The sequence below is a fragment of the Anas platyrhynchos genome, chromosome 2, assembly GCF_047663525.1.
Source record: "Anas platyrhynchos isolate ZD024472 breed Pekin duck chromosome 2, IASCAAS_PekinDuck_T2T, whole genome shotgun sequence".
NCBI lineage: Eukaryota > Metazoa > Chordata > Aves > Anseriformes > Anatidae > Anas > Anas platyrhynchos.
The window spans coordinates 125260993-125333081 of record NC_092588.1 but is presented as its reverse complement, the minus strand read 5'-3'; the positions used below and the strand labels follow the sequence as shown (position 1 = coordinate 125333081).

The 72089-nt window shown below is 41.4% G+C and overlaps 1 long non-coding RNA gene across 2 annotated transcripts; it reads left to right on the top strand.

Moving 5' to 3' along the window:
• Positions 1 to 24720: 24720 nt before the first annotated feature.
• Positions 24721 to 57634, top strand: LOC106018532 (uncharacterized). Of its 2 annotated transcripts, XR_002404187.4 has the most exons (5): positions 24730 to 24981; positions 47810 to 48004; positions 48129 to 48197; positions 48316 to 48366; positions 56937 to 57634. It is a non-coding gene; the product is annotated as an uncharacterized lncRNA (long non-coding RNA). The 2 variants fall into 2 exon arrangements; XR_002404186.4 differs by having other exon boundaries at positions 24721 to 24981; positions 47810 to 48197.
• Positions 57635 to 72089: the final 14455 nt, after the last annotated feature.

The following is a 72089-nucleotide window of genomic DNA, read 5'->3' as shown; positions in this document are numbered from 1 at the left end:
GACATTGGTTTTGTTTGATGAAATCTCCTCTGAGCTTACTCTCTTTCTAAGGTGAGTGATCTAGCAGAAGAGCTTGTGGTTGTAGCTGTGCTGGAAAAGCTTTGCTGAACAGGGTGATTTGATTTTGTCTGCGGTCAGCCATCAGTCACGGGCCATGCAGGGAATCCTGACCTGAGAATGGACCTTGTGGTGATGAGATCCTGATGTTTCTGTGTCTTCATGGATCTACAGCGCAGATCTGGAGTACAGCAAGAGGGAGTCAGTTCCTGACATTCCTGTTTGCAAGCCTCCGAGACAGTCTTTGGATTTATGGGAGACATTGCTTTAACATCCCCCATGCCAGCAAACCTTTTCATCCCTGAGAAAACACCTGTGGCTCATGTTTAATCCTCAAGACCTGTGAAAGTTTTGACACGTGCCTAAATAATGCTTCACTTTGAAAGGTATAAAAAATGACCCCATAGTGCAGCCTTCCCGGCCATTAACATGTATTCACTGAGTGGTGCACCATAAATAAGAAAGTGGAAAAGGTTTCTTGATTTCAATCACTCCAGGATGTGAAAACCCTGGTAAAATGTATCCCCTGGGATCTGACTGAAAGATACAGGATGCCAAGTACACCAGTCTTTAGGGAATCCTGGGTCTTGCCCATGGCAAGCAAAAATAACAGCAAAACTAGACTAAGCACTGCTGATTTAAGGCATGCTCAGTGGTACTGGGGAGGGAAATAAGGGAGAGGACTTCCCAGTCCCAGTACAGTTGTGTTTGAAGTGCACAGGGTACTTTTGGGTTGTGCTGCACACAAGTAGGGGACATTACCTTGTTCCCAAGGGCAAGCTCAAGACCTGTGCTCTTTTCAGCTTCATATCAAACTTGCTTTAGTGGTGTAAATTGTAGGTTTATCTTCGGTTTGCCTCACCAGAGGGACCAGATGGTGCTGAGTGGGATGCAGACCTTCTTCTGCTCTGCACGGAGCCTCAAAAGCAAGAGGAGCACAAAGGAGAACATCTCGCTGTCAGCAAGTGACACTTTGTCTTTCAGATTACAGTTTTTAATTAAAATGGGCATTTCTGGCTTGCATATTGGCAGCCACAGGACTGCTGAAATGTGACATCATTTATGACTCCAGCAGTAAGAAGTTCACTGTCCATGATCGTAAAACAGATTCCAGTCTTGATTTGATATTGATTTAACAGTCAGCATAAGTTTTGCCCTTTCATATCACAAAAAGTATGTCAGGATGAAGCATTAATGCTGTTCTTCCTCAGAATTTCTCCACAGATACCTCCTCCGGCTCTCCCAGGCCATGAAGCCCTGCAGAGAGAGGGGTTGTGTTCCCACCCCTGGAGTTGCGGCTCCTGCTGTCCCACAGTGTGCTCGCACCGCCGTCCCCATCACCACTCTTTTGCCCTTGACACAGACGAAGACCTTTCCTGCCAGAAGTCTCCTGTTACACCAGTTGCCAAAGATTTGCAAATCCATTCTTCATTTCCTTCTGCAGACACACTGCTGTTTTCTAGCCCTGTGCTCAACCCTTCCTCCCCAGCTGTCCTGATTCTAATGGCTTTTGTCTATTCTTGCAAGTCTCATCTATTTCCTTGCTTTTTTTTTGACATGGATGATACGACACGTGACCTCTGACTCGTCTGTCTGCAGCCCCCATGTTTCTGATATTCATTAAGGAGGTATTCACTTTTCCAGCTCTGTTTTTCCCCTCAGCGAGCTAAACTCAGAGGATCGTATCACTGCCTCTTTTAACAGAAGTCTCTTACTCCCTCACCTGAATTTTATCTCTGGTATTTTTCTTCCAGATTTTAGCTGCAGTTGTCCTACTCTCTTTTGTCTGTGTGTTCAAAAAGCGACCCAAACTGTGCAAGAATAGTTGCCCTTTGAGATATCAGGAGAGACCTGATTTTTTCAGGCAAACAGCTCATCCCATGATTATGCTCAGGACAGCTCTCCTTAGACCTAATGAGGTCAGTTTTGACAACTTCTTGCCATTGTGAGCTGAAGATATTGCTCTCAGTGCCACCTCCAATCCTAAATCCTCAATTAGTATCAGAGAGAGACAATACAGTGGCTTGAGATAGGGCTTGAGTGCCCTCTCTCTGTGTTGTTCTTTGAGAGAGCTGAGGGGGAAGGATCATTTATTTTAACTGGCATTTCTTTTAATATGGCAGTTTGGAAAATTTGTATTCATTGTGTGATTTTTGGGAAGGGGTGACTTGTGGGACATTCCATGCACTTCCAATATTTTTCTGTTTTTCATTACGTACCAGGGCTGCTAAAAATTCAAAATAATAATATCTATAATATAAATGGAAGTAAAGAGATATATTAGCAAACTGTCTACTCAAACGTATCTTGCCTTTGCATGTGTCCATTCTTGCTACCTTTCACCTTTGTCTACCAGAGTCATCTGGGATTAGTTTGATCAGATATTTAGATCCAGGCCTGGTTAGGAGTGCTGACTTTCTAAATGCAAAAAGTAGTTGGTTTTGGGTCAGCATGTAGAGACCTGTGGGTGAGGGATGTCTAAACTCCACTTTGGTCCACTGCTTGTTCTCATTCTCTTCTTAAAGTCAGAGGTGGAAGCAGCTGTTTTGTGATATTTTCCTGCCACATGTGTAACAGATCTTTGAAATGAAGCAGACTTTAAATAAAAACACTGTGAAAATTTGATCAATTTTCACTGGTCAGGGAGGAAAATATGGAAATAGCAAAAAAAAAAAAAAAAAAAGTTATGATCAGAGACAGTCAGGAACTACAGGGCAGTAAGAATATTTCTCTGTTAATTTTCCCTTTTAAGATTACAGAAAAATCCCTGTTGCTGATCTCAGTAAGCAGGTATGACCCCTGCTCATCTGAATTGCCAGCAGTCAGTGTGTTTGCTACCTGTGGCTTGAGACCTTTGCCTCCTCACTTGCTCATGACCAGCCCACAGTCAGATTTAACACACAGATTTAATCCTAGATAAGGTTTACATCCATTTAGATGAACCAAATGCTTCTGTGTTTAGACCCTTGTGCCCTTGTGGTGATACCTTACCCCTATTCAATTGTTCCACATCATCTACATATCTCCCAGCCAGTGAATAAGTTTAATTTTGTCCTGTGATTACCCAAAAGTGATTTGGGAAGGCATGGCCCAATACGGATATTTCTGTCCTCTTGGAGTGATGACAGCCCATGATTTACATGCAGCAATATGGTTCTGAGGGATCTCAAAACTGGTGAAAATAAAGGTTTAATGACTGAATTATATATTCTCTTTCTGTGTTAGAAAATAATATAAGACAACTGACTCGGCTAGCAGACAGATTACATAAGCCCAAGTTAAGTGGTAGAATAAAAATGAGTGATATTCCTCCTTGACTTAAACACAGCACTAAGTAGTATGCCCTTGAATTCAGCATAAAGCAATTTCCTCCTTCCTGGTAACAGCTAGGGGGCATTCCGAATGCAAATAGAGTCAGCTTTGCATTTTTAATATTTCTTATATACATAATTCACTGCCTCAGTTTAGAAACGTTATTGCTACCTCTTCTGTGCATTTAAATTATTTTGCACCCCTGAACTTTCATATTAACTTTAATGTCAGCCCTTAAAATGTATTTTGTACAGGCACGCTTGTGCTTATAGGTCTTGCAATTCGCAGATTGCACAAATGTGCATCCAGGCACAAATACACTGCACAGGTTAACTTGTATCATTCCACTGAGACACAGGATTTTTTACTAACTACTGACACAGTCATACCAAAGCCCTGAAAATCAATAGATAACAAATGGGAGCAAACCAAGTGCGATCAGTATTAGAATATAGCATTTGAGAGAGGTCTCCTCCACGTACATAGCCCATGGGCATAATGAAGTTTCCAGCTGATCAATAGGAAACTGTGTTTTTTCTAAGTAGATTTCAAGGCAATAAAAATTACGTATGGAAGAAGATATCCACAGTGGGAGGAAGTCCATCCCCATGCTAATGTGGGATTAATTAATGCATTGCACAAAGCCAGAAAGATGCCTTATAAGTGTGAGATGGTTCAGAGCAAGCTTTACTTCGCTGCAGGCTTCAGAAGAGAGAAGAGGTCCTGGCAGTCTCCTGTGGCCACAAATGCTCTTGAGAAAATCTTCACAATGGAGGAAAAGGAGATGAAGATTTATAGTGTCTTGCTTTACTCTACAAATTCCCTCAGTAGCAGGCTGATGTTGTCAGCTGCCTGAAAACACAGATCTCAGGGAGCTGGCAGGGTGATAGCTTTGCTCAGCTCTGCTCACACTGTCCACAAGGGCACAGCCCTGTCTGTCTCTGCCATGCTTCATTCAGGAAACAGTGCCAGGAATATCGTCCCTGTTGCTCTCACCCCTCCTGCAGCCCATCAGAGCAGGCAGGAGGGAACCAGACACGATCCTTCTGTGGGGAGAGACACCTTCCCCCGGTGCCAGCCTGTGGTGGGGAGTGAATGGGGTCATCTCATCTCCTGCTCCACCCACTGTGCATTTCCCTGGATGCCTCTCCTACAGGTGGCATAACTGAACCTGGACTGAGTCAGCAGCAGAGCTTCGAGTGTGGACAACTGTGCTGTCAGCATGACTGGTGCTCAGATCGTAAACTGCACTTTATCTACAAGAGACTATAAACAAAAGATATGGCCGAGTTCTCTGCTGGTTTGATTCCACTGACTGTTCCTCAAAGCCAATTCAATTTAGAAACTGAAAATCAAGACTGCTGCCTTCTGCACCGCGATCAATAACAGACGTCCTGCCTCTAACTTCCCATCAATTTACACCAGCATAAGCCCATTGGAATTGATGGAAAATCCAGCCGGCTTGCACAGCTCAAGTGTACTTCGCACAGGCTGCTGTAGTTCTGCAAAGTCAATGCAAGGGCTCTAACAGGAATGACATTCATGGGGGTGCTGGAAAGAGCCTGACATTATTTCCTGGCTGCAAATGAGTGCCATGGACCAAGGCTGGTGACTGCTGTTACTGAAAAGGAGGTTGTTTCACACTGATTGTGCCCTGGCAGTCAGCATCTTAAAGCTCAATCCTGTGTCTTTTCCACTAAACTGGTGGTGGGATGTTTTATTTGTCTCCTCTCAGCCACAGAAATTGCTACTGATGAAGTGATGGTGGGAAAAAAATGAACTCTGGGTTTACACTAATGGTAGTGGCATTGGTGGGACTGTGAGAGATAAAAAACATGCTTTGATGTGCAGATCAGACAGCTGAGAGATACAAGTCACTGTGGTAATGAGGACAGAACTCTGTAAAGGTGCTGCAGTGCATTACTGTCCTTGCAGCAAGGTGTAACATGTGCACCTTGACTGTTCTGACTCCATTTCTAGATCAACGAAGCAAGGTTCATTTCGATCCCACGCAGAGCTCCTGTCATCCTGCACCTGAGGCTATTCACGGCCTCTGATGCAGGACACACCAGGCAGAGCAGATAACTAACTGGAGATTCTGTAATTGCATCTGTTTCACAAATGAATAACTGACTTCGGCCTTAATGTTTTTAGCTTGCTGGACAAACAAAATGAAGAAAAAGAATTAAATTTGGATTGAATCAGTTGTTGCTATTATTACTTTAAATGGCAAAATAAATCTCCTCCTTCAACCCCTGCCCTAATTAAATGGACTCATTTAACACAAAATATTCCACCTGAGATGCAGAAGCAAAAACACAACTGACAAACAAAATGGAAGTGGTTCATTTAGGCCCTTGTAAAAGAAAGCCTTGAGCTAGATCCATGCTGTAGTCTAGTGGTTAGTACTCTCACCTAAAATGTAGAATCTACACTGAGATCTTCTCCTCTCCCAGAAGGCAGTCACAGTCCTGTGTCCTCGAGGAAAACCAGGGCTACCTGCATGGCTACAGGGCATGGCAATACAGCCAAATGCTGTTCTGGGAGGGCATGATGGGAGTCTCCAGTCTCCTTCACCTTCACCTGAATATCTCACCTGTCAACCCGTACAGTTTTTTGCTAATACATTCGGAGGAACTGGAACTGCACCTCTCAGCATATGCACTCTGTAAGACAAAATTCTCCAGCTGAAGACTCACATCAAACTCTTGACAAACTGCATGCTTTTCTTGTTGGTAAAATATACTCCACTCCGCATTGTGAGAGTTTTGAGAAAAAGTTACTGGTATGGACAGTACTCCATGCAAATTTTGGTGTAAGTAATGCTACATTCTTATTTTTCAGCAACATTTTTAGTAAAGCAACATGCAAAGAGACACATGTACTTGGTTGTACTAATAGCCATTGTACAGAGCCACGGATGGGTCTGTATTCCTGCCAGATGTTAGGTCCCCCACCACCCATGTATTATCATTTCCCTCTGCTCTAGAAAAAGTTGGAATTCTTCAAAGAGTGACCTCCTAAGGTACCAGCTCTCATCTTATTTATATCTCGATTCTGCTGTCATTCATTACATTAAAGGTTATTTGTTTAATGAAGCACCATGGGTAGGGAGAAATAACTTTTACCTTCTGTTCTAATTGATGAATGATGTGTGAACTAATCAGAAAGCTTTGCGATAGCCGCCATTAAAGCAACAGATGTATGTGGCTCAGGAGAGATTTGCTGAATAGCTTCAACCTTTAAGTGCAGAGGATAAATGGGCGGTGACATCATTTATACCTTGACAAATAGAAATTATATCATTCTCTTTTTTTCATTACTGATGGATGATTTATTTCTATGGCTTTCATTTTCATAAGATCCATTCATTGTCTCTAAAGTTAAAGACTTTAAAGATTGCAATATGCAACTGAAGAGATCGTAACAGTTTGCATGTCAGCTGCAGTGTGTTGTCTTCTGAGCTGTTCTCCTGAAAGCTACTTCTGACAGAATACCATGAAGTACAGTACGGAAAAAAACAAAAGGAAAATTTTGAAATTCATACGTAAGTTTACTTTTCCACCAACCACAAAAACAGTCTGTAACGAGCCAGAGGACACTCAGTGTGGTTGTATTGCACCTCCATCAGCTGCTGAAGGATTTTATCTTTGCAACGAACTTGAAGCCTTAGAAGAGAGAGGGTTTTTCTGCACTGCAGATCTGTGCCATAATAAACAGGCAAATGTTTATTTCATCCATAAATAGGCAAATGTTTATTTTCTCATCCATATCTCCCCAGTATATTTTGGGCTCTCGCCTGGTTTGATTGCACTTCTCATATAGTCACTGAGAATGACCAGAATTTCCCCGAAAACTGCAGTTATTAGTGGAGCTTGCATTTCTTCCACTTTTACTGCAGCTTACAAATCAGAAACTAAAAAGAAAGTGTGCATCTGTTTGGATAAACTATTCCCCCCACAACAGATTAAAGTGACAGAATAAATCTTGGAAGTTCTTGGAAGAGCATAGAATGAGTTACAACAAGAGATGAAAACAAGGTGAGCTTTGCTTGGTTAGGACCTAAATGAGGGAATTAAACTGATGCTGTGTCAGGGTGAAGTTTGCAAAATAAAATAGGGGTCACTAGCATGTACTACAGAAATATAGAGAACAGATTAAAGGTGACATTTCTGCCAGAAAGCCTTTCTATACACTGGGGGAAATGAGATCAAGGTTAGTTAGAAAAGAAAGAATGTCAGGAAGACAAAATCCACATAGAAGATCTCATGTGTGCTGGCAGCGCTTCCCTGCTCATGGCCGCAACTGGGAGAGAGTGGGCTGGATAAGCATTCATGCTCTTACCCCAGGGTGGTGACATGCTGACAAATTCTCTGCTTCATCTGGTGCCAGGCAGGACCTCTTAGGTCAAAAATTTCATTTACTAAAACTCTTTAAAAAAGTGTTCCTAAACATCTGATCTGATCTGATCCTCAGAAAATCTGATGAGCCAGGCCCAGCATGGAATACAGCTGGAATACATATATGGCCCATCAAAAATTTGGTGGCTGTCCCTGCTAATGCTGCCATCAGCCACCACTACTGCTCCTTCAAGGAGCTGATTAATTGGAAAAAAATAGTACAGGACTCCTGTTCCAGAGTTGCTCTGCTGAAAATTAATTTAAATAAGTCTGTGAATGTCTATGCATGGTTTTAGGAGTCAAATCTTCATATTTTTCTTGCTGTCAAACAGCTGACTTAAAAATGGTAAATTATCCTAAGTGTAAGAAATGGAGTAAAGATGGAATTTAATGTAAATCTAGAAAGTTAAAGTACTGTCACTAAACAAAACCAACTACAACAAAATCCACTCTGGAAAAAGCTGTGCTTAGCTTCACCAGAAGCAATGTATTTGCTTCAGGAACAACTGTGAAAAAATTCATGGTGATTTTACAAGAGAACTGGGAGCAGACAATCATTCAGGTCCCTTCTGGCCCTAAAATCTATGAATCTAGGAAATGATGCCTCATTTCACAATCTAAGTCATTAAAAACACACTTCAATTATTGAAGTAATCACATTTCTTGGAAATGTGGCTACTGTCTGCTAAGACGATCAGTGTTTTATTGAAATTCATGAAAAGAACAGTGTTTGTTACCAGAATTATTCTTTTTTATTGTTTCCACAAGCTCATTAGAACTCCAAAATACAGAAAATCACTCAGTATTATAATATAAAAATGATATAAATGAATGCACACCAAAGTAGCTCCTTGTGTAACCCCCTTTCCCTGTAAGAGCAAGGAAGTCACTAAGCCCTCACAAAAAGGTTGAGGAACATCAGAAAACTACAGTCACATTTATACAACTGAATAACACATACCAAAAAAATTTTGGGGGTAGAGCAGTGCTAGGCATTAATTTGTACTTTTAAATTATCTCTTGGACATATTTCAAAATACTTCTCTGGGTTTTCTGAACGGTGGGATCACCCCCAATGGAGATCATGCCATTTTCCTTCACACACTTTGGGGCAGAACTGAGTTTCAAACAAAGGTGTTTCCTAACCTTAAAGCACTGTGCTGGGCCAGGTTATTCTGTTTCATCACATCCTCTTACCTTTCGCTGTGGAGGGCAGTGAGGTGCCCTAAAACCCTCAGGAACTACTTACAGAGATACTACTCAGTTCTTACATACTAGAAATGTGTCTTTACAGTAGAAAACATAGGCAGGCTTAATTTTGTCTCTTTCAATGCCTAATCCAAGGAAGGGGGGGTCGATTTCACCTGAATTTCTTGATGGTGCTGTAAAACATGAGCAATTAAACTCATCCGACGAGCCTCCCGGTGAGCTCTGCTGCCGAAGCTGCAAACCAGCATTTACCTTCCTACACATGAGGTTATAGCAGGATATCAGCACAAAGCTCTTCTCCACAGAGGCATTTCTGGGTAAATAATAAGCTCAACCAGAGAGGATGAATAAAAGGAGAAAATATGTGTTTTTTATTTTTATTTTTTTTTTTATGCTGAACGACTACAAAGTGGGACTGAAGTAAATGAAATGATTTGCTTGAGAAAGTGTGCTCAGTAGAAACTTCTGGTTTTGATGATCTGTCTCTCCAAAGAACTGGATGTGCTTTAACAGTATCATTTCTGATTTATCTGGTGTTGCCAGATAAATTTTCTTCTGGGGGGAAGAGCAGAATTCTCTTTATTTAATGTACCATGTCTGGAATGTGGACTAGATTCAGCTACATGTCGCTTATAATTATTTATGTAACTTATTAATCACTGGGCTGTCACTCAGCTGTTTATAAAACACAAAAGAACACTTGGAGCCTGAAAAATTACATTTTTCCTCCCCTGAACCTCCCCAAAGGCCCCTTTGCACTTCTGAGGAGACCTCCATTTAAATGAAAATCTGTTGCCCAGTCTAAGTAACAAGGAACTCTGTAATGATAATTTAAAGAACACGCTTGTTCTTTGTGCCTGGGAATTGAATGATTTGCTTTAAGGTGCTGTTAAAAAACTTGCATTCCAACTTTTCTGAACAATGTTTTTGGCTCATAGTTTATTATTATTTTTTTTTAATTGTATTTATTATTATTTTAACAAATGAGGAGACATGGGGAGGGTCCCTCTCTTGCGCTCTCACCAACTTCTTTTCCCAATACTCAATACTTGTAAAACCACAGCACCTCCAAGACTGCTACCTGTGGATCATGCTTGCTTGAAACTGGCCAACACCTTCAGAAATTACTAGGATGCTTATATGCAGATATGCAGACACCTACACACACCCTAGTTTCACGCGTCTTGTTTCTCTCATAATTCCATGATGAGTATATCAACGTGGTTTTGTGCAGCTTGCTTTTGCACTCCCGTGCAGGATAACTCAGAGCTTGTTTTCAGGAGAAGGTATCAGTTTATGGAGAACGGTATCGGGGCTTGTAAATGGTACACAGAAGAGCAATGACTCCATTCAGCCGAATTACATTTAAGATTTGATTATGAATGGCATCGTTGAGGCAGGCCATTTATCATTTGACATTCTACGTGGGTCTCAGTGTCTTGAAGCTTCATAAAGGCAATTCATTAAACAGCTTCGGTCACATCGGGAGGTGACTCAGTGAGCTGGTGCAATCCTCTGGCTGGTGCCCACCCTTGGCTGTGGCACTCCTTGGGCCGCAGTAACAGCAAGGTGCTCATCCTCTCAGTGCCGCAGCTTAGCCGGTGGTTTAGTGGTTATACTGCTTTTTACCTGCCTTCTCACCCATTTGGAGGGCTGACTAGCAACATGTTTTCAATCTTTGCATGAAAGGCTCCACATTAATCCATGCCACGATCTGCTTTGTTTGCTTCCACCATTAAAATTACTTGTTTCCCCCAAAGATCTGCCATCTGTCACTATTCACCTTTTACATTTTTATGCTCCACAGTTGAGCAAACACGAATGCCTGAGTAATCCTATTTCCCATTATCTGCCTGTGGAAGTGCCCTGAGGTCGGGGCGATGGTGAAACCCCGATCCTGGCTGGATGTCCCGGGGTGCCAGGGCTCACCCTGCAGCCTGGTACTTGCCCAGTCTTAAAAAAACTATCTAGATCTGTTTTTCTCACATTGTCAAAATCTGAAGATTTTTACAGGAAGCAGGAAAAAATCAGAGGTGGGAGAAGTAAGAAGAGATGTTGTACGAGGGGATTTTGGTAGCTAAGGGGGACAGCTCTGTGCTCTCTGCATGGGTGGCAATATTGGGGTGTAATCAAGTGCCTTGGCACTTGACAAAGGAAAGGGTCAGACCTCGGGTGACGGCTGGGATGCAAGCTGCTGTCTGAGTAGCCGGTCCCAAATGATTTTTGTGTTTTCATAATCCTTGTGAGTAATATCCTGTCAAAGTCTCATCAAAAGTTATTAGTCCCTCCATAAACTGGTACTTCAATATGTAAACTTGCCTTGTAATTAATTTTATGAGCTATGCCCCTGACACCACAGAGCTCTTATTTCATTTTGGGAGCATAATTGATTAGGCTTCCTGTAGCTATAATGTAGACCAAGGATGTCGCCACCAAACAAGGAGCAATTTGTGACAGCTCATTTGTGAGGAGATATCTACTCTTTGCCAGCACTGAGCATACAGAAGGAGAAGTAAAATATTTTGTATTGCTACTGCTGTGCCCTGCTTACAGTTAAAAAAAAATAAAAAGAAAAAACAAAGAGACTATCTAATTATACAGAGAAATTAGTAAGGTTAATTAGTATATATTTGTACAGCAGCTTTTATTCTCCACCGTAAAGGCTTTTCTTCTCCACTGAATTCTTTTGAAGATGTTTGCCTTGCTATAGCATCAGATGACATTCCCATTCGGGCAATTAGATTTTGCATTGCTAAAATTCCCCCCCGTTTCAATCGTATCAGATATTTTTCTCTACTTTCCGCAAGTGTTACGGCACAATAAAATCTCTCTCTCTGATATGCCTTTTAGCAATTACAGAGTCCATCTTTACACCGGTGCTTTAGTAATAGGATTTCCCTCCTTCTCTCTCCCTGTTTAATATTTGAGTGAATGTTACCTGAGAGAAATATGTTGGACATGCAGGCTGTATTAGCTTAATTTATGGCTAGCATGAATGAGGCAATATTTCCTGTGGATAAGGTCAGAAGGGCTTTGTTTTCTATTAATTAAAAATAAGCTCTTACAGGACAATGCATGTAAGTAATAAAGACATAATGTGCATTTGTGTGGCTGTAAAGAAAGGAGTGGGATTATTCACAGAGCACTGATCATAGCTGGAGCCTCACCCTGACCCCAACAACAGAAGCAAACAAGGGGAAAATATAGATTATTTTATTCTTTCCATGCCCTGCTCATGCCAGCTAGAGAAATGAGATGAATGTCCAAAAGAGGCAAGTCCCGTGTCGCTGCACCCCTAGAAGCCTGTAAGCATAGGGATGGGACTAAAAGTATCTGATGCTTGCTGCCTCTCCAGAGAGCGCTATGTACGGCTGAACTTGATAGAAACTCTGTCTGGGATAAAAACAAAGCAAAAACCAAAAAGTGGTTTAAAAATGAAACTAAGAATTTCAGAGAGAAAGTCAGAAGAAATGAGAAATGCTTCCCTCCAAAACTGCAACAGAATGATAAATTACTTTTGCCTTTCCGAAGGCAAGCTCGAAAACCTCTGTTCACCTCTATTATCTACTTCTGGTCTCTGAAGATACATTACCATATTAATTCATTGCGTTATACAATTTGAGCAACTAAATGAGTTTACCTTATGCCCTCTTAATAGTATTTTCTTTTAATGCTGGCTTTAAGTGATACATTTTAGGGGATACTTGAAGCAGAATGCATCAAGAAAATTTATTTAAACTCAATTTTGTTTACAAATTATGACTTATCCCTTCTTGATGAACCGGGCATAAAAGAGCCACACAGCCTCTTGTGGAGGAAACCTCTCCTCTTGGCACCGAGAGCACTGCCACTTCACGACAACACGAGATTTTACTGGGGCAAGAAAGCTGTTGCCCTGCCTCATGAGTGAAGAGGAACTCTTTCTGTAAAAGGCACGCGTGGCATCACAAGCTGAATTAAACGTGATGTATTAACGTAGTTTCATCTGCAGCCCATCAGAATATAGGGTGTGTGAGGTGATGCTGTGCATCATACCCACACAGGGTGTGCCAGGCTGGTCAGATAGATGTGGCTCAAGTGGGCAGCAGGGTGTGGGACACATGGCTTTGCACAAAGGCCATCCTGCAGCTCAAAGCATCGTGATGTGCTTTCCGTGCCTTGGGATCATGGGAAACATGACTGAAAATGGGTCAGCTCAGGTTTTAGCCAGCATGGTTCTTATCAAGATGGGAATTTTACATCTTGTGGCTATGGTACAGACCATGCATGCACTGCCATAGTTTTTGTCTACATGCACATTCATGTCTACAGACACGTAAATGCATACATAAAATATGCCTATGAGCAGCTTATAAATAGAAGCAGCAACCTGACATTTGGCCTTGTGTCCCGGCTTGTTCCTTCCCATTGCCCAAAGGACTGAGGTCTCATGGGACTACCCTGGGGTTTATGGACTCATGGACATACCTACAGCAGATGTGGCATGTCTCCTCCCAGCGTCATGCCCATAGGGGTTCAATGAGTGAGAAAGCTGCCAGAAGGCTGCCCCGAGAGCTGGTTCCCAGCTCTGCTCGTTCCTCTTCCTGGACTTCCTGCTGATCAGTGGGCAGATGTTTTTATATTTAATATAATTTATATATTAAATAATGTATTTATATTTAATAAGTTCCCATGTCAGCCATCCACAGAAGAAACAAAGACAATACTGTGCAATTTAGGTATCTACATTGTTTCACAAACATTCTGCAAACAATCTGAAAATCAATCATCTGGTGTAATGATCATCAACAAATTCTGACTATCAGAAATAAAATAATAATTTCATGTTTGTGGGCAGAAGGGAAGATGACAACTTAGCATTCAGTGGAAATACCCTTATGTGTGAAGTTAAGCACCTGTGTAAAGTTTGCAGGCCTACTGTATGGGTCTGAAATAATGCTTTTGTCCATAGTTGATTGAATCTGCAATATTATGGACAGAATTATCTAATTGTTTCAAAAATCAAATAATAAATACTACAGAGGTAATTGCTCTGGTTTTTATTAAAATATAATGGTGGGATAAGCCCAGCTCCTTTGCTTGGCTGGCTGGGTTGTACACTACTCTTGAGCTTTAGGTTTTTTAAAAACATTCAGCTGTGAGCTATTTACAATGTCTGACAGAAGCAGCATTAACTTAGTGCCAAATGGAAATCTGTTACTATTTGACCTCCTGCTATGTAGTAAACACCTTACAACTTTAGAGGGAATTTCATCTCATCTTTGCAGCATTGATGTAAATTAGTAAATAGAAACAATCTTCATTTGACATGTTCCAGTGCAAGTACATGATCAGCAGAGTCTTACATCCAGTGATTTTAATTTAACAGGTTTATCCCTGTGCTAGCTATGGTATTCATTTAAACTGACCTTGCTTTATTTGAGTTATTGCTCAGATTTGCACAAGTATAAATGACCTAATCTTCCAAAATACATTTTCTGATCGACATAAGCAAACAGTCTGAGGAAGCAATTATGTAAAAGAAATGGTTTTAGGCAACAAATGGGTCTATAAATAAACGAGTACATCCTAATCACAGACTAAAGAGGTGTGACATTTTTCCGTTTTTAATAAAAAAAAAATAGTTAAACTCAATTAATTTTAAATTTTCTGAAAGTAAGGGTTCAAGTGTTCTTTGGGAAACTGAGTGCATTGAAAAGCAAAAGCTGCACCTTTTTTTTTGCTGAAGTTCAGCCAGAATAGATACATCTGACAAGTGTCACCTATGACTTCCCAGATCTGGACAGATCAGCAAGAAATTATATTGGGAAACTATGATATTTTTTATGTGCAGCCTGTAGGAAGTAGGCTTTTCTTTTCAACAAGTTAGAAGTTTTTTTCTAAAGTGAAAGGTAATACAAAAGTATGCCACACTACTCATCTTTGTGATTTTTTTTCCATTTTTTTTTTTCATTACTATTGCTCTGGGATTCCATTACTTTGATTTAGGCACTTTTTCCTAAATAAAAGAAGGGTGTGGGGAAATATATGTTAAAAATGTGTCCACAGGGGAACGTTTATCTACTCATGCTATTTAGGGAAAAAAATAATTGGTAACAGTTGGAAAGATATTACTAGGGCATGTGCTATCAGGTGTGTCAATGGGTGTAGGAAGAAAAACAATAGATGAAGCTTGGTGCTCGAGAAATCAGTGTAGACAAATGATTTTCTCACAGTGAATAAATCAAGACCACTTACTGTAGATGATGGATAATTACACAGTTGTGCGCTGGTGTGAGCAGAGTATCAAGTCGAGGAGGAAGAAGGAGGATGAAAAGGCAAAGGCTGCTTGAGATGAAAAGTAAGAATGATATTGCTAAAGGAGTAGATGAAGAGCAGTACAACGGAAATCAAAGCTTTCTGGAGATGTTCATGTGTAAGAAGAAGACAAAGGAATGCCACAATGGAGAGTGCTTAATGTAAGGGAGATGAGATGGAAAGAAAGAAATATAGGAAAGAAATATATGAAGGGAAAAGGTGGTTCTCACCAAGATAAATCAATTAACAGAAAATCTCAAGTTTGAAGGTGACACCATATGCTGCTTATCTGTCATTCTGTGGAATGGTCTAAAAAGCATGCCTTTATGAAGGCAGAAAATGGACTTTATGCCCTTAAGCTGATGACTTTTACCTGTTGAAAGCTACTAAGTCTTTTCCAATGACCATTTCCAGCGTTCTGGGATTCAAGTGCATTCCTTCATGGTTCATATTTGCATCAGAGTGTTTTGGGGCACATCCAGTTAAGGTATTGGTTCATGTGCATGGAAAACGCAAGACTCTACTTTTTCTGTAGGGAAACACAAGAATGGGGAAAAGCATTTAAGAGAGAGGCTTCATTAATAAGGAAGAAGCTGACAAGGTTTGTGTGTTTTCTGTCTTCCACCCACACTGACAGAAGAGCTTAGTTTGGAGGTATGCCTCTTCAGGATTTAGTCTTAAATACACCCCTTGGCTTTGCTTAAGTATTAAAGTCAGAGTTTAAGTCAGGCACAAGACTGGAAACAAAAACCACAAATAAATCAAACATAAAGCATAATTCTAAATGTAATGGATACTTTTCCTATTGCATACCATAGGATGTTTAAAGATCATGCAGCCAGGTTCAACATCGTTCCTTTCCCAGTTGTTAACTTCTGCTCTGCCTGTCTGAAAAACAGTGACTGTGTTTTCATGGAGCGATCCCACCATAACGCCCTTCCTCTCTATCCTCTTAGATCCCTCTTTGATCACAGATTTTATTTTCTTTATTTTATTTTTTAATTTTATTTTCAATTTGATTTTCTGCTTTCATGCAGCCTCAACAGCTCAGACCTCATACTTCCTTTGGCTTCCAGAAGTGGACTCCAGGTAGAAACACAAAAGCTGTTTGCAGTCTACCAACAGGTTGACTGCCACTGTCTTGATATGGGCTCTTTCCTTTACAGGGAATCACAGATGCTTCCAACTTAAAGGTGCAAGGCACTGCTTACACCCAGATTTTGTGGAGCTCATGATCCATGGCATGATGGCAGCTTCCTGTAAGGCAGTACATGGCCACATCCCAGTGCGGATTATCAGGAGGGTACATTTTCACAAATCTGTAGCTTTTTGTACACCTAGAGGCAAGAATGTCTTTTCACCTGCACCTTGTTATTTGCACAGCATCTGCAGGCTTGCATAACCCCCATGATAGAAGACTTAGGGAAGACTGCTTTCTTCTTAATGGTGCTACATCTGCTATAGGGGAAATGCAAAAGGAGGTGTCCAGGTCCTAAGCATCATATATACTGTGTAAGTGAAAGGCTTGTGACTATGAGGCTCAGGGGCTGCAGCATGGTGCCACATCGCAGGGCATCTGTCCTGGAGCAGGCAGGGTGGGCAGGTCCTCGTTGGTGGCACTGCAGTCCCCCAGGAAGAAGGGGATGTGTTCCCCACATCTCCAGGTGACTGTCCATGCCATGTGGGCAAGAGAAGTGATTTGTTGGTGTAAATCAATACATCGCTTATGTTGCTGATGGCAATGCCTTTCTAACTTTGATGCACAAGATGAGAAGACCAAATGCAGCATCCCCGGAGAAACAAGTGCCTTTTAGATATACAGATAAAGCAGTTATTTACAAATCCCTCCCTGGCAGGGGAGAGGGAAGAGGCACTAGGCACTGAAGAAAGCACATTAAGCAAATGTTTCAGCCTTGTCTCTAGGATACGTGCTGCCCTTTCTAAAATAAATATGTTTGTACCTCAGAGAAAAAAAATAATAAATTAAAGGACTAATACTTACAGGAGAGACACAACATCAAATGCTAGGTTAGATACTTGCTCGTTTCCTCAGACTTCTGGGTTTCTCAGATACCTCTCCTTTGCATACTTTGGACCATGGAAGATGTTTCCATGGTGACAAATAGATGTTATGTTTATTTACTGGGCATCAGGGAATGACAATGTCAGCAAATGACATTTCTGTTCCTTTCTCTCTCTCTCTTTTATTATTTTTTTTCTTTCCAAGCGAGATTTCTTTTAGGTAATGAAACTGGCAGCAGAAGCAGCAGCAGTTTTTCAGATACCCTTCCCAGCCCTGCTTAGTGCATGTGTGTGAGACAGAAGTAGGGAGCAGCTAACATGGCTGCGTGACTCTGACGAGCCCTCTGAAGCCTTTTGCTCTGTTCTGCACACATGTAGCTTACATTGAGCAGGCACAATCTGCAGAGTGTCAAGGAGGCTTCAAGCTCTACTCACAAGAAAGGACATGAATATTTCTTGCACTAGGTGCACGGCCTTTTCATCAACCCTCCCACATATCTGTCCTTGCTGACAGCTCTACTACATTGTGCATAAAATGTTGATAGGTAAAGCTCTTGAAGCCAACACTGCTCTGGTACAAATAAATAAATAATCAAACTTCATATTTGCTGTAGGTTGTAGAGAGGAAGAAAGAGAAATTTTCAAAAGTTTCTGATAGAAGAGACCAGAATGTGGAAAAGAAATAGGTTCACTCTTTCATCCCCACTCCCTTGGCAGGCAGTGAAGATGCGGCTCTGTTTCCCACCAGGAGTCAGGAGCGGTGTGAAGCTGCTGCTGGGGATGTAAGGTTTTCGTAATCATCCTTTCTTGCCTCCTATCTCATGTGCTTGTGCCAGAGCTGGCCAGTATCTGTCTGTGTCTGTCAAAACAGTGGGGCCAACAAGACAAACAGTTGCAGGCAATATTAACAAGTGGGAGGTAGAAGCTGATGATAATTGTCGGTGACAGACTGAATGCAAGTTTGAATGTTTGACTTCAAATTTCAAAAGCAGGTAAACTCGTCTTGCTTCGCTTTTCTCTATATAACAGTTCTGCAGATTCTGCAGTCCTGAAAGAGCTGTGAAATCTCAAACTTTCATTACTGGATGACTACAAAAACATGAGGGTCATGGGCAAAAGTGACTTAAAAAAATAAATGAATATACCTGGGGAAAAAAAAAATAAATCAACAGCAATACAAAACAAAATATAAAACCACCTTCCCCCAAAATGCACAACCCAGGCAAACAAACTATATTAACTCAGGAACCATGGCCAGAAACAGAAATGTTATTGCATTAGGGTCATACGGAGGCATACACAGCCTGGACCTCTGACATTTGTTCAGGTTGACAGGCCATCTCCTGTGTATTATCTCCCAGGGCCCACAGTTAACCCATGTGCTCGGTTTTTGCCACCTAGAAATGGTCACCTGGAGAGACCCCAACATCAAAGGAGCTCTAAGGGCTTGGATTGCAGAGAAGGATTTGACCCTTGGGCTTTGATCGCATGAGAGGTTGCACGCATCATCCGTGTGGATGTGGCTCAAAGCTGATTAAACTAGCAAACACACAATAAAATGGGACCTGCAAGTTGCACAGACTTAACTGACTTGCCCAGCAGAAGTAGAATCTGTTCTCCAGTCAAAGGGTACATAAATCTATACCCATTTATATGTAGTCAGCACTTTCCTTCAGCTTTTTAGAGTCTGGCATATGTGTATATATAATATATATATACAAAGAGATTGGCCTCTCTGTAACTGATTACAAAACCAGGACTTTATTTGAGCTTGGAAATGTTTAATTCTTGCAACTGTTTCTTTCTTTCTTTGTTTTATTATTTTTTTTCTCCAAGTGTTTTGTATTAATGTATCTGTCCTCACATTTCTTCAGCCACCCATCTGCCTGTTGGACCTTGGACCACGGATCTGTATTTGCTGTCTCCACTCAAACTTGCAGAAAGCTAACCCAGAAAATATTAAATACAACCAGAGGCCATTTGCAGGCCATAGCAAAGACACACAATATGTTCTCTCCTCTAAGACACTGTAACCCTGATCTTGCACTACTTCCAACTGCCAGAAAATTTAATTATGGAGATATGATCCTAACATCTTGAAAACATGTTTGGAGGGCTTTTTCCCCCTTTAATCTGTTGGGTCAGGCCCACCAAAATCTGGCATATCTCTACAGTCATGGGAATGGAAAAGAAAACTGTCTTTACTGCATGAAATCAAAAAATGTGGAGTCCTATCCATATCAGCTCCTTCAAAACTGTATTTGTGTGCTTTAACAAGGAAGCCTTCAGACTGATGTCAGATGGATCCCTGGGATGGTTATTGCATTCCCCCTATCACAGGATCAGAAGAGTCTGTGTAGTTGCCTTTGGCTCTGAGACAAAAAAACCTTGTGGAATGGTACCAAGAGAAGGAGGAGAGAATAACAAGGAAAATAATGAAATGACTCAGCCACGCCAGAAAATGGGAAGTTGGAGCCAAGCCAAAGCTAGCCCCATGACAAGATGTGAACTGTGAAAAAGTTTATTTGATTGAATTTAAGTGACCGACGAGTACTGGTGTGTCAGGATTTTTGGTGTGTTTGAAGGAAAGGTTGGGTACACGAGTTCAGGTCCAACACATCAAGTGGTCTCTGGTTTGGAGAAAAGGCCCCTAAAGAGGGGGCTGACCACTCTTGGTGGACAGGCCGGTAAGGAGAAGCTCTGGTACAATCCTGCTCTCTGTGAAAGGCAATGCTACCAGACAGGGAAGCTTCAGAAAACATCACCAGCCACTGCAGTGCTCTCCAGCTTCTCACTGCCACAAAAACCTGTGCCTTTTGGAGTTTGAAGACTCACTGGGGATTGTTTATTCCCACATGGAGTGTTTTTTAAAGGTCTGATCCAAAGCCTCTGGAAGTCTTTTGGTCAACTGCAGTGGTCGATGGCTCCAGCTCACAATGCCTTTTATGGGACTTTTACCAAGAGCTTCATATGATGTGCATCAAGCATCCCCCTTTGAGGTTGGGCTTCACAAGGAAACTGCTCCCAGCTCATTTGTTTTGACTCTCAGTGCTTTTTGTGCTGAAAGTGGAAGAAACTATCTGCAAATCCAGGTTCAGCGGGATAACAAGAAGCTAGTAAAAATGAGATTTGAAAAACTGGTCCTCTTGTTCCCCTCACAACTAAACCTAGAACGATCATTCATCTGCCAGTCTTTGGCCATCCTTCCTGCATCACATGCGGGAGAGGCCAGCATCAAGAAGAAAATGACAAAAGGAAGTAGGGCAGAGATGGGTGCCACAACAGGAGGGAGGAGCGAAAGGCAGTCTGAGAATGGGCTAACGCCAGAAAGACCACAGCAGACTATAAAATGGGTGGTGGCATGATCTTGTGGGAGTTAGGATGGTACAAAACCAAATGTTTCATAAACATGTAAAAAAACACGTTCCTCTCTGAGTGACTACCTCACTGCCTACCATTGTGAAGGCTTTTGTTTTGTGGCATAAGATGCCACTGGCTGGCAGAATTGAGATAGAGGGACACTCAGGAAAGCCACTCACCCTTACTAAAGTGCCTCAGGCTTGTGGAGGCTAGGGAATCAGCGTTCCTCCCTCTCTGTGAGTGAGCTATTACATTTTCTGATGAATAGAGATTATGGTTTCAAATCCCAGCCATTTATTTAGAGCTAAATCCAGACAAGAAAACTCCAAGCTAAATAGGTATTGTGGTATATAAATCTTCTCACTAGGGCATATGGGAAAGGAAAAAATGTCCTTCTATAACAAACAAGCCTTCTTTCACTTACCTATTCTTTTTTCTCTTCCCAGATTCCTCCAGGCAAAATAGAAGGTTTTTTTGCGTGTGTATGTGTGAGATCTTTCCCTTGCTGTATATTCCCAGATTCAAATTTGTCCAAACTGAACCTTAAGATGTCAAAACCTTCAGCACTTGCATGCAATCTAGTTAGTCCAACAGCTAGCAAGAGCTGCAGAGAAAGGATCCTACATCCACGTTAGTTTGTGTGCATGCAGGAAAAAGAGGGGAGATATTCCAGGCAGACAGACTTGTTGTCATTCAAAAAGAAAAAAAGGTTTCTTCTTAATCTGTGACCTAATGAAGTAAAATCCTCAGCCCCAAGATGGTGGCTGAGGATACTAGGACTGAGCAAAAGTGCTCTCATACTCTCTCATAGTCATTTGTTTGATCTGCCACTTTGGGCAGGAAATTACAAATGGCTGATTCAGTTTAAATATGGTTTTTAATCTTTGCAAACACATCTGAAAGGTGACCGTCTGTCCCTTTTCCCACATCCTCACCATGTGAACCCCAGATTCTTACAGTGTTTGATATTCACTGGGAAAACCAGAAATTTCAAGGTTCAAGGTCCAAATGTGACTCCAGTTTCTAGGCTGACAGGAGTTTGTCTTTCCAGAGAGAAAGATCATTTAAAAATCATCAGTGGGGACAGAATATAAGTGTTGTTACATGTGTCTGTTTACATACCAGAAAAGGTGGCGCTGAAGGACCTGACGGTATTCAAGATTTCTGTGTCTATATAATAGGCTTTCAGTAATGCTCACTTTTGGGAGATTCAGACTGCAAGTCAGTGCAATATCAACCATCACTTGTTACTGGAATTGCCCTTCAATATGTTATTGTTCCTGTGGCCCTTCTGAAAACATTTGCACAGCAACTGCTAGCACAGATAACTGAGAGGAAGGGTTACAATGAACAGCACTTGCATTACACATGCTCAGTCAAACATCAAGAGATCTGTCAAATAACTTTAAATTCACAAGCTTTATCCAAATGCACTTCCAAGAACTGCTCCACTCTCCAGCATGGAGCACAGTGCTGCGGCAGTCATTTGAAATTCTGCTAAATCACTCTGCAACTCCCTAACCAGTGCTAATAGCTTTTGGGCTGTCTGGCGACCTCACGCCAACAGGAAGCCTTGCAGGGGCTTCCAGGCCATTTACGTGTGCGAGTGATTGAGAGAGAGCACCACAGATTTAATTTAGTGCCCTCGGTGGCTTTCAGTAGAATATGTATTAATCCCTTGTGACTTCTGGTTTGGGGGGCGGGGGTTTGTCTGGATTGAGGGAAAATCAAATGAAACTCATAAAGTTGAAAGTTGCCTTGATTTCATTTGCCGACTTTAAGCAGCAAATTGTTTCTTACCCATTCTTGCATGGTAATTGGTAAATGTACTGAAATGGGTTATTTGAGTTTCGATGGACTCTCTGGGCAGTCGCACAGTAACCGGAGTTCAGAATGTGCCCTATAGGTACGATTGCTAATTGCATTGCTCCGATAATTTCTGTCTGGGAGAAAAGCGTTATATTTCAAAGCTGGCATCTCACAATGAGGAGGCAGAGCCATCTCTAGCTGCGTCTGGCACGGCACCCCAGAGCAGGAGAGAGGCTGTGGCACAGCCCTGAAAGCACAAGCCATTGGCCCAGCTGCAGGGAGAAGGAGCGGGAGTAAATTGTGTAAGATAAATGAGGCTCAGTAGGTCTGTGGGCGACATTACTCTGCAGATGAGAGTCACTTCATCTAACATTAAGCTTTGAATGCTACACTTTAATTTGGTTGAGTAGCAGCTCTCTGTTGCCTAGAGAGAGAGAGGCCCTCGGGGGGCAATTTATCCTGCCCAGTGCTAAAGGCTTTCATTTCCAGAGCACAAATTGTCTCTCTGTCTGTGGGTGGGATAACTCACCTTGTGTGGGTGCCTTTGAGAGCAGACTGAGCCTGGCTTAGACTTGCACACCGACCATCTAGGTGATTAAAGGCACAATCAGAGGTGTCCCACTGAGGGCTGCCTTTGATCCAGGCAGGGCACAATGGTCTTAGGAGGGAGTTTGGGTACAAGAATTTAAATCCAGAGTAGGGAGGAAGCTGTAGTTCTCTGTGTTCATGCAACTGAAAGCAGACCATGCCCATAATTCTCAGATCGCAACCAAAGGGACAGTTTAATGATGGTTTTTATCTCCGGATTTTTTACCTACAGAAAGCAAAGAAGAATTGTGTTAAACACAGAGAATGACCCGGAGTAAAAATAGTGCAAAGCATCTCAGGGACTGGTGGGGACTGGGAGTGCCCCATACCTGGAGCAGCACTACGGGTACCCACAGCCCACCGGTGCTGCGCTGCTGGCAGGGGGGCATCTGCTCCTTCATACTTCTAACCCAGGAAAACAGCCCAGTGTCTGGAGCAGCTCTGATGAAAAAAAAAAGGAAAAAGAGGGGAAAAAACAATCACCCGACCACAGCTGGTGCTTCTCTCTTCTCTCACATAGCTGCTGTTGCCATGGCAGCAGTCATCCCCAGCGGAGGATGTTCTGGAAGGTCTCTTCCTCCTCCTCCTCCTCCTCCTCCTCCTCCTCCTCCTCCTTCTCCTCCTCCTCCTCCTCCTCCTTCTCCTGTTTTTGCACTTTGCATGTACAGGAACATTTTGCAGGATGAGGGCATTTATTCTATGGCTCCCACCTTTCAGGTGTGGAGAACAAGTTTTCTATTCCTCTGGTGTGACAGTGCTGAAATCTGCCAGCCTTGGCCCATTTTTGTGTCTTCACTGGATGATGGGAATGAGTAAGGGATGTACATTTAGTTCGCACAGTTCTTCCTCATGACCACAGAGACTGTTTCCTGCTTGAATTGCTTCGCCATGTTACTGAATTCAGAAGCCCCAACAGCTCTCAAACTCTGGCACACACATAATGGAAATGTTTGCTGGGATATTGCTTGCAGAATTCAGAGTATATAGGATGATGGATCCTGTGGACCAGCCAATCCATCTCCTGTTCAGTGTCAACCAGGGCAGAACAAAGTATTTTCAAGCTATTCCTACAATTCACTTGTTTTTTCACTTATTCGCACTTTTTTTTTTTTTTTTTTTTTTTCTGGCTGGTTGGAGGCTTAGTCCAGACATAGGTACAAGTTAAAAGCAAAATTACAATTGTGGCTACTTGGGGCCATGCGGGGTTGTTGTGGCAGCAAATGTCCAAATCGTCTTCCTCCCATCTTCTGTGGGTGGTTCTCAAATGTAATGAATGATAAAAGAACAACCCAAAAGTCACGATGGCAGCTTTACAGCAACAGAAGATTTCTCTGTAAGACTACTTGTCCTCACTTTCAAGTGTGTTTGCTCTCTCTGATCCATGGAAATACTGAGCTTTGATTAAAAAGAGGAAATAGGGAAGTTGACACTATGAACTTTGACTTGTTTTAAAATGGAAAAAAAACTATTTTGAAGAATATTTTGCTGCTTGAATGCTGACTAAAACTAGACTGACCTTTCTCTGGGAAATTCAAACAAACAAAAAATAATAATAAAATAAAAGGGAAGAAACAAAAAATAAAACAGCAAACTTCAGAAATTCCCTTCAGAAGGGATTTTTTTTTAAAGGTAACAATTATAAAACTATCAAAAATGTCTCTCTTCAAGGCTTTCAGGAGGAAGAATTGCTGGAGAAGTACAGACTCCGATACCTACGAGTCACTTCTCCTCTTCCTACTGTGGGACCCCATCCTGCCCTTGAACCCTGGCAGCCTGTGGCCATGAGTTTTTTTTTGCTCACATTCCAAGTCTGGGAAAACTGAAGCTTTTTCAGCCCACAGTTTTAATGACTGCTCAGCTTATCAGAGAGAATGGAGAGGGTGACCTGGCAGGAAAGCAGCTGGTGCCCTGCTGGATCCCCTGCAAGGTGAGTGAAAATCACCATCCGTTTTGCTGAACAGGCCGTTTTCAATGAAAAATTGTTATGTTGGATTTTTATTTTTATTTTTTTTTATTTTTTTCCCTGTGGGATTTTAGTGCTGGTTTTCCATGTTCCTCTGTTCCTCCCCTCCCTGCTGGCTGGCATCCTGCACAGCCTGAGAGTCCCATGGACAGCAAGGTCTCCTGCCTGGTGGACCCAGGTGGGACTGGGAGCCTGGGGTTGTGAAGCGCTCATCCTGCAGTGTTTGGGAGTCACTGCACCAGCAATTCCAGGCAAAATAATTTTTTATGGTAATGGACAGGGAGATTGCTCAAATGTTCTGTTTTTTGAATAGTGAAAACTTTTCAGTTCTGGAGTAATTTTGGAGGGAGTAAAATCCACCTTTTTCTCAAGGAAAGGAGATATATTTAATGAATAATTTAATAGAACTGAGAATTGGATGGCCAAAAAAAAAGGAAAACCAAAAGAGTTTGGATTAAAATTGTGTTCAAAAGATCATGTGGAGGAGGAGGAGTGGATACATCTTTTACAAAACAGACAATGAATCTTTAAAGCAAACCTTTGTTTTTGCTGCAGCCAAGGTTGTATCTCAATAATATTGCCTCACATTGAGGCTTAATAGGATTTAGATGTTATCTATACTGGGATTTCTGCTGTCAGTTTTAAGCTGCAGTAAACCATATTTGTGCAAGCCTTATTTAGCATTAACACTTTTTTTTTTTCCTTTAATTTATACTAGGTACTCTATTAGTGCTGCTACACTAAAAAACAAACAAACAAACAAACAAAAACCCTTTGTAAGTAAGAAGTCATTTGAATAGGAATCCCAGAGATACTCAGAGATAGCTTTAGCTGGAAACATTTATTGCTGCTGTTGACTGTGTCATCTTTAAAAGGAATGAGAGACTGCACGATGAAATGCTTGGGATCACTTAGTGCTGTGCCACAATTCTCAAAATAGGATTTGAACCCTGCTGCTGTCCAGAAATCCTCCTGGCAGTTCCAGTGTGTGGCGTTCTGCATATCGCTCTGGGTGCTGTTAGGGGGAGTTTTACCCCCAAAATGGAAAGCACAGTAGGGGCCCAAATGGCACCAGCATATCCCCTGCTTCAGTCATGCAGGGGCAATTGGTTGACCCTAAAAGGAATTATTCTGAATGTTTCTAATGTGCTTCATGTTCTGTGAATGGGTGGTGTTGCAAAGTACAATTAAAGCTAAAAAGACTCATGGTGCTAAAACACATTACCTCTCACAAAGGCACAACACCAACATTATTGTGGCACACTTGAGAAAAATCAACAGTATTATTAAAAACATGCTGATCATAGGAACTGCTAACTTATGTGATAGGCTAGGTGTATATTAAATTAATTGATTGTACAAATTAGCCATTTTATGAATAATATTAAAAGGAGTATGAGACTAAGCGAATTAAAAAATGCTCCATTTCTAGTGATATTTATAATTCTGAAGCAGAAGGGCTGGTGACATCATTATTGTTGGAACCCTTCCTGCAGTAGTTCTGCTTTGGAGGGGTAGCAGTCTAGCATATTGTAGATAGTTAAGGAATTTCCTGCTCCTTTATCAGCCATCTTGAAGTGCAAATTTAGATCTGTCTAGGGAAAAAGACTGGAATAGGTCAGATCAGCTGGGAATCGATAAAAAGGGAAAGACTTCTAGTAGCCTAGCAAAAAGGAAAATCGTCACCTTGAGGAAAAGGAACCTAATCATAAAGTCTCAGCTAAGGCAGGAATGCTCATGCACAAATGTGGAAGCAGAGGAGGTTTCAGAAGAATTACCCAAGGGTGAAGGAAATAAGCATATGAGTTATTAACATTAAATATTCTCTTCTGGATCAGACATTCAAGTAGCTACATTTTAAAATAATGATTGAAAAAATATGGCTCATAAAAATTAGTGAAGTTGCTTGTGAACAATGTTGAGATCCATCTGATTTATATTGTTTGCTTAATTTTGTTGTATTAATTAGTTGGTAATAGTCTGCTAAAGCAAATAACAAGACACTTGCTGGGAATAAAGCATATTTTCAACCTGTAAGCTGTTAGACATCATTTAGTCACTAAGATCAAGTCAATCTAGGCAGGAGTATTTAACATTTGGGTGTTTGAGACCAAAGCCTACACTGAGGGTAATAGCATTACTCTGCATAAAAAGTAATTCTGTTGCAGGAATCTACTCAGATAGATCAAAAGGAGGTGAGGGAGGCTCCCTGCTACCAAAACCTTGCCACATAAACCCACTACAGGAGATCAGGCAGTGAAGGGAAAAATAGGAGTTAGTACAAATGCTTAATTTCTCACCTGAAACGTCTCACTCTGATGATGCTGAACAACACTGGACATGGCAAAAGTTCTGTTCTGAGCCCCTGAACTGTGATTTAGGTTTTAGACATTACCATTAATTATTGAAACTCAGAAGGCTGCAAAAACATCTTGATTCATTGGCAAACTGACAAACATATGGTGTGTTTTGCAAACCTCTAGGTTTCTGTTCAGAGGAGGAGAACATTAATTGCATACAAATCCTACCGGGAGTTCTGAAACCAGCCATCATTAACATTGTTAGACATCGTCTCTGGGAAGTTCAGTGCATTTTAAAATCTGAGTGAAAAATTAACAGCTTTTGTAAAACTTTTGAGAAGGAAAGTGCTGAAGTGTAATAAACTCAAAAGAAGAGCATCAAAGTATCGGAAGCTCTTCTGTATCTGGTGTTGGTGCATCAAACAGCTTTGATTGTTGATTGATAGCCTGGTTGGCAGGTTAGTATTTGTTAGCACTGGGAAACTCGAATCAGAGTCTGTTGTTGCATGTTGCTCATGACCTCCAACCAACTCTACTTAGGCCATTTGATTGCCACATTGACATCTGAAATCCTATGAATGTCAAGACTTGATAACTAGATTCACCTAGCACAGAGCTTAATTGACATTGGCAGTGGGCCTTAGATAAAGGAGGTTGTGCTGTCATTATGGACACAACCCAGAAAGTCCCACCAGCAAATGCTGCAATGCATCATGTAAAAAATTAAGCACCCTCTTTTTCATCTAGGTTGTAGCATGGCTGATATATCTAGCTCTTCTCCCTACACTGTTAAAAACCATGTATCACATTTATGTCACGCAAGTGCAGCAGTGCTCTGGGATCTACAGTTGTTGCTATGGTCAGCACAGTGTTTGCCTAAACCAGAGATACATGAAGGATCACCTTGTTTAATGACCACTTTTTGACCAAAGTAGTGGCTCTTCTACTTGTCCTCTTCAGATTTTCTGCTTGCTGTCTCCCATGTCTTGAAAGCAACATCTCATTCCCTGCAGACCTGATGAAGAAGCATGCTGTCTTTATGACTGTGGATGGGTACACAGATATTGCAGTACAGATAAACAGGAGGGACAAGTTCATATGGGCTGATGCGTTTTGAGCAAGGGCTGCAGGATCCTCATGCCTGGTGACTTACCTTGCACTTGTATTAAAGAGGCTGGTAGAGCACTCAACACAGACCAAAACTTGAAGGAAGGTTATTCTGTTGTGGTGTGAATTCAAAACCTGGAGTGACAGGACATGTGAGTACCCCATCTCAAAGCAAGGTCCAGCTGAGATGCCCATGAGTTTGTCCTGTAGCCCCAGGGTGCAGAGCAGAGACTAGATCTGCAAATGAAGTCTCTAGGACACAGCACAGAAAAATCCCAGGCCATCTTGTGACACAGGAATGGAGAAGGACTCATGCCCTTCACCAGGTCATTCCCCCACATCAATGCTTGTTATTCCTTTCCCACTTTTAAATACCTTCAGTGATTCCTCTCTTTCAGAAGGGTTAAATTCCACATTGTTTAGCAACTTGCATACAGCCCTAACAATTTCCTTGCCAAGGGCTATCACTGCTCTATTCAAGCCTCATATTTCAGTGCCAGTGGTCAAACTCCAGAAGCAAAGCAAATCTCATTGTACTTATGTGTGCACCCTCGAGAGCACTCTTTTGCAGCAGTCTTTGAAGCCGAGACTGCTGGGTGGATTTTCTTGCTTTCATCTTCCATCTCACATTCTTCATGTGTGTAAAATAGTTTAAAACTGAGCCCCAGTGTGCTTATAAAATGCCAGGTCATTGACAATTGTAGCGCTCATTTGCTGTGGTCAATTTAGTACTAATAAGCTGAAACTGTTCTGCAGGGATTCTTCTACATGGAACATAAACTCCTTTTCCCTCACTTAAGAACACTTTCCTATAAAATGATTGCAACCTAATAGTTTTCCTCCCCATTTTAGTAACCAGTCTCAGTCTCTATTAGTGCTATTTCCCCCAGCAGCTTTCCCTATAAGCTCTATTTCAAGGCACCGAATCAATGATTACACGGTGTGCAGTCCATTGAACTGTCCATCCTGGGAACCCAGCATGTAATACAATCTCTAATATCCTAGTGCCATAGTAAAAGTAGAATTTACTGCAAAAGTCTAAATTCAATGTTCAGACTCATTTTTTTTCCCTTTTCTTTCATTTCATCCAGATATTTTAAAACAGGTGGGACATCTTCTCAGGTGTCTCTCAGAAACACTGAGTCTGCACGTGGGCTTCCTGACCCTGTGCAAATGCAGTAGCAGCAGCAAAAAGGAGGTTTCACACCCTCTTCAAGCCATTACTCACTCAGCTCTGAGGACTGCGATTTGCATATATTTATCAACACTGGTCACTTCATCTCTTTCCATTTTTCCTTGTCCTGTCCCCATAACCAGTCGATTTTCTGAATTCATTTCTTGTTGTCTTTTCTGGCTCTTTTCTCCTTTTGCCATTCTAGTGTTTTCTGATTCTTCATATTTCAGTAAGTTACTCTTCCCTACACTGTACACTGAATCTCTTACGAGGATATTCTCTGTGCTTATTCCTATACTGACTTGGGGTTCTGTTGAAATCTGTAATTAAATATTTAAACAGTATTGTAAACAAACCCCAGACAAGCAGAAATAAATGCAATTAATTCCCTATCTCAATCCGGTACGCTGTTTGTACAAGGCGTTACTTTCTTCTCTGAGCAAGATGCCTGGCTGTGCAACTTCATATACTGTACTGTCAGTACTATATGTATTTTCACCAACTGCTGGCCAGATTTCCTTAGTCATATATCGTGCATATATTCTGCACATGTGAAGTCACAGCTCAGTGGGGCTAGAACCTCTGCTTTAGTGGCATTATTATCAATAATTCAGTGAAAAGCCTTCCCGCAATGAAGTTACCTTGTCTGATCTCTCTTTTACAGCATAAGTGGAGTCTCTTGTCTACTTATACTCCATGAAGAGAACTATATCATTCCCTGATAAAATGACTCTTGTAGTTGTATCCCCAATAAATTGCCTGTGTGACATCATTAACTTCCCGCATATTCTGTGTGGTCATAAATAACCAGCACTTCCACATGAAAAATGGAGGAAGCACCATCTTTCTGACAGGCTATGCATTGTTATGAATTAAAACAGAACAAAACAAAACAGGACTTATTAATTTTATATTAATTAAACTAGTATTTTAACAATAACATTTTTGTCCCTATGTTTTCCTCGGCAGTAATCAGATTCCTTCATTGTGATAAACTGCCCGGCCTTCGGCCTCATAGCTTATCCACTTGGGAATTGAATTATTGCTTCATAAAACAGAGGGCTGATTATATAATCACTTAATTAAATGTTGTACTCAGTCATTGCTGAGCTATTCCTGAAATGCATTTGGCATCTGTACTCACTAGGCAAATTTAAACATTGGAAGAATTATTTTTTTCAGATGTACGTCTTAAGGGTTATTATTTCCAGTGTTCCTTTGTCTGTGTGGTCTGGTTATTTTCCATGTGTCAAGCTCACTCCTAATCACAAAGGAGATGAAATGCTCTTTGTGTTCCTATCTGACTTGCAGATTGCAGTCAGATTCTTGCTGTTATCATTTTGGAAGCATTTTTCTTGCTTCTGTCTGCAACAGCATTCAGAGGGAAAGAGCCCTCAGTAACCTATTGAGCAACTCTGTTCTGAGCAGGTACCTGGGATCTTACCAGAGACCACTGAAATTGCCATCAGGAATGCATCAGACCCTGGGAAGGAAAAATACAGAATTTTCCACAGCCCCAGGTGAATTCCCTCTTGCAGACAAGCACCAGAGACATGCTGGAGGCTGTGCAAGGCACCAGGCTGTGCCTGAGACAAACCCTTTGGTTTTGCTGAGCCCAGGCAGTGCCCAGACATGGCTCTTTATGTGACTTTTCAGTTCCCTTGGCAGCAACAAATACCAATGCCAGCATGTGTTTGTAAGGTATGGTCCAGCTAGTGTAGATCTCAGGACCACAGAGGTCACAGAGGACCCTGAGATGTCCCGCAGCCTTGCCCAGAGCTTTGCCCTGGAAGGCTATATGGGTTTCACCTATGGGAACTCACTGCCAGGGAGGGCAAGTAAAGTGCTGGCCATGGGATCATGCTTCTAAATTATATGAACATGTACAGACCAGACAAGCTCAATTGTGAGGAAAAAGAAATGAACATACTTGCATAAAAACTTTTAATTTTCCTACTTCATTTGGCAGTTTCTTCAGGTAGTAGTTACAGTGAAGCAAAGCTGCTTCAATATCTTCATCTTGTCTGTTCCTGTCTCCACCACACTCAAGAGTTGCCCCTTACTTTTGACCATGGTTTGGTCACAGGGTAATGTGGCCACATGCCCTGCCCATATAGTACGGATGCATAACTCCACCAGAGCAGGACAGTGGACAAGGAGAGCCACTGACAATCAATGCTTCTTGCAGGGAAGTCCCATAGTCCTGCCAGGGATGGTTCAGTTCATTTTCCTTAAGATCTATCCCTGAACCCAGCTGTCAGTTCATTTTCTCCTACCAGGGGAGAGATGTTCGTCTACATTTGCAAGGATTTTCTTTCTGTCCTTTTCCAGTTTGGTCTTTGCCTTGTGATCCAGCCTATGATTTGAGCTGCACAAACTAGAAAACCTTACCTCTTTTCATCATCAAAGTCCCACATTAGTGTACATAACTTCAGGGTCTCAGTCTCCTGCTGGCTTTAATAGGACTCTGTTAATATCTACGGGAGCAAGATCAGATCAGTGCAAGGAACTAGGGCAGAAAGCAGAGGCTGACTTCAACATCAGTTATTTTGCTGGCAGAAAGAGAACACAAGAATATTTGCTCTTTCTGTTCCCATTGCTCTTAGGAACAGGGAGACCTAGGACAGAAAGGCATTAAATTCATTTATTCAGAAATGAAACCTTCCTTTTACTTGTTCATTTTCCTTAACAATAGGCAGGTACAGACACTGAAACTGCACGATCTCATTCCTGAATTAGAATCAGTATTCCTCTCTGTTTCTTAATTTAAGGATTTTTTTTTTTTCCTGAATTGCAAGACTTTGTGGCTGAGTGGATGAACTCTCTTTTCATTAAGCAGAATCAGTCATGTTTTGGCTCAGCATTGTATATTTTCAAATATCTTTTCCCCTTGATCTTGTTTAATTATTTCCACAGGATTAACTACTTTCTAATGTGTGTCACTTTCCTCTGCAGGAAGCTCTGTGCCGGGTAGTATGTCTTCTCTTATTATGCATTTGCTTGGAATATAAATTGCTTTTCAATCAGATCTTTGCATTTCTAACAACATCTTCTGTATTGCAGCAGGTGCTTTCCCTAGCGGTTACTTATATGGACTCTAATGGCATGTCATCTGTCTATGCAGCCACTTCTCTGCCAAATATGTAATAGAGGAATTTTCTACTCACAGAAGCTTCCGGCAAATTTGGTTCTTTAAAGGCTGAGTTTTTCATGTATTTCTACATAGCTCATTTCACTGGGCTTAAATAAACTAAATTAGGATGGTTTAAAAACGCCTGGAAGCCTGATCTCATATCAAACCGCATCCCTTCCTTTTCTTCAACTCGGCTTCTTTAGAAGGTCAAGAACTACATTTTTCTCTCTCATCTTTAAAACTCTGATAGGTTAAGATGCAGGAGATTAAACCAAAATAACTACCTTTTCACACAGAAAATAGTTAAACTGCAGAACTCTTAACTGTGGGCTATGGAGGACAGGAGTGTGGACAGGTTGAAAACAAAAGTAAACAGATGTCTGAAGAACAGATCCAGTCGTGGCTTTTAAATACAGTAGGTATAGTCTCTGGTTCAGTGAGAACCCAGTGTCCTGCTGGCTGATAGCAGGGGACAAGGAACTGCTCTGACCCTGCCTTGGGGCCTGGGCCCTGCAGGCCTCTGTGGCCTGCTCTTCAGATCAGGATCCTGGGCTGCGTGGTCCTTGAGGATGCTGATTCAATATAGCCTAGGCTACCAGCCCGAGAAAACTAATGACTGGAAAAAAATACGTGGGGAAACCGCATGAGCAAACAGTGGCACATACAGCAGGTGCAGCCTGGACACCAGGTTTCTGTTCTGCCAAAGAAAAGCTGCAGCCTCAGTGGAGAAAATGTGGCTGTTGAGTGTAAGCAGAGCTCTGCTCTCCTCCAAACAAAACCAGGTGCAGTACTGAGGGCACTGCTGTACAAGACGAGTGAGTGATGTGTCTGCTGTTGGACTACTTCTGTCATTGACTTGACTTTCCTTGATTTGGGGACATAAACTTACTGGTCCTTCAGTTAATCAAGGCGGGCCAATCATTATGACAGCACTGAGGTCATGGACTCTGTGATGGTTTATTTGTATGATCAGATGCAATGGGATAACTGCACGCTATGTGCAGGGTAAAATCCATTTCCTCACCAGCAAACAAGGGTCCACAGTTCCTTGAAACTCCAAAGTGATCCTGTTAAGAACATTGCCTTTTGTAGATTTTTGCTAAATTAGATTATTTTTCTCAATTGGAACTGCTTCTGATCCTGAAGCGTGCCTGAAAAGACAACAGCAAAAAAGATAGCAGAAGATTCTAGAGAGGGTAAGAGTAAGGCTGAGGGAGGAATAGAAATAATAAAATAATGGAGCTGCAAGTGCCTGTATGCTTCTTGTAGCATCTCCTGTGCAAGAAACAGAGTGAAAGAGGCTGTTTGTTTGTGGCATACGATGACAGCAATGATTATAGCCTTCTTTTCACTCCAGTGCGTATCTGCTATGTCCAGTAAAATGCTTCTAAAATAGACTTGGGATTTTAGACAGGATTTTAGCTGCCACAGATAAATTAGTGAATGGAAAGAAAAAGCATTGTTTCTCTGTAGCATTAGATATGGTATTTTTAAGCCAAATGTATTAGAGGAACAAATAATTGCTATTCACATTGGGATTTAACTAAAGCTAGTTGCGGAGAAAACAAAGTTCTCAGCCCATGTGGAGCACCAGCAGCTCTCTCCCTATGTAGACCCCAGAAGACTGAGTCTGCTCATACCCATGGTAGTCTCTAGGCTCTGACCTTTAGCTTTTGCCCAAGGCAATCTAAAAAGCGAGGACAACATTCATCCAGGCGGTGCTCTAACCTTCCCCACCACTTCCTATATGAGCAGAGAGCAATGAAGATCATCCACTGCACATACTGACCAAAAGGCAGGCAGGACTGAGATAAGCCACCTGCATGCCTGAGGGAAAGGGCATAATAAATAAAGCCTTTGAGGACATAATATAAGCCCCAACTACTGAAACATGGGAATTACTGGGAAAAAAAAAAAAAAAACATTCTGTGGGCAAGGTTTGGGTTTGATTATACTTTACTGCTGCCAGGCTGATTTCTGCTGGGTTGAATTTCCTACTGCTTGAAATTTATGCTTACATACTGCATTTTTACTTGGCTCTAAGGTATAAGGAACTAGGCCTGAGGCTCTTAACAATAAAAATGAGAGAGAGATATAAAGACATTGGCTTTATTTATTCTTTCACCAAACTTAGACTTTTCTGCTCTGGATCTGCTTTTTTTCATACTCATGTATTTCATAAATAACTCCACTTTGTCTTAATGGAATTAAATAAATACAATATGTCTCAGAAAAATCATTTAGAATAACTCTTTTCTTCTACTTCACTGTTATCTCTTGGGACAGTGACTTCTAAAGATTTTAATGGGCTGTAACACAACACAGTATGACGGGACACTTGTAAAACAAAGGTTCTTCTTAGTTAAAGACAGAAGTTCTTGCACCTAAGGACCAGATGGATGTTACCACTTACCTGCAGCTTTATTTTATAATGCCTGTTATTTCAAATATGTGGTTTTAAAAGAAAAAAGAAAAAAAAAAAACACACAAGCAAACAAACAAACAACAACAACAACAAACAGAAAATAGAAGAGAAAAGAAAATAGAAGAGAAAAAAAAAAAAAGAAGAAAAAAAGAAGAGGAAAGGAAAGGGGAAAAGAGAAAAGAGAAGAAAAAAGAGAAAGAAAAGAAATGTATAAATCCAGTGTAAAGGAGGAAAAAGGCAATTCTAAAAAAGCCCAGGTGATGGAGCTACTTCATTGTCAGTGAGCACAGAGCTGTCGAGGATCTTTGCAGAAAAGAATCGTCAGCAGCAGAAGTCCCCAAATACCTCTGCCAGCACATCCTATAGTTCCTTTTTCCTGACTAAAGAGCACAAATCAGTGTGCACAACTTTCTGCATGTCTTTTCCAAGCAAAAGTTCGACACTTTGGTGTTATGTTCTCTCTCTCCCTTCCAGAAAAAAAATCTAGTTACCTCTGCTTTTACCTATAGCTCCCTAATGAACTATGTGCAGTATACCATCATAAGCGTTTTGTTACACATGCTGTAATGCTGACTTCAGAATTGCATCAGAAATTTTCCCAGCAGCCACTTTTAATATTTTTGTTGCAAAGAGGAAGCTATACTTTTGCTTTTCTTTTTAATATACAAAAGCACTAAGATGCGTGAAAATGTTTGTTTTGAATTATGCTCTAAAAGACTTTGTATTAGGATGCTAAGATAAATCTTTCCTCAAAATAATCTTATTTCTGCAATGCTAGGAAGCAATGATCAGAAACTGTGGTTGGCTACTCTCACTGCAAATTTCCTCAGTTTTAGACTTTCAAAAAGCCCACCTACCTGTCTCTGCTTATAAACGTAGCTACCATGAGCTGCAGGCTCTGTTCCCATCATGAGTTAACTGCAGACATCCCTGGTGAACCAAAGACAGATTAAATCCTTAGCACTCCCCTTAGAAAACACTGCTGAGCAGTTAGTGAATTTCTAAATATTTTGTGTTTGCTGTGGACCAGGAGAAACCAGGTCTTGGAATCTTCTACTGAAGCACAACAGACACCCAGCCCTGCTCTCTGCCTGGACTTTTGCCCCAGTTTGTTGCAGCAGGTGCATTATTTCAGGAATCATTTTGTTGATCAGCCTCACCTAGCATTCACCTGCAGCCTGAGCAAATGCACATAATGCTCCAGCAAGCTCCTCCCTGAAGGCTCCAGTGAGGGCTAGCACTGACTTCCTTTTGAGAAACCCAAAATGGGTCTCACACACTGAACTTTACAAGGCTGGATTCAGTGGTGCCTGTGTTCAAACCATCCTATCTTTTGTTCTGTGTTCATGAACAAGAAGGACTGCATGAAATACGGGTAGAGACAGCCTCATTTGTGGAGAGGTTACCACTCGGGGACTGAAGAGTCCTGTGGTTTATCTGCCACTCCTCCTCTGCCTGACAGCACACCTTGGCCAGGTCACTTCGTTGTGCAGCACCTTTAATCCCCCTCATGTTTCATACCAAGGTCGGGTAGAGCAGCTGATGGCCTTTTGCTCTGAGGGCTTATTCTCATACCGTGTGCTACTAAAATATCTGACAGATCTGCACACCACTGTCAGGGGAACATCCGACTACTATTGTTATGAGCACATATTTATATATATTTATTATGTTTGCATTTAATATTAGTTCAATTTCCATTATATTGCTTTTCAAAGAAAATTGAAATACATTTGAAATTAATACCGTTAGTACCAGAGGCTAACAACACGGTGTTGCATACGGATGTAGTTATGAAATTTCCTTAGTTCATATAAGGTGAAGGTTAATTTTAGACTGCAGTAAGAGCATTGGAGCCATTAAAATAGTATGGAAGAATGCTACCAGATGAGAAATTGTTTGAAATAAATTAAAACCATGATTTCAGTCATGTTTTTCTGGAGTACTTTGATACTAGACAATTTTTCTTGCCTGTAGTCCTGTCAGAGATTTTCATAGCAATCATGCTCATTTCCAAGGCAATCATTCTTTCTTATATTATTAATAAGGACTGTTTCTCAAGGTATGTGAATATACTGTACATAAGTAAAATAAATCTGATCCTCTAAAAACCCCTTCAATTTTGTTTTTCTCTTGTATTGGTATAACTACTGATAATCCATGATATTATAATGGTGGTACAAACACAACATGCTGTATTATTTTGACACTTCTTGATGTGTTTCTTCATTCCCCTCTGAGGTTTATTATGTCACTGTCAAAATAGCTACTGGTATGAAATTTTATGACTTGTGTGGCAAAGGATGTGGTGCCACAGAGATGAACAAAGAATGGGTCAGCTCAAAGATAATCCATCTTCCCTGCTCTGGTCTGCACCCCCCCTTCCTCCTCTCCTTGGCAAACTCTGAGGCTGTGCCGCAGAGCAGAGCATTGCTGCAGGAATTGGGGTTGCATTAATGCTGTGCTAGATGCCTTCATTCACTGTTCATCCTTGTGAGGATACTCCCGATGCAGCTGTGATTCTCTGATCTAATTTAGCAGGGTCAGTGTATAAGAAATTGTGAAAAATAAAGGTAGCTTATATTTTGTGTTCTAACTTTTGTTTGTTTGTTTGTTTTTGAAAATGAGAGAGAGTTCCCTCTGATTTAAAAAGGATTGGTGGATGTTCAGTGCTTTTTAAACCAAACTGTGGGGTCATCTGCCTGTATTTCCTAGTTACTGAGAGAATAAAAAAGGCTATTTTTATCACCTCTATAGAAGTAAAAGTCATCCCATATTTTCCTGCAATATTTAGCATTTTTGTTAAACAGTAGCCATGGCACAACCTTGTCTCGGGGCAGTTTTTTTTTCTAGCACAGAGCCCAGGCATTTTGCCTGAAGAAGGTAGGCTTCCATCTCCCAAAGTCTTCCCTTGCCTTCCTAGAGCTGCAGCAGGACATAGCCTCCTAAAAGAGGCTGTGCCTTTCCTTAGGCTTCCTCCTAGGACAGAGGTCAGGGGGACAGCCATCTTTTTTGGCTGCTTTAACCTCTGACAGAGGGTAGGGCATGTTTTGTAAGGTAAGAAAAGTGAAAGGTGAAGATGTAGTTGAGAGGCAAGACACCAAACACAGGCCTGTGTCATGAGTTATACAGCAGAATACTTTGTATACTTTTTTTTTTTTTTTAATGTGCTTGTGTTCTTGAGTTACAGGTATTTAAAATAAAGATGTATAGAAAAAATTTGTTAAGTGTTGGCCCAGGACATTGGTGCAAAGACTCAGCTGGTAAGAAGTACTTCTAATGAGTCAGCAAAAAGCACCCCTGTCCTGCAAGACTTCCCTGCCTTGCCTCTCACCCATTTGCATGTATCAACAAATAACCTGTGTGTGAAAGCAAACCGAGTATATCCAGGGGATAATGATAGTCACATTAACCATCACCAGTGAGCGCCTGCATTTGTGAGCAGCTAACTGAAACCTGCCCTTTAACGCTCGCTTACTCGCCAGGACTGCAGCGTTTCACGTCCTACACAAGACAGCTCAGCAAAGCAGGAAGGACTCGGCTCTCTTCCACTTTCCAGCCCATGACAGACTTTGACCATAGAATTAACTAGTTCATTTTCACTATTTTCTCCTCACTCCACTCTGCCAAAATGCAATTAGACAAAGACACTGCATGCAGAGGCTGTTCCCTGCCAGAGGGCACTTTTGAGGAGACAACGTATATTGAGGTTGTTTCAGGAGTTAAGACTCAAACGGTGATTTAAGGGGGAAATGTTGCATTAAGAAATGCTCCATGTTGCTTTACATTTGTCATTTGCATGTGCTCAGCTATTCCTCGGGTGGCTTGAGTTTCAGCAGTTATTACCTGCATTATTTTATCCAGTTAAATTTGTCTGTGGAGGAGAAAAGTGAGGATTTTGGTGATGCAGTGGCTCTGGGGTTGGTGTCCATGTTAAGAGCAGTGAGAGCAGTGCAGGCAGCAGCAGCTGCAGCATGAGTGCTGGTGCAGGCAATGGGGAACTGGTTGCTCCTGTCCTCAGGGTAACCTTCCCAGTGACAGATGGAAAACAAAGAGCTGTCACCGGGTGGACAGGATGTGGCTAACTCTAAACGGCGTTACAGAATTTCTGTGGTTTTCAGTAACTGTACCTTCAATATGTTACTGAGTCCTGAGTAAAACGTCAGGAAGATTGAAGACTAGGTTGCATCTCAAAAGATGCTGAGAATTTGCTGAGTGCATGAAACTCTCACTGATTTTATTTCTGTAGAGGGCCAAAGAAGTCCTCACAGATTCAAATTCTTACAATATCTGGTAAGTTGAAAATCATGGTGGGCAAACGGCAAACAAACAAAATCACACATCGGAACTAGCTGTTCAATTCCTCACATATGTTACTGATTCCATATGCAAAAAAAAAAAAAAAAAAAAAAAAAAAAAAAAAAAAAGGAGGGAAAAATCAAACGTGCAGCCAGATCTCAAGGACAGCAGGAATCGGATCAGCAGTGGCAGTGAAGACCAGCTCCTGTAAAACCAGATCTTGCCCTGGGCTGGCAGGGAGCTCATTGCTATTGTCTAATATTGGATCCTCTTAAATAATCACATTCATTTTGGCTTGTACTGCAGGGAAGAAGTATGCTAACAGAAATCCAAAACTTCTGAGTAGAACAAAGATGAAGTAAGAGTTAAAGGATAAACATGAGAATTATGTTGTTTGGTGGATGGTTGAGAAAGAAAAAAAGCAGAAGTATACAGGGGAGGTTGGTTCAAGGACCACTGTGTTCTCCTCTTTCTACTGCAGGTTTTTAGTTTAGGATTTCTACGCATTGCTGTAAACACATAATTTATGTGTTCCTATAGCAAAGAAACAGAGACATATTCAATTATATTAGAATATGAAAATTTAAAAATGCAAATCCCATTTGCACTTATACCAGGGAAAATCTGAGCTAATACTCTAGAAGTGTGAAAGGAAATTCAATCCTGCTATATTTAATTTATGAGACATTCTAATATCATGTGACCTGGTACAAAGATAATAAAAAGAAAATTAACACTAAATACTTATGCAAACACTAAAAGAGTATATGCAGTTACTTCATCCAATCTGTACGTTTATGATGAATGGAAAATCTTCAATATCTGTGTTCAGAGCAATTGCTAGCTGCCTCCATGCAGGCAGAGAATACTTTATTGCCAATTGTTCTCTTAAAATCTTCTAAGAATTGTGAAGAATTTTAAAATAAGAAAACTGTGCTCCAACAAAGTGTATCTTAGTGGTCTACAGGCATCTGCCTATAAAAGCTGTGGAACTTAATTGACAATAACAGTCTCTCTATAGCTTTTCTGGATCTAGAATGGTGTAGTCAGATTGTAATTTACAATCAGATTTCATTCAGCTGTTCAAAAGCCTTTAGGTCAAAGATTTATTAAATTCCAGAGGATTAAGTTTTAAGAGAAAATGAAATTGTATAATATACAGTACTCCTAGTACTCCTGTTTATTGGAATCACCTTTCCATTACTGGTGACATCTTCAGTCCCGACTCTTGGACCTATTTAGCACTTAACTTTCACCCATCTCAAACTGTGTTCCTAACATGCCAATTTTAAGAGTATCTGCACATATGCATTAGATAGACTGAATTTCTTTTCTTTAGCCCCCAATCTGAGATATATTCAAGAAAGCAGAGGGATGTCCATTGACTTTATGGTGAACTAAATCAGTTGCAAATCATGATAAAGCTTGTGCAAGTGGAAAATGGTTTTTCAACCTTAGATGTATCAAAGCACTCAGACATACAGCGACTATGCGAATGCCTGAGTCCTTTTATGAATAGTTGTTTTAGTCCAGGTCCACAAAATAAATAGGCCTCCAACGCATGTTGGCTTGAAACTCCATATGCCTGGAAAATTAATGGAGTTGTGTGGGATACAGTTTAGTTTCTGCCCTAATACTGGGACAGTCTAATGGTTGTAGCACAGGACTTCCCAGAAATTATTACAACTGAACTGCTTCATGGCTTTAAGCAGAATGAGAATTGTGTAAATTAGAAATGAAAGTAGATGAAAAGTGTGACTTTGGTTCCCTCCACCCCACTCCAACCACATCTCTGAATAACCATTTTCCCCTAACAGTGCTTCTGATTTGAAGTGGATCTGTAAAGACAGGACAAAGGTTTTGATTAATATTTCTTCCATTGTGAGCAGAGGTCTCTAAGCAGTGACTTTCCATCAGTAATTGCATGGGCAGAGTCAACAGCGGATCAGAGTGGGAGGTGTGGCTGCAATTGGATTCTTCACCATTCTCCTGTGGCCATATTCTGCTCTCAGTCCCCTCAGTAAAGATCTACAGAACTTATTTAGAAACTAAGGCAATATCTATGATTCTCATCTCCAAATCAGAACAGGTTAAGGTCCATGCACAGTCTGTTACCCATATTCTTCTCTGCACTGCACAAAGAGAGGCACTCCATTCTGTCCTGGATGCAAGTCCTTCACCAGTTTGTCTCCAAAGATATTGATGAGGGCAAAAACAGGCTGTGTGTTTGGTCACAGTCTTGACATTGCTTCAGGGTTGCACAAGGTGAAAGGACCCATTCTGTTCAGCAGCAGAGCATTACTACCCAGCTAGCCAGAGGAAAGCCTCACTGTCCTAAAACTGGGAAGTGGCTCCCCATCCACCTGTTGGTTCAGGTAGCAGAGAAATGTTAGCACGGAAGGCTGGCTTCTGCTTTGGCAGTGTCATTCCGCCTAAAAACCCTAGGCTCTCATCTCCACTATGCAAGCCGAGGTTTCTTCTTCAGTGAAGAGTCAGGGGACCAGATCTGACACCTCTGTCCCTCAGGCTAAAGCAAAACACACATTCCTGTGAGAACTGAGTACTAAATCTGTTTTCTACCAGCCCGTTTTCCCTGGCCAGGCAGTCTCGGCCCAGGATGGTTGGGGCTGTTTCTATCACGTAACAGATCCATACCTTCTTTTTGACTTTGCTCTGTGCCCATCCTGTTTATCTCTTCTGAACTGCATATTGTTTCCAGTTTAACAGCTCCTGCCAGCTGTTTTCTTTTGGTACCTTTTATTGCAGATAGAATTTCAAGGGCTTCCAGGGGAAGCTGCTGAAAGCACTGCAGCTCTCGGACTCACTTCAAAGCAACTTTCATCATTTTTCACGCGCTGTTTTTAGGACTCCTCTTCTGTTCTTTCCCCAAAACAGATTCTCTCAAAGATCACACTGGGAGATAGCACTATTTATGGCACTTCAGCGGGAGACATCATGTTTTTTGTCTGATTTGGACACATCCACTGTCCTGTAAAGGTTAACAACAGAGAAGTTTCCTCCCCCTCTCACTTGTAGTTTGTTGTTGGTAGGATTTTTCCAGAGGAATGGGTGGGAGGGAAGGTTACTGCTGGAATTTAGCTGCCAGAAGCCTGAGGGTCAACTTTAATTTAGTCAAACCTCCCATCATTAAAGAGATTGTAGCTTCTGCGCTGGACCAGGCAGACTCATCTGTGGGAGACCCTGGCTTCACACCAACGCTAATTGTGGCTGAATTATTCTTACAAGCTGTGAGGCTTTGTTGCTCAACTTAGAGGAGAGATGGACCATCAGTTTCGCAATTATCTCCGGCTGGAGAGCGGGAGGGAAAAGAAAATTCCTGCCTAACCCATGCCCTCAGTGAGCAGCCTGCTGTCCTCATCAGGCTGATGGGCCCAGGGCAAGGCTGCTGTCCTGGAGAACTGGAGCTGTATCCTGAAATGGGGTGAGAGGAAAAGGGACACTGTCTGGAAAATAAAGGGTTGAATGGCTGTGTTGGGTGGGATAGGCCAGATCCAGCTATGACACAAAGGGCTGTAGCCCTGTGAGTTCAGTGCTGATACACTGCTCCAATTGGGATGCTTTCAGGAAGACCAAATATAAATAAGCTTGTGGCGCCACATACTGTTATGTGAATCTTCTTGGGTAATGCATCACAGTTTGAGCCACTCAAAAACAAAACAGAACAAAACCTGCAACAAATAACAAAGCACTATATATAGTTTTGTGTATTTAAATCCTTTCTATTCTGCTTGATAAATTTTCAAAAATCTCCTGGGCAATGCCCTGAACCATCTGATCTAACTGTGAAGCTGGCACATTCTTATGCAAGAGATTGGACTAGGTGACCTTCAGCAGTCCCTTTCAAATCAAACTAATCTCTGATCATACAAGGACATTAATTTCCTAGAATCCATACTTAAAACAACAAGATCTGTGGAGAATAACAGATGCCAAAAAGGGTGAAGACTCCTTTCCCTTATGTTTTCTCTGAGGACAGGTATGTCTTGCAGATCTGTCTTCCATCTGATCTGTAAACCACCTACAATGCCACTGAAACTCCAGTAGTATAAAAGAGACTAAGGCTGGCTTGGTAGGCTTGTGAGGGCTATCTCCCTGTAGCCATTAGCACAGTAAAGAAGTTGGCAACAGTAGTGCGCAGTCAAAATGCTGAGCCCTTTTCTCCTCTTGTGCATCCAAAGTTGAACAAGGAATCATTAGCTGAGAGCACAATCCCACATCTCTCTCTTCAATATGTATGGCCCGAAGTATCACAGAAAACACGTCCCCTTGCTACCTGTAAAGCCAAGAATAAATTTCTGTATTTTGTGTTACAGAGCTCTGCAAAGAACACAGCATCCAGTTAGGATACAGGGCCAGGACCGAAGCAGAACTTCCTGGGTGCTGTTATTGCTCCCTTGGTCATGGCTGCTACTTCTTCTTTGCTCTGAATTAACAGTTGCATGGAAGGTGTCATCCAGAGGTGTGAAGAGCTCCTTGATGAGCTTTGTCCCTGCCTCTGCACTTGGAACCATGAGTGCCTGATTGTCCATCTCTCAGTCCTCCTACTTTAATTCTGAAATAAATAAAAAAGTGAAAAGCGACCTCCATTTGTCCCTACTTGTCCACTATTCAAACAAATGAGCTTAACAATTACAGAACATCTTGTTGTTATAGCTACCAAATGTTCCTGAATGATATTGCCCACACACCCAAGTGGAAGACTGCCAAACATATCATAGGTATTTTTTTCCTTAAGTGTATAAAGCTGAAGGTCATATTCAAGTTAGTTGCTGGATTTGTGCCTTTGGGGCACTTTCTTTAGGTCATGTGAAAAGCAAAGGAAACCTTTTCCTGAATTATAGCTGCAAAGAGTGGAACAGAGGTTTAAGCTGAACTTGTGAGTTTGAGATGCTGTTTGCAGGCATGGGAAGGTGGTGTTGTGATGTGATAAAGGAGATGAATTTTAGAGGAAGTCCAACTTGCTATATGGGTTTGGAGCTCTTGAACTGTATTTAAAGCCTGATTACTGAGTTTCTGTGTGACCACAGTTTGTGAACCAGCTATCTACTGGGAATAAAATTTTACAACCTGCTTTGTAAATCTCTAAAAGTTTTCACCTCCAAATCTAAAACTGCAAAGAGTTTTTTATGATCATTAATAAAATGCTGAAAACTGCATTATTTTGAGATTTTCCTGTTAATATAAACCCAGAACAGACCCACATTTTACTGGCCATTTGCCAGTCTGAAACAACCTTTTTCAGAAACACTGACAAACCTTTGGCAGAAAAACAGTTTTCTTGCTGTATAATCCCTTCATACACTATAGGATATAGATTACTGCAGCTATTTTCTTGCATAAATAAACAGCTGTAGGCAAAATATTACACAGAAATTGATGAAATTCACAGAAGCTATAAGCACACATTACGACTAATGGTGGCTTTTCCTGAGGAAAGGCAACAGAAGTATCATACTGGCAAATCTATCACATCATTGGACTATGAAAGTTGTAAGACATATTTGAGGATACACCAATATATTAAAAGAGGAGGCCTATGGCAATTGTAGAGACTACAAGAGCTTGTAGCCTAAGGCTTGCTCTGATTGCAAGGAAAAATGATCTTGTCTTCAATTTCTCAAGATACAAACCAAATGTCTTACAAATTGGTCACATTTCATTTAACTCATATTAATCTACATCATGTTGCCTGGGGGGTCAAAAGCATGTTTTTTTTGTTGTATTTTTCTTTTTCCCTCTAGACTAGATCTCTTCTTTTGGCTGTAAAATATGCTGAAAGTTGTACAAGAGACATTTCGAAACATGCTTTTCATTACCAGTGTACTGCGTACAGTAATGCCTGCACAATCATGCTAATGTAGTTTGCTTCAAGTTCATGTAAATCAGGCTTGTGGCTTAGCACATTTCAGCTGTACTAGCACTGTAAGAGCTTTGGTCAAGGGAAGAGATGATATTGGACATGCTGGCATTGCTTTTTCTCACTCAAAAGGTATAAAGATCCCTTAAATGTAACAACCAACTCAATAAATGTCATGTTTATCAGGAATTTCCAAGCATCCTAATGCAGATCATGCACAGTACTGTAATTTAGCCTCCAAGGAACAGCTGTTAGGACTGGAAGGTAAGCACTTTTCTTCTAACTAGTTTCCCCACGAAGCACTGCAAAGCATTCACTGAAAGCTGAATTAGATGTTGCAGACTGATAAAGAAGGGCTTACACCATTTTAGAATTAAATTGTCCATATTTTGTATGGTTGGGGAAAAAAAACTTGCTCTACTACATGCCGTGAAAAATAGAGAACCTCCTAAATTTCTCTTTTGACCTCTAATATCTGAGAGAAAGAGGTCACTTCCTTATGCCTGTAGTGAGGAAAAATGTATGGATTTAGCACACCTTCACTCTCTTTTGCAAACGCCAGCTTGACCAAGTCCTTGGCCAGCTCCCTGCTCACTGCAGCAGGGTGGGGGAGAACAGGGCTCGGCCCCCTGATGTGACAAGGCGTATTTGCCTTTAGCCCAGGCAAAGGTTTCACCTGCTCCCACTGCTTCTTGATAAAACAGTCAGCACATGAAACCATCATTGCCACAGATACGAACAGATGCGGAGAGGAAAACGGCAACAACAGCAAACATTATGTTCCTCCCAGAGCGGTGCTCCTGTCGCTGCCCGTGCCACATCTGTGTTTTTGAAGGGAAATGTCATAACACTGCTAATCAATAAGGAGACTGACAGGACCATTTGTCACGAGCGAGCCCAGCACTGCAGCTGTTGTTGTAGCCATCCCCTCGCTGGGCTGTGCAATGAGGGGCCAAGGGAAGGACCCGATTATTTGCTCCCAGCGCGCGCGGGTTGGAGGGCAGCTCCGGCCAGCTTGCCAATGCGCCGCCCGAGCCTTGCAGCAGTTGGGCTGAAGGCACGGGCAAAAAGCCCTGCCAGGAAGTATAGGGTTTCGAACAATGGGATGTAAAAGACACCAGACACCCTGCGAGGGAGAGAGGGTCCTGGGTGTTGGAGGAGCCCGTTGACCTTTAATCCCCAGGGCGCTCTTGCATATGCATCACGTTTGAACTGCAGATGTTCCTCGCTGCTCCACCGGCCAGGGAGACAAGCTGCTGATCTTATGGAGGAGGAGGCAGGGCTCGGGGAGAAGTTAATGAAGACTTTAAGCCGTGGGTTGCAATTAAAATGGCCCGGCGGTGTGAGCGTGGGGGGAGGAGGGGTCGCTAAGCTGCTGCAGCTGCTCTGCCTGCAGTAATGGCTGAGAGCTAATGTCCTCCACAATGAGGGCAGTCGTGCATGCCGGGGGGCTCCTGGCAGGGGTGACAAAACTGAGCTGCCCTTTCCCACCCCATCAAAATAATTCTTAAATTAGGAAATTTATCTTAATCTGATGGCCTATCTGGAGGTCGCACTGCCACAGATAATGCCTCGCCACTTTCCCCTAGACAGCTGACCAGTAAATCGAAAATGAATAAATATCGATGTGGCCAGGCACAGGGAAACACCCCTTCTTTTGCAGACCGCAACCTGCTTTTTCACAGGCAGTTTGGCCCTCAGCGTAGTCCCCACAAGGAAAGAAATCTGCCTCCAGCAAAACAGATATCTGCCTCTCTGTACCTTAAAACAGCCAATTAAAATAAAATCCACACATCGCTTACGGCATTTGTATCCAACAGACAGAATGCCTGCAGTCTTAAAATGACATCGGTTCCAGCTTGGATTAGACTTCTGAAATACCTCTACTGAGACACAAATATAATATTGATTCCCTGAGAGGCTCTTGAGTTTAACAGAAAATGCTCATTTCATTAACTAACTGCGAGGACAGGATCCTCGCTCAGTGTCACCTTAGCTGCACTCGATCCCACCTGAATGCCGTGTCCTGAAAGTCAGGTTCAGATCCTATTGCTCAAGCTCAGCAAAGTACTGCCACACTCTATTTTGCAACCTAGGTTTCTTCTCAGTGAAAAGTGATTTTTTTCTCTTATTAACCATGTTTTGAAAAAAAAAGAATTGTCTGATCTGGCAGTATTTCGTTTCCAGAACTTCTTGTCCCAAAACAAAGCATTCCCATAAGGTTGAAGTGGCCCACGTGAGTATTTCTGGAATGGAATATTTTCAGTTTTCATTTGGAAATGATTTTTCCCACATGCACTTCATTGTTATTATTTTCACACAAAAGCACATCGACAAGTTTTCAAAGGGTAGACTTGGACCATAATGCTTTGATTTCATAACAGCAGAAAGTTTTGATTGACCTGAAGTAACATTTTATTGAACCTCCATTTTCCACAGAATTTCACTTGCACACAAATATTTCCATTTTTTTCAGGAACTGGAAAAACATCTTCCCCCATGGAAAGGTCTGGTTTGCCTTGATCTTAGAGTCCACCCCCAGAAGCGGTTCTCCACCTTACAGACAAGGCTTCAGCACCGCCCACCTCTACAGCCTTCACCTGACTGCAAAACCTTCACCCCTGCAAAACCATGGGTATTGGGTTCCTGGGCCTCACACACCACCACCAAGGTTAAATCCATTAATACTGGGAGGTCTAATCAGAATGCATGATGTGCTACACAAATGGCCAGGCTTGAATAATTTGTCAACATATTTGTCATTTCTCATCTTTTTAAACATGCTGCACGTTCAGGCATTTGAATTCTAGCCTGGTGGTCTAAGAAGTGGTCATATATAAGAGATGAAATTTTGAAGAAAAGAGGTAGGTCAAGAAGGTTGAATTCATTTTAAAGAATAATATAGTTTCCACAACAATATATCTCCTGTAATTTACTGTCTCGATTCCCATAATGCTCCCATATCCCTTTTTCTTTCTGCAGTTCCAGTTCACTGAAGAATTCAAACACATGCTTTGATTGACAGTGCAAATGGTAATATTTTTTGCCTTCATTGTAAACCTATTATTTAATTTATCTGTTAGAGTTTTATTCTTTTTTTAACAGAGTACTAGTGACTATAAAGTTTAATTGACCTTTTCGCCAATAAATACATCATTGCTGGTTTCAGTGGGGATTCTACTTTTATCTGCCAATAAAAAGCTGAAGGAAACCTTTTAACTACACTCCTTCCTCTTCCCTTTCCTCATCTCTTTAACCTCTCCTCATGAACCAGGATCCTGGAAGAAAAAAAACATCCAGAGGTGGAATGAGCTCTTCTGTGTGTGTGTAAATCAGGTTTACATCAGTGAAAAAAAATGGGGTTACATTGGTTTAAATTAGCCACGTGGTAAATTCTGCCTTTCAAAGTAGTGATGTAAGTGGAATTTTGGAATTTTATCCTTGGGCTTGGTTCCCATCTCAATTGCACCGGGCTTTGAAAGGGACTTTGATGGCATGCTCATGCTTCAAGCAGTTGGAGAAGACAGCAGGATCAGGCTGAATATCTTTGAAAATGGGAAATGTAAACGTAAATGTAAATCAAAAAAACATCAATCATGAAAAATCGATGATTTTCATGATCATCAATTGATCTTTTTATTGAAATGATAAAAAAGAGAGTATGCTTTGCAGATTTACTTTTTTTTTTTTTTTTTTTTTTTTTTTTTAACCAGAGATACATGATTAACACAAACATTAGAGCCCAGCAGAGTATCAGTGAGATTTTTGAAAGGCCAGCCAGCTGCACTTAACCAGAACAGGCTGATGTGGCTCCTGACTGTTTTTGGACAGCTTGTATCCTCTTTGCTTTCTTGTCTCCCTGATTTAAGACTATCACCTGGCAGATTTTTATTTTCCCTCCAAGCACTTGAGGCCAAAACCATTAGAGATCAAGAAAACAAAACTTGGTTTGGATACCTCAGCTTTTCTGTTTATCTGGCTCTGGAAGTAAGTCCATCTGACCAGAGAAAAAGATAAGTCTCTTTCTCAAGCCCTGGAGTTTGTTAAGGAAACTCATATGCAAGAAAGGTGGTGAAGCTGAACTATATGTAAATTTGCTGTCTGAGAAAGATTTTCTTATGCAGTCATAAGTATCTACAGCTAAGACACTGGATTTTCATTTGAGTTTCTTTTTTTTATTATTATTTTTTATTTTTTATTTTATCTGACTTAACTAGCCCACTCAGGTTTTCTAAGGGCTTGTATTCAGGAAAGAAAATTTGTATAGTAACTGAGTAGGTAGGAGAAGTAACCAAAAGCCTCTGAACAGGCATACACAGTATGTGTCATGCCACCATAAAATTGTGTGCCCTTCTGGGTAGAATTCATAAGAGTTTTGCTCTGCCATGTGTCTGGCACAGTTCTGATTGCTTGATAAGTAGCAAACTAACATATATATTACATTATATATCACATATGCATACCAAATGCATGAGAAAAGCCAAATTGGATGGTGGATTTTCCCTTCTTTTTGGCAATGGTTGCCATCTCAAACAAGCATGGAGTTGAACCATCACTTTCCCTTTTCTTCTTCCCCTTTTTCTTTCTTCAATTGCTTCTTGTGAGTAGAAGCAATTAAAATGAAGAGCAACTTGCCTGAAGGTGAATCTGGTGGTGGGCTGACCTCAATGAAGGGCACCTCCTCTGGTTATTAATAAACTTCTGTGTACAGTAATCAGAACAACACATCTTTTATGCACCGTGGGATTGCTACCTCATGTGAGAAGGGCTTCTTCAATAGTGGTGTTTTGGGGAGCTGGAATAGAGTTCCCAATGCACCAAACCTTGGCTGTAACAGTGGCTGCTTGTTCAGAAACCCCTGACTTTTCACCAGCCAGCCAGAGAATACTCCTTAACAATACAGTCCCAGAGAGAGATGTGTTAATAGCAGAGGACAGAGTTATTGCGTTTTGCACTGTAACTCTGGTGCAGTTTCAGAGAGTGCTGGTATCAGCCTCAGGCAAACAGGCAGGCATCATAGCTACACTGATTTTACTGGAGAAGCCCAGATGTGATGGGCACTGTGGAGACAGGGAGGATGGACATGTAACCCATCTTAGACCTGCACAAAGTGACTCTGCTCCTGTGACAGATTTCATGCCATGTTTTACCGTCCAGTTAATGGTGTAGTGGAAATCAAACACAGGCAGTAATGAACTGACTGCCTGGGGATGGGTTAGAGTCTCTTTTCATCTAAGGAAAAATACAGTAGTACATCTTCAAAATGCTTTTCAGTGTTATTGCAATATTTTTCCTCCATCTTTCCTATGGGCTGGGAATAATTAATCCTAAATGTGTCTATAATCTAATTAAGCAGGCTTGCATAAGTATGGGAACCCCTTTCCTGTATGTTATACTGCAGAGTAAGTAACCAATCTTAGCCTATTTGTAGAAAATTTTATATACACTTTTCCCTTGACTACAAACTTAAGTGATACCAGTCTGGTTTCTTTTCTGTTGATCTGGCAGGCCTCTTGCTCTTGCAAACCAAAAATAATAAATTTTGTTCTCTTCCAGAAGTGACTCATTGACTAATGTGTCTTAACACAGACATGCTATATTCTTTTACAGCTAGAGTCCGGGTGGAGGTGGCTGTGGCTCTCTTCAGATTAAGCCTGTCTCCTTTCATCATATTAGCTTTAATGCACTGAGGTGTTCCTAGGACAACTTGTCTCTTCTTTAGCATCATATTAGCCATGAAAAGAAGCTCTGCTAAGCAGTGATGACAACCTATGAGAGCTTTTTCTGATGCTAGGGGAGACAAATTAGAGGAGGAAACTGCTTCAAGATCATTCAGCAAGGTGTTCAACTCTGGCCTTGATCCACAGAGGCAGAAGTGCAATTGCTTTAACTTCAAGCACACAAGTATTTGATTTCAGTAGGACTATACAGGCCTGTAACATACATGAATATGTGAAGATTTTCTGGTTCTCACAACTTGTTAAAAAAAAAAAGAAATCCTCTGTGATTTCCTTTTCTTTCAGGCTACCTACCAAAATCTCAGTTCATTAAACAACTCCTTGCTGTTCTGGCAAGTGACATGATGTACATACAGCTTGAGCCCCAGAGTCTTGAATCTGTGTCTGACTTGGAAGTATTTCTATTTTCACGCTCAGCTCCAATTCACCTCCGGAGATTCATTCTTTTTTTCATTCTTTTTGTATGCTTTTTATTTTTATTTTTTTCCAGTTCTGTGCTTCTCCTTTTTTAGAAACAGCTCTGAGACTTGCAGCAACAATGCACAAAACCAGTGGAGTTTCTGTAAAAGTCAGATGTTCCACTTTTCCATAGCAGAGCATTTTGTAAAATAGGCTACAAATATATACAAAGCTCTTAATTTTATTTTACAGTAATAGGAAGGGGGGGAGAAAGACTTTCAAAGACCAAGCAGCTTCTGTTCTGACAAATGTGCTGGTTTGGAAGTAATGTGACTGGTGACCTCATGCCATTAACTTCATTGAGATTGCGCCTGAATCTACCACTTCATCTCATTAATGTTGCACTAAAATGCACTAAACATTTTACTATCCTCACATCTGCCTTTCACAGATGAGCATAACTGTTTTACATGGCTGAGGAGCAGCTCAGTGTCTTGCTGCCACAAGATGGTAAATATTGCTCTGGATAAACAGAGATTGCCTGAGGATAATTGCAAAACCTTCCATTTGTTCCACTGATGTGACTGGGCAGTCTTTAGGACAATGCTGATTTTCTTTCTGTGTTCAGAACCTTATTTTGTGAAGCTTTCCTATGTCAACTAGAATGACGAAAACAATACAACATCTTTTCCAGTTTTCTCTGAATAGTGATGGCAGCTAGTCTCTGTAGGCAAGTCTTTGTGCCTGTCTCCCAAATGTTTCTGCACCAGGCAGGCATGTAGTGAGCTACTGGAGTGCTTATGACATGCTTATGTCAGTGTGGGCTTTCTGTGGGATGGCAATGTGGTGGACAAGTTACTTGAAGAGGACCGAGATATTTGCATTTAAAATTAAACACACGTGAAAACATGGGCCACAATATTTTCAAGCTTGTTACAGAGGGAATAAAGCCTTAAATCAGAACTACGGGGATTCACGAGCACCAGAACAGGACACTTCCTGCGGGTGTGAGCTCTGATTTCTGAGCTCTTTAACGCTTACTTACTGCTTAATCTGTGCCAGCTGAAGCAGGGAAATCTCTAGTGACAGACACAGTGAACACATTAGTACCTGCCACCTGCGGTCCTTCCACTATTACCCTGCTTGGCAGGGACGCCTTCTCCTGTCTTGCAGTGAGCCCTGCAGTGAGCTCATCTTCTGCCTCTTCAGACAGTCTCAGAGAGATGCTAACTCTGCATCTGCACACGTGCAAGTAGAAGAGTATAGAAAGATGCAGTAAGTAAATATTCACAGCAAATAGAAATATCAAAGTATTTCTTTGATGTTGGAAACTCTTCCCATGACCATAACTCTGCCATGCACATAACTCAACAACTGAAGTGACAAGATGCTTGACAGTCAATGTAGGCAAAGCCAAGGCTAAATTTAACGGGTATTATCAGTCTATCACAGAGGAAAATGGGCAGTGGTACCAGCCCATAATCACAGAGCACATTTCCTGGCATCTATCTACTCTATCTTGCCATTCTTGGTACTTTTAACAGAAGTGAGTGGTTGACAGAAGGGTAGAAGAATAAAAGAAGTTTGCAGCAGTTTTCTAACTTGAGCTACCACTAGTATTTGCTATATCTGTATCCTTTTCATAATCTAGATATTTACATCTTTGTCATTTACTAGGCAGCATCTAGGAGTGAAGTCTATTCAAGGACAGGCCCTCTGGGTATTCAAAGCCTGGGGCCATGGTACCCACAAGAGCCTAAGCCATCCAGATGGGTGAAGGAGGCTCCTTGTCCCACTGTACAAGGAAATGAGGTGCTCCCAAGGGCAGCATACTCTCCCATCTCCCTGGAAGAGTAAATGATGAGCCTTGATGTTCCTTCATCCTTCAGGAGATGCTGCTGAAGAAAGCTGCAGGGGCCAAATGGGGCTGTGAGGACTGGGAAAAGCATCCCTAGGATTAGAGAAGGGCTGCCAGGGGACAGGTTATATTGCAGGCACACATGGATCCCTCACAGTTACGGCAGTGGGCATCTCCATAACAATTTTCCCCATCATAGCATAGTCTAACAACTGAGATATTCCCACCATTTTGGCAGTTTTTTGACAAGTTGCTTCCAATTAACTTTCTTGCCTTCCCTCTCTAGAAGATCTCTCAGACGAAACAGCCTAATCTTCTCAGTTAACATAAGAGCAACTTTTTCAACCAATCTCTAAACTCCTAAGAGCACTATAATATTGCTACAAAGCTCAGAAAAATATCCCTCAAGGTTTCTGAAATGGGTTTCAGGATAAATAATTCGCTCGAACTGTCTTCCCCTTTTTCTGGCAGACTCAGCTCAAACATGAGTCCAAACAGAGATATTAGACTAATCACCAGCTCCTGGGAACAGAAACTTTCTCCCTCTTCCAAATACACCAATCCCTATTTGCCTACCAGCCCTTTTTCTTACACAGGAATCTCAGCTGGAAATAATTGGCAGCTTGCACAGCTTCTGCTTGCTGCAGCTTTTAACCCTCAGCTTTCCTGATCAGACTTTGGGAAGTATTCTCATTCTCATTCCAAGCAGTGTTTAAAATCAGCAAATGAATACTTTAATTCCAGAGAAAGGCAAGGGTTTGGGTTCTAGATTTTTGTTTTTCTGCTGTAGATCCTTCTGCATGTTTAGAGTTATGTGAAGCTAGGATAACCTGATTATGAGCTTCTTTAGGAGAGATATTAGAAGCCTGAGGCTCCAGCAGGCTTTGATCAATACACTTTACAAAGGACTAATCCAATCAGGCACCACAGTAGAGAAAATGCAGGAATATATACTGTCAGTGAACAGGACAGAAAGACTGTAACATTCATCCTGGTAGCAGAAATATTGCCAATGCTGCTGATAGGGAAGAAAATCAATATAGGATAATGCATGGACACTATATTACTCCTGCTTTACGTAGTAGCTGTGTCACTGAGTTATCTCCTCCCCATGAGGAGTGAATGTTAAAAGGGCAAGGGGGGAAGGAGAGAAATATGTTGCAAGGACTTGAATATGCCTGTCTTCTGCTTGCTGTGTCTGCAGGTCTACTCTCACCAAACACAGCTAATGCTGGTATAGACATAGACACCTTGCTGATAATCTGGCTTTCTGGTTAAGTTTTTCTAGTCTACAGAAATAGGTTCAGTTAGTCCAGCCCACCATATTATCTCAAGCTGAACTTTCAGCTATTGAAGTATTTCCTCTTTGAATGCAAACTTCTCAAGGTTGTGCTCTATTTGACTTGCTCTAGCAGTAACTATTTGCACAAAAATGTTCCAGAATCAGGTGCTCTACAGATACATAGAAAACCAACAGGTAGTAAAATGGAGACAGGTTTATGTGGTTATCTGTCTATACATAAAGTCCTGTTTTGCAGAGCACTCCTATGGTAACAGTCACCCAGCAGAAATGAGGCCAGATGCTGCTGCTTTAGAGTAATTAACATTACCGTGGAGCCTAGCAGCACTAGTTGCATTTCTTGTTACTTCTACATTGCAGGCAGCTCATATGCAGGACTTATATGTTATCCTTATACCTTCCTATGGCTTGGACCCAAAGGTGGGGAAGGTACTAGCTCAGAGGGTCTGGGAGGTGAGGTCTATTTTAGCATCAGGCGAGGGGCTCAGAGTATGTGTGCCTTAAAGGAGAGACACCTGGGAGGCAGTTTTCACCAAGAGTCCTAGGGTTTAGCTGCAATCACGTCTGCCTGTTGGACCAGCCAAGAGCAGTGCATCCCAGTGTAGCACTGCCTCTGTACAGCCTGGGACACAAGAACCACAGACTTCTTCTGGTGGGCACTTATGGACAGGTCCATCCCATCCTACTGCTTGGGCTTGTTCTCATCCCACTCATGAAATCACAGAGACACCTACAGCAATGCTAGGATCTCATCAGTGACCCCCTGAAAGTCAGGTTTGAGTTCAGGGGAATTTGGAGCAGTAGCCAGAAGAGAGTAATTTCCTATTGCATTTTGGAAATGAAATTTACTCAGCATTTTATGCCCTTCTGCTAATTAAAATACAACTGTATGCACTTTCATTTATATTTTCAGAAGTTTTCCTGCTGGAGAACTGATGTATTTAGTTTGCCTCATCATTATCATCACGACTATTACTCTTATAGCCCTGATTTGCTAATGGAAAAAGCCCTTTGCCCCTTGTATTCTCACACCTGAGTTGTTTAGGGAAATAAAACCTTATGTTTGAAAATAGGCTGTGCCCTTCTGAAATGTGGTGATATAATTAATCCAAAAGTTAAAGAAAAAAAAAGTGATAAAACAATAGTAAGTCAACAAGTCTGCAGAGCAGAGATAGTGCTATCACTTACTTAAATTAGAAAAGAATTTCTTAGGTCCAATAGGAAAAAAATAGTAGATGAAAAAAAGCTTCATGCTTTTAAAGATGTATGTCACAAATTGTGCTTTTGTTCCTAAATTTTCTCACAAAAGTTAGAGAGCACAGCTCTGATAAACTGCTTTATGTTCCCTCAAGGCAGATTTTTTTTTTTCTCTTTAGGACAAAAAGCCAATGGAATACACTATTGAAGCATTAGATCAGTGCCCACATCTAGCTAGGCTTTGAAAAATGAAAGTACGCAGCAACACTAGCCTTTAAAAACCCATGTTTAAAAATTTCAGATATAACAGGATGAGGATAAAGGTAATGGTCTGAAAGCATTTCAATAGAGAGAAAAGACTCTAATGTCTGACAACAAAATGTTGATGAAAATAAAAATAATCACAGAAAGGTGATTAGTATACTACCAAAAAATAAAAAATAAATAATAAAATAAATAAAAAGAAGTGACATAATTTGGAAAAGAAAAAGCAATTCTAATTCTATTAGACCAGGCTTTTACAGTATTTCACTGCTAGATTTGCAGAAATATACAACAGTATACTGCTGGTATGTATTGTCTTCAGTGCTTGATAAAAATTTAAAATACTATATAGACCTATGGATAGGGTTGATTGCATGTTATTTCCTATTTTTTGTTTCACTTTATGTTGGTGAATTGTATAATCAGGATATTTCATCTGATTTTCTTTTTCCCAGTCTGCACAATAAGTACATTTCAAACCAAGTTTGGTATTCACTTCCTGATTTTTTTGGAGGTCATTCAAAGACAATATCTACATTGTCATCTCATTTCATTCTTTGAGGAGAATCTATTTTGTTTGCACCAGCAGAGATCTCCCACTAAGGTACAATAGAGAAGAACATTGTCCTACTGTGATTAAAGCTGTATTCGGGGCAGCAGTTCCATTTGGCAAAGGATTTTGAGACTTTGACCTTTGTCTTCCACTCAGATTGCAATTGCCTCCTCCCCCGCCCCCAAATGCATGAGTTGTCTTTGAAATAAGAGAAAAGCAAAACAAAACAATGTTTTCAGGCAGGTCAATAATCTTTTTTCCTTTTTTTTTTTTTTTTTTTTTTTTTTTTAACAGCCTTGAAACAGTTAATGCTGGATGAGATATTTGTGGAGCAGACAAATGTTCATAAGGAAGAAACTCAACGTGAAAATGCTCGGTGAAAGCAAGCTATTTCCCAGACAGGTGTCACTGGGAGAAGACCTCTGCTATGGGCTATTTCCCACCAGTTCGTTGGCTTGGCTGACAGGACACTGAAGCTTCAGAGAACTGCAGTTTCTGCACTATGCAGCTCCTTTCAAAGCAGGAGAGGAGCCCTGAGGGGGTTTGTGCTCCTTGGAAGCCCTGGGAGTTTTAGAAACCCCTGGGAAGGTTGGTTCAGCTCTGCAGCTGAGTGTCTGGACACTGTTAAGTCCTTGGCTCGTGCTAGAGTTATCAGGGCTCCCAGGGTCTCTGCATGAAAGAGTTTCCTCTAGACAGAGGTGAGAGGGAACCAGGTGCCTGCAAGCCCTGGAAGTGAGTGAGTGAATCAGCTGCCTCTGGGAACACACTCTCTGGAGCGTAAGCACTCTGAATATGTGTGACAAAATGATTAAATTATATCTAAATGAGACCCTGTCTGACTTTCCCTAGGTAAATTGAATGACTATTCTTCATGCTGAAAGAGATTCCCTTCTCACCCCGAAGTGGCTGTATTTATCATGGATCAGACGTTCTGAATTTTGAATAGTGATACTTATAAAATTCATATTGAAAAGAAAACCTTTTTTAATTTTATTTATTTATTTTATTTTTCAAATCGAGACATCAAAAATCTTATGTAAAATGTTGAAAACGTAGTACAAAAAATATTTCCTGTTTCTCTCCAAAACCTTATTTTTGCCAACTCAGATGAGTTTTGTGAAACATTTCATATTTGATGAAATTGCATATCTTGAGGGAGTGATAGCCTGCCAAAGTTTTGGGGTCCAACTCTAACTGCATCTCTGTCAGCCACAGCCACGCTGGGACTTAAGAAGGGCTTATCTGGGCAAAATGCCATGGGTGGAAAATCCCATAGATTTCTGTTTCTTCCATGGGATTCATCTGGCTGGTGAGAGGAAAATGGAGCTCACTTTGTATCCAAGCCTGGAGGTTTGATTTACCTCTGCAGAACCCTTGCAAATATATTTGGAGCCGCGTGGGTTTAAGTCAGTCCGGCAAGACACAGCTCATGCTGGCATTTGCCCAGGAAAGTATTTAAGCACATGCTTTGTGATTAGTCCTGTTGAGGGCGGCTGGATGGGACATTTCTGCAGCGCCTGTTCCTGGGGCGCACATCTGGGGAACACATTCGGCCGCGTGAGCTGTTACAAGCGGCGCAGGTAGGGCGGCCGAGCAGACTCGGTTGGGGTTGTCTCTAATGATGTACATGTATATCATCTAGCATAATGGGGCCACGACCTAGCCTAATAGCTACACACGCACATACGGAGCCGGCATAAGAAGAACGTTGTTCGAGCCGCGGTGCAGAAGTGCGCAGGGATGACTGGTGGTGCACCCGAGCTGAAGTTACTTAATCCCCTGCCAGAGGGCAGAGGACATGCAGTGTAATGGGGTAATTTATCTTTAGCCAGGGCAAATGAGGCGCTAATACCGGGAGTCAGCCCGCCTTGAGGAAGCTGAGAAAGGGTTTTCCGTGCCCTTTTATCCTAAGTGACCAAGAACATTAAGCCATCTGTGAAATATGCCACGTTTTGTCCAGAAGAATGTCAAATAAGTGAATGTATTACATAATATGCTCTACTTACTGTACCACTTATAGGCTTTTTCAACCTCAGATTACTAGGTAGTCACAGACTGCAGCTGGCAATGTACTTTTCTCTTTGAGATTTTGGTCTTTTATAATAAAACTACAGCCTTACTTTATCCCCAGCAGCGGCATGTGGGCAACACAGATAAACCCAAAGATCAAGTCAGCTACAGTCAGACCTAAAGTTAATGAACACCAACTTCACAACTCTTTCTTCATCCAAGGACTCTTTGGAATGAAAGTTTATTTTAATGTTACAGTGTATCCCTTGTATCCCTGAAGCACCAAGAACTCAATCACGGTCCCACGAGTCTTCCTTGCTCCTAATTGTCAGATGGCCCTATGTCCATTCACGTGCAGAAAGAAGGGGCTGCTATCTGCAGTGCTCTTGCAGCAAGTACTCTCTGTGCCTCTTTTGAAGCAAAAGAGAGCTTGGAGGAAGCCAAAGAAGAGGGCTTGGAAAGCTTTTCCTAACCATGCCGGAGGAGGTAGCCTCTGGAGAAAGTGCACTCTCCTCAGAACATGCACCTACCCAGTGCACCCATGGTAAAAACCAAGTGCAGGTAGCTGCTCTCAGCAGTTGGTGTGTGGCAGAGGCACCTTACAGGCTGCAGGTCTTAGTCCAGGTGAATCTCACTGAGACTTCCTCCCTCCACAAAGTCCCCCCTTGGGGAAACTGCTCTTCCAGTTCAGTCCCAGCTAACCACTTGTGCTATGGCAAGATGAACTTTGATGAAAGCGCTTGTCTGAAAAAATTAATAATTGTCCAGCAGGAGCTAATGCCAGGAGCTGATTTGAATCAAGTGATGACTTATAGATGCCAATCCAAAATACGGCCACAACCTGCTTAGGTAGAAGAGTCATCTGAGTCATAAAGCCCAAACAATCAAATAATGCCAGTTATCTTTCAGAGATGTCCTCACTGCTCATAAATATATACAGCCCAATCCCCCAACCCCTCGCTCTGTGTAGAGTCTTCTGTTTGGTACAAAAAAGCAACCTGAAATGTCACTAAACCTGAATGACATGTCATGTCTCTTGCAATGTCATAAGGGCTTTGAAATGTGATGGGCATGGTCATCCAGCATGATTTTTGACAGAGAATGGAGACCTGTTATCTTAAACAGCTACTGTGACATAAATGGCACTCAGCACATACAGCTGTTAAGCCACAACCTGAAGCCTCCTTAGTAGTAAAGCTGTGATGTTGGAAACAGGATAAAAGTGATAACAGGACTAAAGATTTGGTACTTCTTCATGGCTTGACTTCAACAAGAGACACAGCTGCCCCCTCACTCTCCCAGGATGCTGCCCATTTTGTTTTAATATTCAGTATAAGGTTTGTTGAGCTAGGGATGTCATATTGGCTGTTAAAAAGAAATGTCAACAGAGTCTGTGAGAAATGCCATGTTAGCTCACTGTGTCCCAGACCCAGCTGCTTGGAATTGGCTGGAGACATCTCCAGCTTTTGAAATTAATAATTCGAAAATGATGCTCTGCCTGGTGGTAATGACTCCATTCTGTCTTCAGAAGTAAAAGAAACTGTTCAAAACAGCAGTTGCTACATCAAAGTAGGTCTCATTATGTGATATTGTAATGCACAAGCATAGGTACTAGTGTCACGGATGCTATTTTATAACTGCTTAACTGCAGAAGTAATGATACAGCAGAAGGTGGGAGTGAACATTAGCAGTGATCTTTATTCTGCTTGATGTTCTCAGGGTATATCAAATTTTGTCTTTGTTTTACATACGCTGCAACGTGCTATATTAAATCTCAAGAGCAAAAATTAAGAGCAGCTATTCTCACATGCATAAAACGTGGAATAGATTTTTTTTTTTTTTGACAAGGACAAGTTTCTGAAAAGAATGTTACAGCCTACCTATGAAAATCTTGCAAACTCTCAAACCAGATTCAAGCCAATTTCTTCAGTAAAGCCTTGGTTCCGGGAAAGACTAGAGGTGGCTGTGGGGTGTTTTGTTTGTTTATTCATTTTGTTTTTAATTGCCTTAAATTAGGAGGTAGTGTTGAAAAGTGTTTCACATTTAACTTTTTCTTTGTGTAGATACAGTAAATCCTTACCGATGCACTGTATTAAAGACATCATTTTATAATGAGATGTGTGCAAGAGAAGAAGCAAAGGGAAAAATATTCACAGAGGTTATGGGAAGAAGACCTGAAAGACTCAAATGGAATTTCAGATCCACATCAAACACTACGAGCAATAGAAAGTCCTCTATGCATATTTCCCAAACAGCCAGTAGCTCCCGTTTTCCAGCGCCCTGGGTTACGTTTTAATCCAAAGGCATAACACTCTCACTGTTTAAATAGATGATCAATCAGAAAGGCCATTCTTGGGTTCACTTACACTCCACATAGCCATGGTCAACCATTCAGTACCTTTGACCTGACCTTTGAACAGAAAAATGCAAAGACAGCAGCAGCCGGGTTTAGAAAGAAAAGCACCTAACAAAAAGGCAGTGAAACATTTTCATAACAATAGGAACTGTTTCATAAAATGCTGACTCCAAGCTAGACGTAGAAATCTGCCTGCTATAAGATGAAACTGCTCACAGGGTTAGTCAAATTCAAGGAAAGTTTTAATACGTAGCAGCTGCTGAAAGCAAAAGCTTGCAGGGGTTAACTTACAACCATGAAAAAATTATGAGGTTAATGACTCTGGCATGTAATAGAAACTGTCTTTCTGCTGTGATTACACTAGGATATTGCCTTTGCCATTTTTAAAGGCAATGCTCCTGATCTGAAATTGAAAATCCAACGTACATGCAGCACAGAAATATGGTGGTAATTCAGTCGGTCACATACAGGCCAGCTTTTCTTAAATCAGTGCTTTGAAATGAATGTGTCCTTCAGATCTGGCATGTGTTTGTTATTTGTGGGGGTTTCTAGAGGTATTGTGATTAAAATACCTATTTGCCAATTGCCTCATTTGTCTTGGTTTATCAGATTACAAGATTAAATTACAGTCTTCCCAGCTTTAAGGGAGTTTAGATGTAATTCACTTTTTTCCTCTCCTTCTATCTCACTGAGATTACATTAATTTCTAATTCTGTGAATAAATTTAAAATTTATTTCATGGAAAAGTAACCAAAGTGCTGTCCTCATATGAAATATATAGGAAATTTTACAGTGGATCTCTTCAGTCATGTGGCTCTGAATTTGGAAATAAGTGTATTTTTATGCATTCATTAATCCTACAAACAACTAAACTAACATTTTTTTATTGTTGTTATTTTTTTAAACTAGGGTCCAAAATTGCATCTATACTGTAAGAAGGAAATTTGGCAAAAAGTTCAATAGAGCACATTGCTTGCAATGCTGAAACATTCATTTGTATTTCTTGACCCAATTCCTGTGAAACACATGACGATACACTTGTGATTATATGTAAGTGGTTTGTACAGCCGGAACCACCCCCAAAAAAGGAAATGGAGTAAAAAACACAAGAATGCTGCAAATAGTAATTTAAGATTTAATGCTATGGCATTTAAAGTCTATGGTGAAAAAAGTAGCTTAAGATAAATCTTCTGAAAGTCATCTTCAATGAGCGCTCAGCTGTGTGTGTTTTACATATTGTTGCATTTTGGAAGGGATTATTTACTTCTTGCAACATATGGACTCCACTTTTATCTCTAACAGAATTTTTATACGTATGGATATCTATGCTTTACAAGCTATATTCTGGGAACTAATCTGCACATTCTTCAGTTTACATCCCTAATGAGATATCGCAGTCGTTTTACCACCAGCCTCCCTGGGGCGAGTCCATTGGTAAATACAAGTTCATGCAAATACACGTGCCTATGCACATGTGGCGGGGCAATCACCTCTAGAAGCCACTTCTGAATATTCATTCCTTTCCCTTGAATAAGCAGATAAATCAGCAGCAGAGACACAATATATTTTAACTCCTCTCTGTCTGCCTAGTTTTCCTCCTGCCTGTATCTTGGCTCAGTCTTTGGCCCCTCTCTGGGTGCCACAGGGGGCACCCTATAGGAAGGAGGCAGGGAGCTGCTGCATCACTGGTGCCTCATGCACGGGGATATTTCCCTGAGTATCCGGATGAGGACAAAGTGGGGATAGAGACATGCAACCCATGTCCCCCTTCTCCCCACTCTCTTGCACCCTGTTGAGGATGCTCCTGCAGCAGCTGGCCAGGGGAACTCCCCAGGTGGTGGTTCACTACAGTGCCTCTTTTTAAGGCTGCACTGCTTGACAGATCCAATTTTACAATTGCTTCCCTGCAGCCAACATCCAGGGTATGTTTCAAAGTGCTGAGTGGCCCGTGTGCTTCCTCCCAGGAGGGAGGAAGCTGGTTTTCCCCACCACCTTCCCTTTCCCCAGGCTGTCCCTCACCCCTTCCTGTTCCAAGAGGAGCTGCCAGTGTGGGGGTGGCAAATGGCCCAGGCACCTGAGCATCCCTGGGAGCACACCGGGAGGCACAGGGTGCCAGCCTGGGCACAGGACCAAGAGCAATAACCCGGCACCCCCAGCAAGCAACATGACAGTACGCCTTTGCTTCGTGGCCTGCGTGCTTGCAAAGCCTCTGACAGTCCTGTCCAAACAATCCCATTGGACAAAAAGGCAAACAACTTTACACACAGGAGGTCTTCTTAAAAATGCCTTTCATTTCTAGAAGGGGAGAGATTTGGGGTCTGGGCTGCGGTGAATTAACATGCTGACCTTTTATCTTGAGAGGCCACTGATGTTTGAAGACAGCCCAGTTCTTGAATGAAATTGCTTTGGGTGGTCTTGGTCTGCTCAGGAAAGAAATTTTTTTGTTGTGCTGAAAATAAGGGCATAAGAGTACACAGACATAAACAATGAATTCAATCTCTCTGCAAAGCAGGGGAGGGGGCCTTAGGCCAAAACAGAGGTACATTAATGAGCTTATATCAACCAAAAGAAATGACTAAGTACCTGTGAGTTATATTGGTATTAACTGTGATTGTCATGTATGGCTCTATTGATTTAATGTAATAGAAAATGCACAGTGTGATAAAATAAGGTATTAACATCCTTTTATCAGCCAAAAGTAATTTTCAAGCATGAATATATTGTGAGCATATGAAATTGAAACTCACTGACGAATTCTGAGAGAATTACTCTCATTATTGGCAATTTCAAGTAAAAACAGGAATAATGATGTGGTTTATGTCTATGTTTGCACAGCTCTCCCTCACCCCCCAAAACTTTTTCATACCACATGTTTGTACCAGGGAGGAAATAGAAACTCTGTAGAAAATCTCTGGCCTTCCTTTTCTCATAGCCAGCTCTTCAGGAAAAAAAAAAAAAAAGTATTTAGTAAATAGGAACTTTTGGTACATGGTGCAGATCTCTGCATGACCCAGACTCTCTATCCCTATTGCCAGGTTTTGGGGGTCCTTGTGTTTCTGTGCCCCCTCTTGCCATGATGTATATGCAGAGCAGTATCTGCTGATCACATTACTTTCCGTTACCATATGCCACTTGAAAAAAATTTTAGAAATCCTGAGCAGTACAGCAAGCCTGCTGGCTTCCCAACCTGCCCTGACATATGCAGGAGAAGATTTAAAGCTGTCAGGTTGTTGGATGGTTGCCATGGGATTTCAAAAGGGGAGAGAGAAATCCCCCAGCAAGGCGCAGATGGACGGCTTGCTGCAGTGGCTGGCCTGACCTTTTTCTCTGGGTACCCCTCTGAGAAAGCACCCCTGAAGATCTTGGTTAATATTATTACCTTTAAGCCTGATTCACCTTGACATTTTGGGCAACCTAGACGAGGAACTCAGCATACGATATTAGTCTAAGTCAACGCACAGACAAACACCTGAACTGCTGTCTGAACTCTCTGACTGACCAGGGCAAGTACAACTTATTACCCTGGGGTAAATACACAATGCAATCCACGTGGGAACCGCACATGCATGCCCTTGCCATGTCTGCTTTCTATTTGGCTAAGCACACATGAAGCTGTCACCAGTGCTCCTGCTTTGGTTGACCTCTGTGCTATTTGAACTATTTGTCTTGCCAGTTGGAAATTTTCTGAGCAAAATAGCCTAATTGGCCTTGATTAACAAGCATCTGGTGCGAGTACAAATGGTTATTTGAGCAATAATGAGAAAGAACATGGGGAAGCAAGTTGGCGGCCTAATTTCTGGCAATTGATTCATTCCCCATCCCCAGCTGCTGAATTCCTTTTTCTGGCAAGGTGGGGGAGGCGTTTCCCTCCCAGTGGCCAGGAATCCTGCCTTTTCAAACCAAGCCCCTGCCATTCCTTCCCACTGCTTTGCCATGCAAGCAGGGGTCTCCAGCCCAGCCCTTTATGTGATGCGTGGTGTGAGGGCATGTAAAACCGGACTGCATTGTTTGTAGCCACACTCATCAGAGAAAATGCAAAATATTACAAAGGTAGCAATAGTTTCCCTCTTATCTTTGTATCTGATTTCATGTCTTTGAAATGCCTTTTCTTAAATAATGCCTAAAACACATGTGCCTTGGATGATTCAAGCTTGGGATTTAGGACTATATAAGTAAATAAGCTTTCTGAAACTCCCAGCTAGTTTCTGAAACTCAGCATAGGTTCAAATATATATTTCTTATTTTCTTTAGCTGGGTGGGCTATTTCACATTCTCTCTGAGGGGAAATAGCTCTCCTTTCTCATGTATGTCTATATACACAGAAGATACTTTCTGACTTTTCCAGTGGCAGGACTATACATGAAAGCTATATAAGTTTTTTGGAACATGTGGGAAGAAAAGCCTCTGCTTGTATCAAATTATTAGCAGGTATGACATGGCAGGAGTGCTACATATTCATATTAAATGTGGTATATGTATCCAACTAGTATATGTGTATGAAACTGGTCACCTTTGCCACAAAACGTGGTCATGGGATGAGGGCTCCTACTGAGAGATATAGTAGAATAGCGGTATGGCTATATAGGTGTTAGGTAGCTGCTTTATCCCTCCTCTCAATAATGGAGACATGGAAAGATAAACTTGAGAAATGTCTAGTATTTCGTCCAGTGGAGCACTCAAAAACCTAGGTCTCTTTCAGAAATGCTGCCCTTTAAAAAAAAATAGGATGATGATTTGATTTCTTGATGAAAGCTAAAATTGAAAACTTTAAAACTTGGCACTCATGAGGAAAAATGAAATTTTTCTAAACCGTCAGCATTTCAGAGCCGAAGCACATCTCCCTGAGCAACAGTGATCTCAACATTCTCTCCCTCACAGGCTCATACCTCTCATTATGGGCCAACAGACCCATTATGGGTCTAAATTACATTTTTTGTAGCTACACAGGTTTGCTTTTTAAGTCTGTTTTTCATCTAGTCCAGGCTTTTGCTATGTGCATTTGAAATACTGCTAATAAACACATTTTGCATTTCTATTTGGTTTACTTAAAAATATAGAGGAGAAGGCAGCTATAGGTGCTACATGGAAGATACTGCTACGAGGGAGAAATGGCGAAGTCCAGCCTTCAGTAAGTACTGTATATCACTCTCACAGTACTAACAAAATATTGATTTTATCATAATCACTTTGAAAATGAAAAAAAAAAATCTCCAAAACAAGCCATTCTTCAAATATCCATTGAACCTTGAGTTAAAAAGGTCATGTTAGCAAATGGACTATAAGGTTACACTGAGGATCGAGTTTACACACTGTAGTGCCCACTGGCATACATTTCTTTAAGTACACATTTTAAAAAGCATGTGCAGAAATTGTTCTGTATAAAACTCCAGTGACTGGAACTGAGAGCAGATTTTCATCCCGCTCTCCTAATTTTTGCAAAAGTAATGCAAACTCATCTACATGTAATAAGCATTGATGTATGTTACTCTTACAGATGGTAATACTCAGTGCATATCTTTCTTGAAGGATTTTTCTAACTGCTGCTTTGCACGAGTGAGGAATGGTGACTAGTTTCTAGAAAAAAAAGCAGGTAAATGCAGAGGTTACCAGTATTTCTGCCAGCACTGAATAACATCTGATGCAGCATGCACTTGCAGAGAGCACCCCATCTGCAACATCTGCCATGGCACAGGGCAGCAGTTGCTTTGTGTTGGTAAGCCAACCTGAGGTGAGCTTTTTAATGAGTGCTAATTTAATATCGAGTTACAGGCTCTTGTTTTCTATACTATAGCATTATAAATCTCTCCACCCTACTGCTGCTCCTGTGCTCTATGGAAGAAACTGACAAGTAGCAGCTACAGTGCTGTGCGATGATAACCTCAAGTATAAAATTGCCACGATAACATTTAGTCATGGTAGACCTACAAGAGACAGAAATGTGCTTCTGTGTTTGGGAGATTGCCAGCTGGGGAAGGCAGAACTGTCAAGATAAAATATCTAAGGAATGAGGTGTTTAAAAGAGAGTATGGGATATCCATCTTTCACTAAGATACATTAGGAAGCCATTAAGGAAGAGGTAAAGAAGTTTATAGTAGAATTTGCTGGAGACAAAAATGTGTAAGCCCTACCATTTAAGCCTGATAATTGACAGAGCAGCACATCTGCAGCAGCTGAAAGATGCCTTTCTAAACAGCAATTCACTAAAGGGATGGAGTGGCTGGGAAGTGAACTAAATGGATCACTTCAGGAGCTGGCATTTTGGGCCCTTTCATTCGCTCTGCTTCTTACCAGTGAAAAAGGAACATTAAAACTCTTCAAAGAGAAATCTGTGTCTCTTGAAATTCTTTCTCAAAAAGCCTGAGGGGAAATTTGGATGACATTTTGCAGTGAGTTCAAAAACTAAAGGAGATCATCACTTTGAATTTTTAGCTACCTAAAGGCTGAAATGGGCCCTAAAGTTTTCTCTAATAAAAATGGATACAATAGCAATGTATGTATTCAAGCCTTACTCTGGTCATCGTCTTTGCATTTTGCCACCATATAACTGAAAAACTCAATATCACTTAATCACCTGAGCTCTCCATTCTCTCCCATTATTAAAAGTAACGGTTCACAAAACTAAAATGCTGGGAATTGTTTGTAATAGAGGTTGTCTGAGACAAAGAAACCAGAATCAGGGCTTACAGAGTTGACCTTGTTTATCCATGCCTGAAATACAATGAAATCTAACTGACAGCAGGCTGAAATTTATTTTTATATTCATGTATTCTTGGAGTTAATTTCCAGCATTAACTTCCTATCACATTACTTTTTCTTTTGGCATCAGCTGGAGCTGTGATTAAGAAAATATTCTTATCTATAAATATCCTTTCTAATTACAGGGAAATGACACATTATTTTTATTCTTGACCTTGTGATTTTCATTTCATTCTAAATTTTTAAGAGATTCAGCTATTCAACTATGAACAGCAAACTGTTCATCCCTCCAATTCTGTGCTAAAATATCACTGTGCTGATGATTTTCTGTCCATTTAATTCTATATTTCACCTTCAAGATGCTCACTAGGACAATTTGTCTTGCAAAGGTTTTCCAAGAGCTGCTCACTGCGGCATGTCCAGGCTTTCCAAACTGGTGTTACTGTCCCCTCCTTCTCCTCCCTCCTGATAATGACCTCTCAATCAAACCCATTTGCTCCACTCACTGCTTTGGACAAATTCAGTCTCTGAGTGTTTCATGGAGGATCAAGGCAAGGTCCTTGATGTTTGTGGGTTTTGAGGAAGGATCTCTTAAAATTTGAACCGCAGCTTACTCTGCACACCAAAAGGACTGAGATGTGCTACAGGGCCTACAAAATAACTGTGTGGTCTTCGGCAGAAGAAGCCTTGGCCAGTGCTCTTTAGGAAAACTATATTTACAGTCTGAAGAGCAAGGCCAGGTCTGAATGCAGCCAGGGTAAGCAGCTGCTCAGCTGAAGGAGGAAACGAGCTCACATCCTGCTCCCCCTGGCCTTTGCCAGAGGGCTGGAGGCTGGGCTGGTGGCCCTGCCAAAAGCGGGGTTGGGATGTGTGAGGGGGCAGCCACTGCTGGCACAGAGGAGTGGAGGCAGGGAGCTGAGCACCTCCTGGCACACCGACATTGTCCCCCCGTGCCTCCCGTTCCAGCTGGAGGCAGCGGCAGGAAGCCTCCTCCTGCAAGGCCTATGCTGGGCAGCCGGCCCGGGTGTGTTTGTACCTTTCCCCTTCCTTGTCTTCTGGCAGTGGTGGCCCACGCTGAGTCTTGGCATGGCTGAGAAGTCTTGAATGTGTTCTGCAGTCAACGTGGCTGACACCTGGCATGTTCCTCTGAGCTCTTGAGGTGACAGCTCATGTGTGATGAAGAGCAGCCCACATGGCATGCCACACCGCACAGGTGAACACCAACCATCCTGCAGCAACAAATTGAGACAAAATTATTTTGGGGAGCAAAGACTTGATGTTCCCCCTGCTAAGGCCAGTTGTGCACTTGAGTAACCGCACAGGCTTACATCTGGAAGACTCTCAGTTTCCACCACTCTAAATGACAGCAGAACCAAGTGGAAAAGGCCAGTTCACCAGTCAGTAGCAACCAAAGGAGCTCAGTTGAAATCAGTCTACTCCAAGTGCATGGTGAGCTCTAAGTGAGTGGGATGAGCTACCTCTGCATTTCACACTGAGCTGCAATGCCACATTTCTTGAAAACATCTCTGACTTTCCACTCCCAGTCTTAACATATGGGCATGACTCCCACACAGTAGAAACCAGCAACTTGTTGCCTAGTTTGGGACAATCATCAGGAAACAAATAACCACGTTATTTTATTGGAGAATCTTCATATCCTGTGAGCAAAAAAGCCAGCAATGAGAGACCCTAAAGTGAACCACTGCACACACAAATTGTGCAAAGGAACCCTTGGCTTCGGGGTCCCTCTTCAACAGGAAGAGATTAGTATAATTTGGATGGCTTCCACCTCAGCAGCAGCAATCTTCCTATTGCAGGCTGCTTAACCTGGACAAGGGAGCACTAAATTAAGAACAAAAGGGGAGAACAAAAAGATGGGACAAATGAACATTCATTTAGCACAAAAATTAATATGTCAAGAACAAAATTAATCAAGACACCTAAGGACATTAAGAGAATAAATTCTTTAATTGCTTGTACACTAATGCCAGGGGTCTAGGTAATAACAGAAGAAACTGGAAATGGTCTTTTATGAGCATATATTCAACTTCAAGTTGGCCTTAATGAAACTAGGTGGAAAATTTTACTTGATCAGAATGCTAAAATCATCGGTTACAATCTGTTTAGGAAAGGTCAGGTTGTGAAAAGTAGCATTACACGTTCTGAATCACTGACAACTCAGCAGCAAAAGAGTTTCTATATCTATGGATCAGTCTCTTGAGACACAAAATGAGAAATTAAATATAAATTGCAATCTATTACTGACCATGTTATAACACTAGAAAATAGGGAGACTAACTCCTAAGGTTTTCATGGCTAGCATGCTCTGAGGAAAAACACTATTATAACAGGAGACATCACTCTGACACAGTCTGAAAATTGCTCACTGTAAACATTATGGTGGTCTTAGAATTTATAAAAGTTGATATATAAAAAATCTCAGGTCAAACAGTATTTTCTCTTGCATGAAAGAATTCTATGTTACATGTAGGTCTGAGAAAAGAAGCAGAATTGATCACAGAAATAGTGTGGAATTCATTTAAATTTTATATTTAAAAATAGCGTGTAATCTACATGTGTCTTATCTGAACTAGACTTCTCAGCTCCTTTTGCAATCAATGGATGGAGCTAGGTCTCTCCAGGAGATGATTTAGCCCATCCTGAGTGAGGTATGTAACTTATAAGGGGTGATTTCACTCTGGAAAGACCAACATAAATATTAAAAACAAAAACAAAAACAATTAGCAGAGCCCTCCATCTAGCTGGGGACACCAAGCCTTCAGAAAGCAAAATCTGGAGGAGGTGAATCCCATTCAAACAGACCCCAGAACCTGAATGAGCCTATTTCTAGTAGGACTTTGTCAAGATTTTGTTTAAATCCTACTATGCTGATAGCAGGATTTAAGTCAAACAGTGTAACAGTCCCACTGTGTAAGAGAGACTGCCTGGTGGCACATATCTCTAAGAGAACCCTTGGATCTTCTCCCTCCTTACTGGTGATATCTCAGAGCAAAGTGAGAAGGACTAAGGCTTTTCTACCCCATGACATCATTTAAACAATATTTTGCCCCTTTTTTCCAAGCCAGTTAGCAATAGGATAACAGGCCCTCATGAAGGACAGACGAGCTGCCCAGGGCTGTGGGAAAAACAGGGGAGCTCTAAGATGATTATAATGCATTTATATACCTTCTCAATGGTCCAGATGAGGGCCTCTGGCCTAAGGGAACAGCTGACATTCAGTCAGAGCAGACTATCAAATGGATACTTAATTTTCCACTCTCTTTCATCTTCACATGTTTAATTATGTGCCGTTCCATGAGTCTGCTTTATTTTTGCTTTCTTTAAGAGAAACAGGAAACAAACATAAAAGTGCATATGTAATTGGTATAAGGGGGAAAAATGGTATTCAGCTCTCATAAACTTGTGTTTGTTTTGAACATTGAAATAACAGGGACATTTTATAGACTGGGCAACAGATCTGCATGTCCTCAGAACCTCACCCCCCAAAAAAAAGAATGCAGATTTTATTTCTGTGATGAGGGAAAATTCAAACACGCACCTGGTTCCACACTTATCTGATGAGCCAAACCAAGGCACACTTGTCTTTCCATCTGGACTTTCATCTCGACTCTCATCTGGACATTTCAATTTCCCTTTGAAGTTGAGGCTGTGTCTTTTGATTTGTAGTGTTTGAACGGGAATGCCACTGTTGTATCAAATGATTTCAGGGAGGGAACAGCACAGCGCTTGGGCTTACCATCAGTTCAATAATAGCAACATCACTCACATATAACTTTGTTTCACTGGCTGATATTAAGAAAAATGGTTGCTTGCAGAATGATGCACAGGTCTGTCAAATATACACATACATGCCCTTTGGACTGAAAATGATTTTGTTTTATAGCACCAATTCGATGATACAAAGTTCATAAATTTGTATTAGGAATGTGATTGCATCATTCTGATCGTGTGGTGTGAAATCACAAGAGAAAAGAACCCAATTACTGCAAAAAACACTGAAAGTTTTGCGTAAAAATCAATGGCAGGATATGACCCATAGTTTGAAAACTTTAAGCATGTAAAAAGGACTTAAATCTTTATGATGAAGATTATGGTTCTGGCCTCTAAAATAATAGCAAGTATTAACTGCACCATCTCAACAGTTTTATGAGACAATAATCTGGTTCTGAAGTGGATAAACTATGAGGCTGAAGACTGGGTAGTTTATCTCAATGAGAGACCTGGAATACTGCCCACTAAAACAGGAGAATCGGTAGCATTATCAGCTGACTGAAATAAGTAAGATATATTAAACTAAAATTTAAGTAATTCAACAGCACTGGCCATAGGAGAAGTAGCTATAATTAGAGAAGCCAGAAGCCAGG